We start from the raw sequence: 67,075 nt of genomic DNA on the forward strand, positions 1-67,075 counted from the left end.
CCTGTGTGGGCGTTGATATGTCGGCCTCCTGTCGCTGTCGAACACTTCACAGAACTCCATCAAAGAGAAAACAGAAGAACAGAAGAGCAGAGAGGGAGAAACGAGAGGGGGGAGGCATCAAAGGCCGATTCTCCCCACTGTTTCCACATGCTGCAACGTCCCAGTGGTAACAGCTGACAAGCCCCTCTATAAACAGCCTGCTCAGATCCTGCCAGCAGGATGCACCCATTCGAAAGCAGTTTGCTGCCTGTGCTTTGTTTATTGAAGTGCTGCCTGGACAGCAGGGCAGCACGAAGAGGGGGAAGAGGTGGGAAGAGTCAAAACACAGAGAGCGCAGGAATTAGGAAGGTAAGAAACATAAAATGAAGGGAAGTAAGGAAAGAATACATTCTTTAATAAAACCTTAAAGCTGGACTGGAAACGCTGAAGATTCAAAAAACAAAGGGAAATATTGCAAAAAAACTTTTACACTTGAGGTGAAAAATTTGCGTATTGACAAAAGCAAAAAGTGTAATGGAAACAGACTTAGTGAATTAACCTTAACGTACATGAAGCAGGAGACTGTAACCTTTTATACTGTACCCCATTAATATATGAAACAAACATAAATCCCATGTTTCCATCATCTTTTCTAGTTATATTTTCACAATTTTGAAGTTTGACAGGTGTTCTTTTAATTAAAACATCTGGTTGTGCCGTCTTCTGGAGGGAAATTAGCGCCACCAACCAAAGACTGCAAGTAAAGATGGACGTAGCCTCCATGACGTCACTCAAAGGTTTTCTAAAGAGCGGTTTTGAAGCTCAGAGTGAGCTGCCCCACTGTCGCCATCTTGGCAGTGCCTGACTCCGCCCCCTCAGGAGCTGGTGGAGACCAAACACAGAGCTAAAAGAGAAGGAACACTGGACTTAGATTGATCAGGTTGACACAAACATGAGTTAATGTTGCTCTGTAGCAGCTGTTCACCATAACTTTAAAACAACATTTATACAGTTTCTTCCTCCTTTAGTTTGGGTTCTCCCCCGTTATCTGAACTATCCAACAAACACACAGACAACTTGTAAGTCTTTTCTGTTGTCGCCTCTATTTGACTTTTTTTCGTGCAAGAGATGCTGCTGAAAGGCCTGAGAGAGTTCCAGGTAAATATTTGCTGTCAGACGAACCGAATGATCTCCAGCGAGACAGAAAATGTTTTGTTGTCAGAGAGACCAAAGAGAGCGGAGATGTCTTTTCCAGATGTCTCTGTCGATGAGTGTAAACAGAGCGAAAGCCTGCGCTAACTCCAGTGGGTGAAAGGTGTGACTTAACATACACGTCTCATCCCCTCCACATCAAAGGCTTTTTTTTCCAGCTTCAAGCAATCGCTCCACTTTGTGTGGCAACAGGTTTTTCTCTCAGCTTTCATTGTCATTTCTTAACATCCTCCTCTTCCCTTGTGTATCCTTTCGTCAGGGCTTGCTTCATGTTTTTTTTTTGTCTTTCTTCGCCTCAGGATGGGTTGTTGGGAAAGAGGAAAAGCAAGAGTCAGCTCTGAGAAGCAGAATAACAAACAAATGGACATGCTCCTACAGATTCCACTTCTTATTACAACTTCCACTTTCCCCTCCAAGATCCAAAAATCAAGCCTTGAACTGGTCCAGCTCTGCCGACACTACTCTGTCTGTGTGTGTGTGTGTGTGTGTGTGTGTGTGTATATATGTGTGTGTGTGTGTGTGCGTCCCTGTCACACTTCAAAGATCAAAAAGGTGAACATGACAGAATAAGACTGAGTTGCATTCCTCTCAGGTGATGACAGTGATAATCCACAGGCAGTCTGGATTCAGCCGAGCATGGATGACAAGGTTGGAGTGACACACTGACACACACTGGCACACATTACCTGAAACCCTCCCATTCGCCTCGGGCCCTGCGTTGGAAAAAATATGGGTCATGGGTGAAGACTACAAAGTGTGTCTTGCTTCAGCTGCACACACGCACACACACACGCGCACACACACACTCTGCGTCTACAGCTCTAATCCTCCCTGTCAGACTCTGTGACGAGATGATCGACAGATAGAGGAGGGGGAAGTGGCGTTCAATGTTAAGTGGCAGGGTGACAGCAAAATGACAGTCCTGAGGCAGCACACGCACACACACACACACACACACATGCACACACATGCACACACATGCACACACATGCACGTGGCAAAACAATAATCACACAGTCCCTTCAATGTTCCACACCCTTTACTGGTAGCATCTCACCAGTGTCGTCTGGTTCACATACTGGTGACTCATAGTGTTTCCTTCTGCACTTTAAATAAACAAAATAGATTTCGGGAATGAGTTGTGGAGACACTAAGAAGCCCATTTCTGCCATAAAAAGAAAAACAAACATAAGAAGTTAAGATGATGAAGATAAATACACCTGTAGGAAATAAAATTGATGAGATACTAAATCGAGATTTATGAGAGTAAGTCAGGCTTCTGTAATAAAAGTTAAAATAGTGAGATAGTGAACCAAACTGGATTTATTATTTATAATCTTGATTTAAAAGTCAACAATAATCAATATTTTGACTTAGTAGCTTGTAATTATAAAGTATTAAGTCACAACTCTGAGTTAATATCTCATTTTGTATAAGTATAGTATCTCATCTCTTTAACTTTGACATAGTCGCTTGTAATTTTGATGATTTTTCAAACCAAAAGTTTGACTTCGTATCTCGTCTCTTTAAATTAGCGATCTCGGAGATCTCACCTTCATCTTCTTCATGTATTATATATGTTTTAATTTGTATCCACAAAGCAATCTTTACTCTGTTTGTGTCGGTTCTCACTGATTGGTTTGAAAAATATGGCGTTTTAATAATAATTTTTGAAATCCAGCTAGCGTTAGCAGCTAGCCTGTGCTTTCACGAGACAGGTGCATGATGGTTCTAGCTTGATCAATATAGCGTATATCTTTTGTACACTACACTTTGGTGTGCCTCACCACAGGTTTCTAGTGCACTATAAAGTGGATAAAATTTACAGTTGACTACAAAAGTGCTGATTCACTTGTGATTTGTGATTTTGCATTTGAGTCAAACCATTCAAAATACAACTTCTATATGATTTCACCAGTCTGAGGCTCAGTCACCACTGTGCTTCCTCACTCTGTGATGGATAGCGACTCTAAAGACACTTATTTAAATGAAAATCTTTGAGATTGCCACTTCAACTGATTAAGTCAAAAATATTGTGACTATTTCATCAGTTGTTTTTCTTCCATACTCTTCTCGAAATTCTTCAAATATCCCATCTTGAGGATCTCTGTTGTCCTCACCCGACTGCAAGTCGTTTCTTGGAACCAGAAACCAACTGGGAATGATAAAAACCTTTAACAATCCCAGTTAAGCACCGGTGCTGGGAGTCACAGCTCCCTAATACCTTGTGTACTCTCCACACGGGCCGATGTGCCAGAGGCAACACCCTCATTTGTCACTCTGTCAGAAAGATGGCTGCCGCGCTGGTGCTGGTGGGGATAATATAAAAGGAGGTTAGATCTGCGGATGGAGCGGTCTGGAACAAACGAAGCCTCTGTCTCGGGCACGATCGCAGGAATGGCTTTGATTTATTCACAGCTCATACGTTTGGCAGAATATTAATTCACGAGATCAGAGGTCAAAACAAGGATACATGGTCGGTCGTCACAGTTTGTGAGGTCAACGGTGAAATGAGAAGGAATGTAAGTTTCCTACTTCCCTACAAAAGGCCTTTTGTCTCTATTTTCTCAATTATGCATAAAGTGGACGGGGCATCATGTATTTCTACTTTATGTTGACTCCTTAATGCTTCTGTGAATTGTCAATAATGAGATTATTGTCCGGAGAGAAAAAAATCAGGAGAGGAACAATTTGAATAGTCAAATAGGAGATGGACACACACACACACACACACTGAAACACACACACACACACACTAAAACACACATACACACAAAAACACACAGCACAACCCGCTCTTGTTGTATCTTGCCCTCCCCCTCCCCCTCCCCCTCCCATCATCGCTTCTCTTCCTGCCAAATCATTTCCACCGAATCCGTTTTGATACGACATCACAGCGCCCCGCAAAGTGAAGATAATCCTTGACATTTTTATCATTCACCCCCCTTTTATTTAGTCTGCGCTCTGCTCGCCTGTCTTGTTTGCTGATAAAATCTGCCAGCCGATGCAAGCCTCGGCGGATCACACATCAAAAAGGTCCATTTCCCCCCAGAGGGTGACGAAGTGTCAAAATAATATTCCTCTGTGTGCTCTGGGTGGCAGCCTAATTTAAAAACTTCATTTGATGATTGTAGCCATTTACATGTTGGTTGACTGTAATGTCTGCATCAACCCCTGTTCTGATTTACTTCATGACAAAATAATTACAATTAAAAAGAAAAAATGATGACAAATTATAAAAGAGTCATACGAGCACTTCAGAAACGAGGAGATATTCTGCTCAGGTTGGCGTCGTCAAGTTACTGTGGAAGTCCATGTCTGCCGTAAAAAAAAGTAAGAAAGAGAAAATAAAAAATAGAAAAACAAGACAAAAGTTTGACTCACTGGTCAAAATTATAAGGTACAACAGTAACTCTACTGGTGCTGTGTGGACGACCATGGACGTCATGTTAAAGGTTAAAATAATTACAATTAAAAAAGAAAAACGCAGCAAATGAAAAAGATAATAAACTTTTTTCTGACAGTGAAATGGACAAATATGACAGCAGACCAAAAAACAACTTGGATTAGAAGTTCAGGTTAAAGGTCATTGAGTAACAACTGAAGCTTGTTTTTACCAAGAAAAGAATAAAATAACAAAAAGTAAATAATAAAAAAAGAGAAAAGAAAAGATTGGCTGAGTCAAAATGATGAAATACTGAATCTAGTGGAAGTTTATGGAGGACCACAGCTGCCATGGTAATAGTTATAATGATTGTAATTTTTACAATTAATAAATAAAAAAGATAATAAACATTAAAAGATAAAGGTTTGTTTCACAGTGATATGGAGAGTCCTTCAAAAACAAGTTGGAGTAGATATTTATATTTATTATTCTATACAACAAAAAACACTCTTATAATAAATTAGATTAATAGTTAAATAAATAGTTAAACAATTAGTTGATTGATTTAATCAGAAAAACTGAATTGTAATTTCTTTTTCCCTTGACTTTTCCTTTTAGATTTCCATTTTCCTGTTACCATTTATTTGACCCTCTTTGTTGTTGCCATGGTAAAATGCAGTAAAACAGTGAAAAGTAGGGGTGAAACAAGCTTTCTGATTGGCTGTAGAGGTCAAAACTTTATTGTTTGTAACTCTTCTGCATTGTTTTCTTTTCCTGGCACATATGAGCTTTCATAAGTAACAGATGAGCGACAGTATGAAGTGGAAACGGTTGGACTGTGTGCACACTGTAGAACAATGAACTGTGTGGCTTATGTCGCAGCACTGCGATCCATTGAAATAGACGAGATTTACACAACAATAATTCTCCTGGGCTCAAGCATTCAATAAAAATATTTGTGAGTGTCCAGCTCGACTGTAACAGACTGTGACAAAGCTTACACTGCAGTGAAAGAAGATACGAAGAAGGACAGAAAGCTGGGGGATAAAGAGCCAAAGATATGTGGCCAAAAATCCTCTCAGAGCTTCAGTTATGACATTCTGACTTGATGATGAAGCTCATCTGTCTATGGTAATACAGAAAAAGCTCCTTTATCTTAGAAAGTATAATAGCTTTTTGCCTGTCTGCCCAGTGTTTCCCAACATTTGGGGCTTTTCCCGCATTAAGGAACAAACTTTTCCCAAATGGTTCGGTGGAATGAGCGGCTCCGGCCAGGCCACGGTTTTGAGTTTAACAGCAGTGAGCACAAACACTATAAATTTACAGACACAAGAGAGAGTTTTTTAATAGCCACTCAACTTTGCAAAGACAATAACTCTCTCAGTCTTACTTTCTCTCTCTGAAATGCCCCCGCTGTTTGCTGAGGTAGCTGGAAGTGCTCAGCGCTCATTCTGACAAGGTGCTTTGAAATACCAATCACTGAGTTTATGCAACGGAAAGGGCTCGTAAATGTGTCGAGGGGGGAAATATACAACGCTATACTTCAATTTTTTTTTTCAGGTAAAGAAGTAGAGTTACGGTCTCAGCAGCGTGTACACCTTACAGGTGATATAATATACGCTCAGTCTTGTTCTGGAACTCGTTCATCACGAATGACAGCAGAGGAAAGCGCTTTAAGTCGTGTTATCCTCGTGACAATCCCCTGTAACCTCTCTCGCCAACACCGTCCACATGTATGCACAAGGACACATACATGAACATGGATATATGAGACACTGAAAACCTGCGCAGGCTGGACGTGGCCAGAGCTGTGAGTAATTTACAGCACCATTTGGCAGGAAGTGAATAGAAAAACTTGCATTTTTTAACTCACAAAATGACACATAAAAGTGTAAGTCTCTTTTACCAGATGTGTCAGGCTGCTCTTTTCCAGCAACCATTGAATTTCTTTCTGCTGAAATGACAACTGTGGCTAGCTGGCTAATTAACGAAAGCCCATAAGACCTTTAAATATGAAGCTAAAAGACTGAGGCTACGTGTCTGAGGCAAGACGTCAGCGTCCTGTTTGGATTCTTGTTTTAGGAAAAAAACTCGAACAAGCAACTCAGGTTAGATTTATTTTGAATTGTTCAACATGATTAAGTTAAATTTAAGACTTCTTAAGATGTTTTAATACATTGTACAATAAAATATAATATTCATTTCACAGTATTCACAAAGTATTCAGGTATGATGGCAAACCAGTGGATTCATGGCCTAGAATTATTTATTATTATATCATGTTTATTTCAGTTCCTGATTATAATATTTAAGGCTTTTGTCAAGTAAGATTTAAGGTTCTTAATGTGGCAGCACAAAATAATATTATGTAAAGCGAGTTCAACCTGAACAACTATGTGCGTCATATTTTTTTTCAACCCTCTGAAACGACCCACTTCTAATAGCTCCCCAACGGCCTTGGTTGCCATGGTGACAGTAGGTCCTGGTTTTGATTAAAATGAGTACCTCCTTAACATTTGACGATCTTTGGTGCCATGGTTACAATAATAATAATTTTTTGTTGACTTTGTCTCTCTTTATACGATGTCACTGCACTTTCCCTTCACTCCTGTCATAATTACTCCGGCCACTAGATGTCGCCTAGCAACAAAATGTAACTATGGGTCATAATAACCTGCTTTTTTTTTGTTTTTGTTTAGTTTTTTTTACAGGAGGACAGTCTCAGCTAGTTCTGCTCCTTGGCCTTGGTAGTGACAGTTGTTTACTCCCAGTTAGCTCGTTAGCATTGTGTGCTAACGTTTCTAGTTTGTGCTGCATTCAGGCAGAATGGGAAGAACAATAAAAGCTCTGTCATGTCCGACTTGGGAACTTATTATAGTCTCATCTTTTAAATAGCCTAAATTAGCTTAATTTGTGTATTTTTTCCTTTGAAAAGTGAAACGAGAAACAAACAAAGAAAAGTGTTTTCCTTGATAAGCTGAATTGATTGCATTGCTGTTAATATTAGATTTGATTTGCCTTTTAGATAACATGTGAAAAGTTTAACTTTTTTTTTTTTACCAGAAGTTATCAACACCTCCAGCAAAGAGCAGGAGGAAAAAGTAAGAGTAATCTGTGTTTATGATTCAGAGAGGAATCACGGTGTTATCATACCCTCTAAAAGTTCATCATACATTTGGAGCTGGAGGGGAAACTGTCCTACTTCAGCAGAAAATCTGAGGTCAGCACAGAAAATATTTCACGGCATGTCAGAGCGCTCTGCACACGGTGAATAATGTTCAACATGACACTGTAATGCTTGTTCAGGTGAAAAACGGTTCCCTGCACAACTTTCTGGGGCAGTGGTAATAATATTCCATCCGAGGGAGGGGATGTGTGTGAAATATGGCACTACTTCACATTCATGAATTCATCCCGGAGAAATAAATTAGACCCCAGACAATCTAACAGTCGAACTTCCTAAATAGAGCACTCTGTCATCACAAACTAAACGTAAGTATGGAGGGTGATCAGCAGAATAATTCATGGTTCTTTACATTTTGGCTTCAGGAACAGGGCGACACGGTTGCACATGTTCTTCAGAATTAGCCGTAAAACATACTGTAAATAATCACCAGGCGCAACAGGAAGACAAAACGCCACTTTAATTTGAAATAATTCCTCATCCTCTCCAGCTCTCTGATGTACTACACAGTCCTAACATGAACTGCGTCCTTTATCTTGATCTCTACAGTCAAATATCATGCGTAAAATAAATTAGATCGGTGCAGCCGGGTGAGGATCATTTGTTTGAAGTGACATGGCTGATAAGCGTTGATTTACTTGCACAATAATGGCCTTTTAATTGAGCCCTTCTGTCCTTTGTAACATCCAAACCTGACAAGTGGTTTGACAACAGCGCTTTCTCTTCCCGCTCTGTGACTGACAGGCACAATATGGTCGCCCTCGTCGCTCCCAGCTTCCTTCAGCTGTCACAACGCTGGAAACCGGACACCTTTTGCCTGTGCGACAAACTTACCGTCCGACAGAATTTGAAAATTAAAGTGGTTATCCCTTTGGAAGATGCAGAGTAACTGCAGTTCAGTTTGATTTTACTCGGGGACACTGTGTTACATGCACGCTCTTGGTTTGATTTATGTGTAAGGACAGAAATACAAATAAAGAAAGCAATCTCATTTACCACCTTCCACTGTTGCCATAGTCTGTTAAACCACAAGTCAAGTGTTATGACAGACTTTGTCTGCCTCGCTGGCATGTCTTGAGGGAGAGCAGAGGAGGCGTGTGGTGCGTGCTGAGCGATGACAGATGTGGGACGAACGCTGAAATGCGCCTCTCGTTCTGTAAATGGTGTGTTTTTGGGCTGGAATGGCTGCTGCTGACCGGTGATTATGCGGCTGTGTGCACGCAGGAGCGCAGCCTATGTTTGGTGTAGCTCACATTTGGCTTTCTAAATGGTGCGTGGATTCATTCCTGACATTTATGAATGAGGGTTGTGCTGAGGGTTAAGTAAATAAAGCCATCAAAGTGAGGCTGCATGCGAAGGAGCAAAGAGTCACCCTCACTGCTTTCTCCCCCCCCCCTGTTGATCTGTCTAAATAACCCACAGGGTTTTCTATCAAAGTAACTTATTGAACATGGTGAATCAATGCGTGACATAGGGTGAATCCTGGTTCAGTGCCCTGTTAAAGCTAACTGCTTCTTCTTTGATTTTATAGACAGGTTCAGGATTAATGGGAATCCAGTATGAGAGCAATCGACTTCTGTGTCGCCCTCTTTCTCATTATTAACACAAGGCATCTGTGCAAGAGTGTTTGATGTTGGAGCTCTTTCTTTATTAGTGTGAGACTAAAAAAAGCAAAGCTGTATTTTTGGTATACTGAGCATGTGATTTTTCAGCCTGACAGTATACAGTATTTTTACAGGCCACACATTAATGCAGTTTGAAGGGTTTCACTTCTTCTTCTTCTTCTTCTTACAGTTTGTCTGTTGTTCCCTCCTTCAGTATGTTGTGAAAATGACAGTGTAGTTTCCTGTTGTACCACTGAATTTTTCATTTCTGCTTTTCTTGCTTTTTGACGAAGGACTCGATGAACTCATGATTGTATTTGTGTACTGCGCAGAAAATGACATCTGTGGTTAATAGTTTGCTGTTAACGTCAGTGATACGTTTGTTCACACTTTTGCTTCCTTTGTTCAGCAACACGAAGATAATTTAAAGTTCACTTCCCTTAATGATAAACTGTAAAAACACTATTAGATCAATAGCCATCTCCAAACGTTTAATGAATTTCCTCAAATTTTAATCAATGCCATGTTTGTCTCGATGAGCATATTAGCTCAGGAAACAATCCATAATATAGAAACCATATTGTATTCTGTTAACATTCGACCTTTAGCTTCTAAACATAAATTCACTCTTTAGTTGACTTTGAGTAAATTTGAGTAAATGTAAACAGGTGTTTTGTTGTAATAAACTCTCTATGATTCTCCCATATCGTGTGAGCAAGATGGATATCATGCTTCAGATAAATCTGCAGCATAAACTCTGACAAACGTGGTGAGCTCGGCCTCCTCGTGTGTTTCCATCAGGAGGGAGATCAATGCTCAGTGATTGCTTAGCTGCTGTGTGAAGTGAAGGCTACAGGGAGCAAGGGAAAGGTTTGTTGAGCGCCTCAGGGACTGTGTAGTCACAACCAGTTTCCCTCCAACAGTCAGGGAAAGGTCCACCAGATCTCTAAAACGCCTCGCTGTAAAATGAGAAGCCTTTAAAAGTGTCTTAACTATTTACTTAAAGTGTTTTTTAATAATTTAAAAGGCTTCTCATTTCCAGCCACTTACTGTTTTTTCATATGAAGTGACAACTGTCGTTATAGCAGATTTTATCAGCTGTAGCTAGCTAGCTAATTGACGTTAGAAGAATATGAAATATTCATGTCATGACTAAACACATAATGCTTACTGTAAAGAACAAACATAATTTTTAATTTTAACAAAAATAAATAAATGTAGAAGTAAAAGTTTATAAAAGTTTGGTAGTAATGCTAGGTTACTACAAGTTAGCTAGTTAGCTGTGCATGCTAACATTTACAGCTTATATCGGAGCAGACAAACACTTTGCTGAACATACACTTTTGCTCTCGTGTTTTTGAATTAAGAACATTAAACTAGAGACTCGGCGCCTGTGTGTCCGTGTGAGTCACTTACTTCAGTCGATAAACTAACAGACCTACTGTGGCACATTGCTGCTTTCTCTCTGTTTGTTTATTGAGCTGTTCTCATCCGCCATCTTTGCTAATGACGTCTAGAGTTGTGTCACTGAATTGGACATTCCTATTGGCTCCAGTGGGTGCTGTAACAGCCAATCAAAATGTCTGATTCAGTGGCTTGGCTTGTTTTCTTTTGTTATTATGGTTTACAGTGTTTTTATTTTATATATATACATATTTTATGTTGTCTGTTGTTTTGCTATTATCCCCTATTATAGCGTACAGAAATCTCTATTGAGTGACATTTATTATTCGCTGAGGTTGTACAGATTCTGAATATGTGAAACTTTAAACTAAAAATGTCAACTTTATAAGGCCAAACACAAAACGGAAAAGTCTTCAATGAGGGCTTCAAAGGGTTAAATTACTACAGCCCCATGCACACTGCTACAACAAGGTGCAACTGGTCCTAAATCCATGTGATTCATGAGAGAATCTTTATTTTGGCAATATTAGGAAGGTAGAAATTAAATTTTACTGGAATGAAAAGCTGCATTAAAGCGATATATTGCCTCGAAAGCAGTTAACACAGGAACCCTTCTGTGGCGTTCCAACCTTTTCGTTTTAGTGTACACGGTAGCCAGCAGGCAACTCTGAGATTTTGGAAGAGGATCCTCCACAAAAAGCCAAATCTAGACGGGTGTGAAAAAACATCTTTGATGTCAGAAGAAATTTCACTGAACGGCACAGTGCAATCTGATTGCAGGCTGGCGTCCTCTGGCAGCCTGATCTCTCTAGATCGTTCCACCCACAGGACATGCAAAATGCATCTGTGCCACTGAGAAAGTGTGTGTATTTGTGTGTCTGTGCTCACGTTGTGTGTGAACAAAAGAGCTGAAAATAAGCTGATTTAAATGTCTGAGGGAAAGTTGATTGAACAGGTGCACAGACTCAAACATTAAACAAATTCTACACGTATGTGCATTAACCGACTTCTGAATCCTTGTGAATAAGATGAGCTGATGTTTAACAATTTCCAAATGACTATATTGGATTTCATATTGTGTGAGCTATGTGAGGAAGTATGTGCAGTATATTTTCATTCTTTATTAGGGATCATTAGACGGCTGCTTGTTTTTCACACCAGTGTGAACAGTGATCATCAGTGAACAAAGTGTTTGGAGGGAAATGTTTCTGTGTGCTCTCAGTAAGCTGCTAACATTAGCATGTCTGGCTAACTACCTGACTTCCTAAAGTAGTAACCAAGCATTGCTTCCAAAGCCAAGGGGAACATCACCCCCTTTATTTTGTTGGATTAAAGGCTCTGTGGGAAGCAAGATGCTCCTTTGGTATATAGTATATAGTTTAGGCTAACGTTAGCTGCTCTTTATTTGTTTTTGGGAGCTCCGAGGCAAACACCTGTTATCCGACATAGTGCTACACAGTTTGGAGCTGCATGTACTTGAGTTTTATGAAACTTTATACTTCTGTTTCACCACTTTTCAGAGGAAATGTGCCAGTTACCAGTTACTTTAGCTGTCAACACACTGTTAAAGATTCAGCTAGGGATTTCAACGCTCTTAGCTTGTGACTTACAACAGAGCCAGTGTTGTTGTCGCTCTCACATGTCTATGAGTTTCCTCTCTAAACTTTAATCAGCTCAGGACCCTCAAGATTTATCTAATGGTCTTTTGCAGGGGCCCAACCCCTATGTTGGGAGCCAGTGGACTAAACTACTACACCGTCTCTCCAGGATGCCGCAGTGTTACGGTCGTGACATTTTGAATCTTGCGTCTCACATTTACCAACAAAAATTACTGATAAACATCGTGCAACACCTTGTAGAAAAGCAGCAGTGAAGTCAGGTATTTAACATCCCAGTGATCCCAAAAAACCCTGTAGGGACTGAAAATATATTAGTTTGATGCTTTAAGTGCATTTTCTGGTAAAATCTGTAGTTTTACTTCAGTCTGACTTTTCTTGCAGGACTTATTGGTATTTGTAATGGAGTAGTTTTACATCACTGTAAGGATCTGAATATTTCCTAAATCTGTCTTTAAATCCTTTTTCTCATGTAAAAGTGGAACTTATGGTTTGAGCACTTTAACAATGAAGCATATTTCTCTCTTCTCGCTCTGTGCTGCTTGTTCAAGTCTGTCCAAACCGTCAAGGGTTATGTTAGAATGAGTCACATGTGACTTACTGTATTACATTAGGGCTAACTGTCAACCCTGATAAATAACACAGTTTATTTACATGTCTTCTACAGGAATCATTAACTGGTTCGGATGCTAATGTAGGAAACTGCATCATGGTGTAATGGGAAGCTTGCCAGGCGTAGCATGGGAAAAGTCAAATTGACTTTTAAAGGAAAGTCACATTTAATCTGATTTTGGAATAAAGGCCAAACAGTACAGCGAGGACACGCTCACTGTTCTAAATATGGCATCCTCTTAATTTCCATAGGTTTATTAAACACCACATCAAAGAGAAAAAAAAAATCCACTATCAATCACTCTTTGCCTTTAGGCACAGCACAAACCCCCATTAATGACATGCTGTCGTAGTGGGAGTCTTTAATACCAGTTCAAGTCCATCTCTCAGATTTGGTTCCATTGTTTTGCCATGTGTGGCTGCTTTGATTATGTTTTTAAGATAAGGGAACAAGAGGAAACTCGTTTCAAATGAAGCAACAACAGGAAGCAGTAATCACTTACAGACACTGTGCCAATGCTTGTTAATGACCAACTTCAAGGCAAGTCATGAGAAGTTAAAGAGAAGAGCGCTATTGTTTATCGTGGCCTCCTTCTCAGTATTTGACCTTCCATGGCTTCTCTTCTGCTTTCCCTCCTTTTGTCCTCGTCTTTCCTCACTCCTCCCATGGATCCTCGTTTCTTATAAAACTCGCCATCCTGACGAGATCCACACCTGCGCCTCTGGTAGGAGTTTACAGGAGCCGTGGCGTGACGGGGGTCATCACCAGAGTCTCATCTGTGTTCAACAGTAGTCGACTTATGAGAGGATGAGCACATGATTACAAACATTAACCTTGATAAACACAAAGATGTTAAATAAAGCTTTTATTACGTGACTGAAAAAAGAAAATAAATCCCATAAAACAACACATTAATAAAAACTTCAACACTGCAAACACAACAACCCTGTTTAGCATGTTTTGTATGATTCTGTGTTTTAGCAGTAATTAAAATTAAGACACGGCATAATAATAAATATATATGTATATATAGACATACAACACTCATCTCAACACGTCCTTTTCTCTTCACGTGACCATCGACATAAAGGCCAGAAAAGCTGCGCCGGTTAAAATACAAACGCTCCGTCAAAATGTTATAACTCTCGATAATTTATAGGTCATACATCCGGGTCCAGATAGGACGGGATCAGCTGCTGTTGTAAAGGAAAGCTAATTATTTGGGTTGAAATAAATACTTCATTAAGGGTAAGTAAACATAATAACTACTCGGTTAAGATTAAGGAACAATCGTGGTCGTGGTTAATGAAAACTAATGTAACTAACGTCACCAAGGAAAGTCAAGTTTAGATCTGCATTATCTGATTAATCGGCCACTAGGGGGCAGCAGAAACGAGCTGTAATATTGGGAACTAGTTTGCTAACTGTTGCCTAGTTACACATCCGGCAGATACGGAGCAACTGGCTTTTCTGGATTGTCTGATGATCAGGAAAACATCAGAAAATATTCAGCTACAAATTACAAATTGCTCCGTTACAATTAGAGTGAACCAAAACTGAAAGTTGAGGGACAGAAAACCAAAAACAATGAGCTAAAAGACAATAAACCTAAAGCTGAAGCAAACTGCAGAGGTGGGTGATTATTCACAAGTGACGCCACATTAAGAAAATGACTGTTGCTTAGTTTGGCTGCTAAATATGGCCACTGAACCTGGAGTGATTGGCATCTACAAGAGCCTAATATACAATAATAACAAATCAAAGCAGCTTGTCAGGATAATGTGAGTTTTATTGACTTTATTTGTTATGTTGGGACAGATTAACAAATGACCTCGTCAGTGACCTTTTTGTCCTTGTGCCCCTGAATGATACGTACCTACTTTATTTTCCGACTTTCTCCGGAGCCCTTCAGCGTCCTAGTGCCATGAATCTTCATCTGCTGCACACTTCACACAAATACTAAATCTTTTAGATATAGATCTGAGAGGCAAGAAAAACCGCAAGAGCAGTTACTGGTAAATACTGTGCAGATGTATTGATTAATTTAATGCATTTTTTTTTTTTCCTTTTAATTATTAATGCACCTTCTAGCTCCGTGGCTGTACACTAACAACGACTGTACTGTACCAGCACTTGAAAGTCAAACCACTGCTCCTGCTGTTTTTGTTTTCCCCCAAAGCCACACAAGGGCTGTCTCCTCTACAGCGGTGCAGGCTGTGACCTTGTTTCCTGATGAGATGGTGCTCCCACTCTCAGCTTCTTATCTCAAATGGGACATTGATGGATGGCTGTGAGTAGCAGCTCTGCTGTTTAGGGCATGAGGTCAAGGCGACAGTTACTTTAACCAAATGTTTGTTTGTTTGTTTTTTTGACAGGGACTTAATGCTGATTTCAGATGGGTAACGAGGTAACGGTAACGAATCTTAAAAAGAGAATTTTTCAAAATAAACTGCATGTTCGAGTTAACCGTTGCTTTTTGAAGATTAAGGAGGACCCTGCGAGACATGTACAAATATCCATCAGCTAATTCACATTATGCAGCCTTTTGCCCACAGGTAATGAGGGATTAGGAATGATTTTGCACTCAATTGAGGCTGCGAAGGATTCAGAGAATCAAAGCCCCTCAGACTCAGACTATTTTGGGCTGCTGCTAATAGTTCTTGTCAGCCGTAATTTTTAAGTACTTTAACCAATTCATTGTATAATTAGGTTAGCAAAATTAGCTCATTGCAAAGTCAGTCAGCAGGCGGTAATGCAATAAAGTCATTAACATTCCAGATTTATAGAACCATTAATATAGAGGCGATCTGTCTTTATCACATTTTTCTTCACTGGTAAAAATGGCATAAATTAATAAAAGAAAATAGACTCTAGTGTGACATGTTCTGTGTACTTTATTGATTTTTTTGTGTGCTCAGATCTTCTCAGAGCAAAAGCTAAAGACAAATGATTTGTCACCATGACATGTCAAATTAAAAGCATACCTGAACTTTTTCAGTAAAAGGTTAAAAGAAAATTGTTAATAAAGAAAGACTTTGTGTCTTTAAAGGCCCCAGTAGAATAATGAAGCAGCATTGATCTTTACATCTAAACAACAGCATGACTAGTTGTCTGATACTGCGGGTCGCTATGTGACAAGTTGCCGAATCGTCCTGATGGCGACACAGTGCGGGACGCCTCGTAAACGGGTGTGTGAACTTTAGAAGGTTTAGAATTAAGAATTTAGGAAATATGTGACTTTTCCTGTTTGTGCATCTGTCAGCGACCTTCACGTCTTTGTCCTGTCACCTATATAGAGTGAGAGAACATCCTGTACAGTACATGCGTGTGTTGTGGTAACAGACTTATATGGAACATGACATGTACAGGAACTGCAATAATCATGGAAAATAGGTACAGAACATTTTAATTCCTCTAGAACTGGCGTTTTCACAGTCACACAGTGTGGGAAAGAAAAAATTTGTCAACTCAGACATATTGATAGTGAATAATTTAGGGGCTTGGGGAAATGCAAACAGGAAGTGCATTGATGCACCCCGTTATTTTGTCTGTATTTCTTCATATTTTACCAAATTGTCCTGATTTAAAACTGCTGAATTAGCTGTTAGCAGCTCCTGTTTGCAGTGCACCCACAGACAACCATCACTGGATTTTATATTTTGTGATACAGAAGAAAGTATTTGACTATTCTCAGGCAGGTTGTGGAGTTATAGGGGGATTTGTCTTTATTATGATGTTTAAGTGGATTTATTTCAGTTATGACTCAGAGAAGGATTTTGACAGTTTGAAAATCTCTGTGCTAGAACTACACCGAGCCATGAAACACGAGCATCTGGACCAGTAAACCCCTTTTTTAGTGTTTGCCCTGCATGTACTCATCTGCTTGTTGACAGCGGAGTGAAGGATGACTCATGTGACCATATGACTTGTTTCCACCGCTCGCTGACTTTGTTCTCTGCATCATTACACTCACAAAAGAGCATTTTTAGTTTTAATAAGGGGTTTATGCACCGCATCCCAGTACACTCACAGCATCGCTCTCTGTGGACTCCTGGTCAGTGAAAGTTCCCGCTCGTGTCTTAGATCCGAGTTTCATGAGAGGGAAATTTGTACGATCCTATCTGACATTTTGAGCAAAGTTTAGATCCCCACATGTTTATGATTGCGTGGTTTCATTTCAACTACCCTTTGGGATTTAACTACTGCGTGCTCATATGTCAAATATCTGACGTTTTACATATTTAAAGCTGCACTCTGAGATTCATCCTCATGATCTGTGGTCCACACATTGTTTGTTTTGTACCAAACCCGTAAACAACTGTGGGGTCAGAGCTTCTCTCTTAATCATGGTTGACATCAATGCTTTTTGTTTATGCATCTCCTGTTCGACCAAACCATAGATGGTACAATTCTGCCTCACAGAGACGGATTACATCTCAGACATAAAACACTAATGCTGTTTAGTTTGTCCATCAAAATCAATGTATTATTGTTTGGAAGATTTTTTTTTTCACCCTTTTCACCCTTTGCATAAACAAGCACGGCAATATTCCTGTTAAGAATAACCCGAAACACACCTGAAGCACAGGAAGCAGAATCAAATTTATTATAAAACAGAAATAATGACCAAAACATCCACAAACATGATATAAAACCCCAATTATTCTCCTAATAACTTAGGTCATGATATAAAGTTATGAATAAATATCTGTTATCTGTTGACCGGGGGAATGGCCTATAGTTACGTTTAATTTGTGTATTTCTCAGAATGAAAACTCTGAGAATTGTGATCAGCTTCTATGAAAACACAAATATAAAGCAGATCTTAATCTCTGATTTTCATCTCTGTGTTTTTGGCCTTTTGAATAAGACGTTTCAAGACCGCCGCGAGGGACTGTCTTCAGATTTGGCACAAACATTCACAGAGAGTTAGACCTGCAGTTCCCCTCGGTGTCCCCTTCCCTTTTAAAGTCTCTCAGCTCACTGTTTTGGTTTCTGGCCTGTAACTGAATTGTTTTGAATTTGTTTGTGTTCAGCGTTAAAAGAGACACCCAGTTGCCTAGCTATGCTAACAATGCTAATGGGAGCAGATGTTTGCCATCTTGCCTATTTTTGGATTAGCCGGGAGTTAGGAGGCGCTAGGAATCAGCCACTGCCAAGATGGCGACGGCGGAGCAGCTCACTGTGAGCTTCAAAACCGCTGTTCAGAAACAAGGTTATTATCATTAAATAAAAACTAAAAAAACATTTTCGTTAACCAAAATAAAAATAAAAACGAGGCTTTACAAAAGAAAAGACAAATAAATGAAACTGTATGTTGTGTTTACAAAAGAACTAAAATAAACTAAAATTATAGAGAAAAACTCTTTAGTTTTAGTTTTAATTTTTAATTATTTCATACAAAAGCCTGGTATTTTGGGTGGATATGAAATCTATCTTCCAATTTAATAAATGAATAAATAAAAATACAAACTAATGAAAAATACAAAACTATTATAACCTTGTTACGGAGTCTACCTCCATTTTTATTTACAGTCTATGGTGACGACCTCCTTAGTTTAGAGAATTCACATGAGGAACATTTGTTATTTATTACTGCAATCTGTCTGTAAGTAATTAACAGAGAATATTACCTCATGTTTGGCAAATCATTTTCAGAAGTAGCATGTTAATAATGTATAATCACCTCATAAATCATAATATATTTATCTCCCTTACATGATACATTAGCTGCTTTAAACCATAGGTATTGATTGGTATCTGATCGACACCAATATTTGTGTGTTTGTATCACCCACTTTTGCTGAATGTCAGTCCTGTTAACAGTTTCTTGTGCTGCCCCCAAGTGGCCAAGAAATCAGTAAATGCAGGTTTAATGTTGATGCAGTGCAAAGTTGAACATACAGTGTAGTAATGTGACTTGTACTTCTCTGGTACGTGTCTATTTAATGCTTCAGCAGCAGAAAAGCATCGGTTGAGATATGAGTTATTACAGTATTGGTGAAAGCAGTGGGTATTGGTATATGTCAGCTGGAGGACGGCGTAGCCCCGCCCTCACGCACCTTCTCCCCGCCCACCTCATTACCGATGCGGCCACCCAGCGCACAGACAGCGGCTGCCTCACTTTGAAGTCCGCCTGTATCGATCAGTGAGCTGCTGAAGTCCGGACCGGAGACACGCAGTGGGACGTTTCCTCTCCACGCTCGGACTCTGGTGTTTTAACGCCTCCACAGTGTCTGTGTGACCCGCTGCGACTCACACGGTGGATTTTGTTGTTGTTTGTTTGGTTTTTTTGTTTTTTTTGTTCATTTTTTTTTTTTCTTTATGGTTTGAAATTAAAAATAAAAAAAACTGGAGTAGGAGCCGTAGATGAAGATGCACCGGGACTGAGAGGCTTCTCCGTCCTTTGGGGACATTTAAGGACGTCCAGCTGTGTTTTTATTTATATTCTTAAAGGACACTCATGGATTACAACAACATTTAAAACTATATTTTGGACCAACGCAACACACACACACACACACACACACACACACACACACACCAAAGCGCAGCGCCCTCCCTCATGAAATATCTCCCTCCAGGATCAGCTGAAAGTAAGCGGATCGTGCTCAGTGAGATCACCGACTGTGAAGACTCTCGTCCCGGTGCCGTGGTCTCTTTGTTGACCCCTCTGGACCCACTTCGGCAGGCTAAGCGGCTTCCTATCCGACTCATCAAGATGTTGACCGCGCACACTGGACACTTGCTGCACCCGGAATATTTACAGCCTTTGACGTCCGCGCCAGTCAGCATCGAGGTATTTACTGTCTTTTTTCTTTACACCAAATTACACCTTTATCTCTTCTATTCCTGATGCTGATTCACAGCAGTGTGGTGGAAATGTAAAGAGAGCTCAACCATAATTTGAATTCCTCATTAGCTAGTTGAGAAATATGTAAATTAAATTAAAAAATTAAAGAATAACCATCTTATGTCTTTGGCCTGAGTAATTAAGTGATGAAACAACAAAACAAATACTGACCTTGTCTTGTGTTATAATCATTCAACTTACATCATATATAAATCATATGAACCCACTCAATTAGTGAGAACTTCATTATATGTTTAAATAAGCCTTAGATCGATCAATACATCGAATATTGATTAATCAATGACAAAAAATTAACTAGCAACTTTTCTCATGATAAATTCCCTGCTGAGTATTTGCTGTTTCTTCTTTGTCATATATGATGATAAACTGCTTTCTTTAGGTTTTAGATTGTGGGTAAGACTAAATACAAAACAAAGGGCTGCAACTGTAATTTCTTTTAATCGATTAATCATTTAGTGTGAAATATAATAAAATACCAGTCAGAGCCTGAGGACGAGTCTTCACTCTTTTGTTCACGTTAAATCAGAAGCTCAAAACCCAAAGTTTAAATTGATAAATGACAAATAAAAACAGCAAATACTGCTTTTGCTTGAATAAGGATGAAACAATTAATTGATTACTAAAATAGTTGCCGATTATTTTTCGTGTTGATCAACTAAACGATTAATCCACTAATCGTTTCAGCTCTGAAACCATCAATATGGAGACAAATCCTTCAGTCCTGAGAAACTATGTTGGGTGTTTTTACTATTTTCTGACATTTTATCCTGAAATAATTATTGTTTGAAAAAAATAATTGTCAGAGTAATCGATTAGGAGAATAATAGTTGCAGCCCTTGTTTAAGTCAGTTTACAGGCCTCCAGTTGACCACAGAGGATCACTGTCCTTTGGTTTGTGTTTATTTTGCATGAAGGCCAAAATGTCTTTGGACAAAATACAGTGAAACAAAGTCTAGGAGCTAATCAGAGTCTGTATTTTTGTTGTAGCTGGATGCCAAGAAGAGTCCTTTAGCCCTGCTGGCGCAGACCTGCTCTCAGATTGGTAAACCAGACCCTCCATCTTCATCCAAGCTGGGCTCCTCCTGCAGCCAGGGAGACAAGGAGCCCAGCAGCCGGCTGTCCGTCTCCAGCCTGAAGCTCGGGGAGCACCGCCCCTCCCTGGAGGACAAGTCGAGCTTCAAGCCCTACAACAAAGGCAGCGGGGACTGTCGCAGAGACGGAGTCACCAGCAGCAGCGATAAAGTCGGGTTCAGAGTACCCAGCAATAACGTCTCCACTAACGGAAATTCAACCGGTGGCCAGCAGCCCTATCCGCCCCACGCTGCTTCACCCAGCTCTCGAGCAGGAAGCGGCTCCCCACCAGGACACACTCAGCAGCAGCAGCAGCCTCACAAACAGAGCCAGTCCCCCGGGGGACCGCCCACGTCCCACCCCCACACTCCCAACGGAGAGACTGCACCTGAGCGGGGCAGTCCCACCAGCACGAGCAGCAGCAATAATAATAGCAATCATCCCAAAAAGGAGGCGGATGTAAACAAGGTTAACTTGGACAGTCCACACCACGCAAACTCCAGCCACGTCCGAGCCAGCACAAACTGCAGTAACGGCAGCTCTGACGGCGGATCCAACCACGAGGGGGGTAAAGCTGAGTCTGCCCAGCCCAACCTCGGCCCCGGACATATTACACCCATTTCTCCTTACAAGACAAGCCAGCCGCTCTTCCCACTGCCCTCGTCTAATATGGGCTACCACGGATCTGTAGTGGGGGCCTACGCAGGATACCCGTCTCAGTTTGTTCCCGGGCTGGACCCGACAAAGTCCGGCCTCAGCGTGGGAAGTATGGCGGTCCCCGGGAAGCACCCGAGCTCCAGCCCTCTCACGGGCGCCTCCCCTCCTTCCTTCATGCAGGGTTTATGCAGGGACCCCTACTGTCTAAGCTACCCAAGTGTGTCCCACCTCGGAGGAAGCAACTGCAACTCCTGCATCCACGACCCTTCCTCCACCCTCAAATCAAGCTTCCCGCTGGTGTACCCCTCCCACCCGCTCCACTCCCTCCACCAAAGCTCCCTGTCATCCAGCGCTTCTTCCTCCCTCTCCCATCCCCTCTACACGTACGGCTTCATGCTCCCGAACGACCCCCTGCCGCACGCCTGCAACTGGGTCTCAGCCGGGGGGCCGTGCGACAAACGTTTCGCCACCTCAGATGAGCTGCTGGCCCACCTCCGCACGCACACAGCGCTGCCTGTGGGAATGGACAGTAAGCTGCTCTCTGTTTCCTCCTCTGGACCTGCCTCCTGCCACCTTCACCTCCCCCACCAGAGCAGCCCGGGCTCCATGTCCAGCTCCCTCTCTCTCAGGGCTCCCCCCGGTCTGGGTTTAGCTCGCTATCACCCCTACAGTAAGGTCCACCTGCCCCCCGGCCCCTCCTCCATCTCCCTGCACTCTCTGCCCACCACAGGCCCGTACTACCCTCATTACGCTCTCTACAGTCAAAGACTTGGATCTGCGTCTGCTCTGGGATACCAGTGATTCACCGGCTGCGTCGACGTTTAAAGGAATACTTTGACAATTTGGGAGAATGTAGCTCAGTGGCTTTCTGGTGGAGATGAGCTACATGAGAAGATTGCTTCTATTTTCATATCTGTTATGTAAAAAAAGTAAGGCTACACTTAGCTTAGCTTAGCTTAGCTTAGCTTACTGGAAACACTATCATGTGGCCAGAAAAAAGAGCAAATCCTCACATTTGAGAAGCAGGAACCAGAAAATGTTTGAATTTTTGTTTGAAAACCGATGGAATAAACAAAAATCCATCAACTCATCGATTAATTCACTAATTGTTGCAGCTTTCCTGTTATTTAGTACCCATTTGGACAGAGCCAGGCCAGTGTTTGTGCTAAGCTAATCTCACTAGCTGCAGGCTGTAGCTTCACATTTACTGGACAGACATATGAGACATGGTTTCAATCTCCTCATCTAATTCTCTGCCAGAGAGCCGACAGGTATATTCCCCAAAATGTCAAAGTGTTACTTTAAGTTTGTATTTAAATGCGGCAAGTTGCTGCTTCTTGTGACTGGACTGGATTTAAGTGGAACTAAGATGGGAGCGCAAGTCCTGGATTTTGACTTGAGAGCATCTTCACACTTTCTTTATACATTATATCTGAGATTCGATGTTTTCTAATCAGGCTCCACTCCCTCAACATCAGACGACACTCGTGGCTCTTGCATGTCTGCGCATCGCTCGGATACTTCCTGCATCAGACACGACTGCCCTTACGTGACTTTTGCTGCCACCTCCCCCCCCCACCCCGTGAGCTTCGGCAATTTGATGGCGGGACGCTGTGTAATGGCTCTTGGATGTTCAGGGTCCTCGCCTCATACGAGGAAGATTTAGTGCGGAGAAATGTAGTGTGGCAGGGATGGCAATTAGCTGATGGGCTGATGTAATTCTGGCCACAGTCGCTTTCTCCCCGCAAGAGATGCATGTAAGCTCGACACAGCGAACACACTTAACTGTTTATCCAGCCCCATGGTTTGTGATGATTTGTTTTGGTTCCTTAGGTTTTGTTTATTCCTACTGAGACGTTGTATTTATTTTATACCGGGAATCTTAGCTTTCATGTTTACTATATAAAATCTATTCTCATTTTACAGTCCTCTGGGCAAAACATGTGGGAAGCTAGACGACAGATGTTGAACATGTCGTGTCTTAACACTTCTCGAGAATGAATGTTTGAAATCGCATCTCTCTCTGAACTCTTCAGCTTTTTGTTTTTTGTTTTTTTGATTTTCTTTATTTTCACAGCAAATCAATAAAAATGAGATGTGATATTTTTTTGTAAAACTGGGGGAGGGGGGAGGGAGTGGCACCGGGGGGGCACCCTGTGGTGGTATCCAGTGAAAAGGGGGAGGTCATATTTTGTTAAATAAATAACACTGAAGATGTATTTTCTGTTGTCTTCATTTCTGATTTTGTCAGTTTTTCATCAGACAGAAAACCTGAATCTAAAGATCCGTGTGTTTCCTGGTTGTAGTGACAAACTGAACTCTACAGTCATCATCCAGTGGCCTTTCATCTTGCCTTTATCAGCTCATATACAGCTTTATGAGTTAATTCATGCACATTTAGCAAAAAAAATGAGACAAAAACACAAAGAGAAAAACAAAAGAGGGAAAGAAAAATAACACAACAAATAGAAGTTGCTTTGTGACACAACATTAACATTCATTTGCCATTTTTTCCCGAATGTTTTTGTCCATAGTTTCAATTTGAAGGTTATTTTTTTCCATTTCATCATAATTTTGAAGTTTTAATGGTTTTCATTTACTCTGTCAGTCCAACTACAGACAGTTGTGACGACTGTCTTTGGTCGATCGAGGTCAGTCTGTTGCTATTCTTCACATTAATTCACTCTTTTTCCCATTGCAACCAGCGTAGACTTCATCTGATGTACCTACGAGTGATATTTCTTGATTTCATGAAGTTTAATTCTTTATATATATATCTGTATACGTCTTCATACAACAGTACCTCCCTAAAATGTCCTCTCATCTGTCTAATAAGTTCTCTACCAGCTCTGCCAATTGACAGATCCCAACCTTTAAAGAGGTGAAGTAGTGAAAGGAAGACGTATAGGTTTGTCAGCGAGACTGCAGCGGTGAGTGGATTTGTACAGGAGGCTATTTTTACTGTGAAAGCATCACGTGATTGATGACTCTGGGTGTGCTTTACTTCCGCAAATTTTTCACCGTGTTGACAGAGAGATTGTAAGCAGACCAGAGGGATACAGCTCGCATTCCTCTGCTCTGCAGTGAAGTCCTTGTCACCTTAAAGCTACAGCATCCTTATTTAACGCTCGTGGATCGTGTTGTTTTTAGAAAAAGGAAAAAGAGACGTGTGAAGACGTGGAGGCAGTATGGAAAAGAAAAAACCTGTCTGGATGTAATGAATACATACTGTACTGTGGGATCGTGATAAGCATCGCAGCCAAAGTGCCGCTTCCCGTATGTGTTGTAGATGAGATCTTCCTGACAGTCACTCCAGTTACAACGGCTGCCACATGATTGGCAGCGGTAATATGCCATTTCCTAGCAACATGACACTGTGACACCCTCTGTGAAGTATAGATGACCCACGCTGGTCACTCACAACTCTGACAAGGGAGACAAGGGACCCACCGGGGTCAAAACAGCCTGTCCCCGCTGTAACGGGAGCCAGCGCTCCTGTTTCAGTGGTCCGAGAAGCCGTTATGGGGTGTCTAAGTTCGGCGGGAGGGCACGAGATCCTGTAGGCCCCCCTCTCTGGAGGTTTCACGTTGCCCAGATATGTCCCAGAAAACAGACGCACTTAGTTTATTAAGTCTGAGAGATGAGTTGGCTGCTCTCCAGTCGTTCCCAGTCGTGGAGTTGGTCTTATTGTGTGGGAGAGATGGTTTTACAATTTGTTTCAGCGCGCTTTTGCTTTTCAGGTATTTACAGTCAGCTGTGTTCACTCTGACAAAGGTGGGCAGTGTTAGTGTTGGATTGTGATGTCATCTCTTGGTGACAATGAAACCTGTTTGTTATTAAGGTTTAATTAACTGGATGGTTTTTCCTTCCAATGAAAATCAAGAGTTGAACCTTTTTAATACAGTCGTACGTCACAAAGCTATGGATCCAATCCTATCAACTTGTGGGTTGGGGGTTTCTATATAGCTTCACCATAGCGTAGCTCTGACGCTAATGTATAATGCAGCGTTTCTGAAAGAGTGGTCCACAAGCGACCCCTGGTGGTCTGTGAGTAAATTTATTAAAATATCATATTTTAAATTGACTGTTTCTCAAACTGTCTGCAAGTGACCACAAAGCAAGTAGTGATTAAGTGTCGTTTTAAACATTAAATACAAACATTATTATTGAATTGGCTGTTTTGCAGAGTCGTTGGATTTACAGAAGCGTAACCGACTGTTTTGTGACACTGTCTTTTCATGCAGCTGCGCCACTTTTCAGTTTATGTTTTACTAATTAACGTTAATAATGATAATTTGAAGGTGAATGTGGATGAAGCTAACGGTTAGCTTGTTAAATATCAAACACAGACAGCGGATGTCAGGATAATTTTGATGCTACATAAATAGCACCTTGTTGTCGTGCAGTGTGTGAGACACAGGCGTTAATTAAAACTATGTCCTAGCTGACATTTTTATGTGCAAGCTAGCCACATTAGTACTGAAGTAGCAGTTCCTGTTGGTTTTGGGGATGTTTGGGGAGATTTATTTTATTTCAATGGTTTTAGTTTTGAGGAAAAGTTTGAGAAACACTGGTAAAATGGTCGATGTGGCTAATTATTGGTGTTTTGCGAGATAAGTTAGCGAAGGTAGCTAAGTCAGAACTGGCGAACGGGACCTAACATTTTATCTATTACACATTTATCTACTTTATTTTATCTAGGTTTAGCTATCATTAGCAACACATTACTTGCAGTTTGATGACGTAATCAAGCAGAAGGTTCGGTTTTCCGGTTTGAACACACACTTAGCCGCTTTGGTCCAGACTGAAGTAGCTCAACAACTATTGGATGGATTTCCGCACACCAATAACATTCATGGTCCCCAGAGGTTAGGACAGGAATCCTAGTGACGTTGATGACACTTTTCTTGTTGCACCACCATGACGAAGACATTTGTGGTTCAGACTAAAATACCCTGAAAACGTTCGGATTGATTGTGGTCAGAGTTTTAATTTGTCCAGTTCTTTTGTTTATGAACAAATACCAGCAAAACTATTCCTATCCACTTTAACTGCACCTGAATAACTTTCGTACAGTCCCTCAGTCGTTTCGTGCAGCCAGTATCTAGAGATATTTTTTCTATTATCTTCCTCCAACCTGTCGGAGTGAAGTAGACTCATACTTCATGCTGTTTCCCAGCAACACTTTAATTTATATTGCTGAAGCTAAGAGGTTGGGGGCCAGATGTCCTGCTCAAAGGCCACTCAGCAGTTGTTAGGGGAGGGGGTCGAGGTTACTCGTTCACTGCTCCCACCCACGTTTCCCCAGAGGATTCATCCTTCATAACAGCTCTGCTCCACTAATCTCTTGGTTACCACAGCCCCTTTTTTATATTTAGTGCTCCAAATCAAACCCAGAGTGTCGACAGCATATTTTGCTGTAATGTATAAAACGTCTCGGGGTGTTGTTCTTGGAGGTGAGGGCTGTCGGCCTGGTTGGTCTGAATGAGTCCTGGGTGCAGCTTGACAGCCGCAATGATTAATGATGACAGACTGTGGGGCTGCTCCTTCGTTACATGACAAGTCTTTAACCTCTCTATCAGACGAAACCAGTTCAAAGAGGCCAAATAAAAGAGAGAGGGAGAGGGAGAGAAGCCTGTAAAGACGTGAGTGATCCTGGATTCTTTTCCTTTGTCCTCAGAGATAGTAAAATAGTTTCTTGCATTAAAACTATTAAATGAAGTTGAAAATGACCAACATCTGTCTGGATGCTCTCTCTGAATTGTCTGTGAGTTACAGATTACAGAGGACTGCTTCCCAGAAATGGACTCCTCTGCTTTCATTTTGTCTTCTCTCCAATTTTATCACTTCATCCATCATCCTACGATGAGGGCTTTTCAAGTGGTCCAAAAATAAAGAGGACACAGATGTCAGCCATGCTATACCGATGTTTCTAGACCGCCATAAACCCATCACTTACATCCACCCACAGGCTGCAAGAAATGTTGAAAATACACTCTTTTTTTTCTCACATACAGAAAAACACTCCAAAAAAACCACTGTGAGAGCGAGCTGATCCACTGCAGAGCTCGTGTGTTAAATTACCTTACGATGAATTAGCCTGCACTTCAGCAGGTATTTTTATTTCTTTAAAAAAAAGGGCACCTCTGAGGTCGATCCCACATCTCTTTCCTCTTGTCTGTTGTCAACAAAAAAAAATGTCGACAGAGGGAGTTTAGTGGTGTACAACAGGGCAAACGCTATTATGGTTTCTCTGCTAATGTGCATGGCCCCAGCTGGTTTTGATCTGGCTGTGCTCTGAGGGCTCCTCGCTCACTTGTCAGCTCTCATGCATCACAGACCCGATGCTTAACGGAAAAACGTGCTTTGGCAGCGACCTAGCGGAGGCCTGGAGGCCAGCGGGTGCCGGTGGGTTAGCCGCATGCAGGGGGGTGACACCATCCTCCGCCTTCCGCATCTGGATCCTCGCAGTCGCATTTTCTCATCGGTTATGGTTTTTCACCCTCTTCATGAACATAACCGGCTGTAATTGGCCGGCGTGACCCGGCACAGACGCCACGGCCGCAGACTTGGGAGGTCAGGAACAAAGCCTCCAAAATACACACACATGGACGGCAGCAGAAAGAGAGAGAGAGAGAGAGAGAGAGAAGCAGAATGAGATGCTTGCATGGAAATAAGCAGGCATGATTACTCAAATACAGTCATTAAGGAGGAAATGTTGTTTTTCAAGCTGTCAGGATGATTAATGAGAGAGAGCAAATCCACTCAAATGCTGTTGTTTAGTCTAACCACCAGACCTGATCTCTGCCACTAACTTAGATCAGACAGGATGTGTGTGTGTGCATGTGTGTGTTTGTGCATGTGTGTGTGTGTGTGTTAAATCAGTAAAAATGTGGAAAGCTGTAAAAAGGTTACAGAGGAAAGCTGCAGAAATAAAGAGCTATAAAAACTAGGGCTTCAACTCTGTTATCCATTAATCTGCCACCTGCTTCCTCCATTAATCAATTAAATCTTTGATTAACAAAACATCAGAAAAATGTCCGTCCCAGTGGAAGAGCCCGTGATGATCGCGTCACGTGTGCACAAGAAAACAATGCTTTTTCTTTATTTGCATGTCTTCTGCATGGATCATTAACCACTGACATGCAGCTTTCGATCAAGTATTCTCACATGCAGCTGTTTAGTGAATATTTAAAACCCTTTAGAAGATTCTTCTTTGAAAAGTAGAATATCCCGCCTCGCAGTTGTATCACTCCGCCACTCGGTTTCAGGTTACATCCCTGTTTATCCAGTAATATGAAAATGTTTGTGTGAAATTTTGAGCTAAAACTGACAGAATTCTCCAGATATCGCGTTCCCAAGGCCTTAAAATCGTGATTTGAGAGGTTGACCTTTGACCTTTGACCCCCAAAATCCAATCCGTTCATCTTTGAGTCCTAGTGAACGTTTGCGCCCAATTTGAAGAAGTTCCGTCAAGGCGTTACTGAGATATCGTGTCCACGAGAATGGGACGGACGGACGGACAACCCGAAAACAAAAGTCAAGTGGCGTCAGCTAACGTTAGCTTATAGCCAGCTAACGTTAGCTTATAGCCAGCTAACGTTAGCTTATAGCCAGCTAGCTACAGCTGATTAAATCTAACAGTGACGGTTGTTATTTTAGTCGGCAAAATTCATCTTGGACCTCCCGAAGTTTCCTTCAGTGTTATTTGAAATCGGGCGTCGGGACTGAGAAGCTTGACAACAGGTGCAACAACAGTAACGGAGACGTTAAATGTTTCATTACAGGAAAAATGTTTCCTGTAATTTCAAATCCGTCAGCTTCTTATGAAAAGCAGCCTCAGACATCTTTTTCTGGTTTCCTTCATGTGCACACAGACTCATTGAGAATACATTTTACGCTGCAATAGATCACCTGGTCGACCGTGTAAGTGTCAACACATCCCGGAAAATTAGCCTTCTCTGTGAGTCCTCCGGCCCAGCGCGGTGCCAAAGTCCTCAGAAACTCCAGATGTTCCCCAAATCTCGCTGGAAGGCTGATAAGGAATCGGCTTTCAGCAGATGTCTGGACTCGTGATTTAGTGGCTGTGAATGATGAAACAGTGTTTCAGTGTCTCGCAGCTTCACTGGCTTTCATCATTATGCAAGCAGCTGCGGGTCTGCGGATGACGTTATGTCAGCGGATGGGAACGAGGACGATGGCACATTGGATTTTCACATTTTTGGATTTTTGGGACTTTGGGTGTTTGATGTGTCTGGACGTGGAGGACAGTGTCTCCGTTTGGACAGTGTCTCCGTTTGGACAGTGTCTCCGTTCGCTGCAGCGTGACGTACAATCACAGGAATGTGGAGCTGGAGCACAAATGAAGACGAGTTGCAACTAACAATTATTTTGAGGGTGAAAGTTCAGTCTTGACGTTGGAGACAGTAGTAAAATCTTAACTCAAGGTCCACTTACTAGCTCTTCCCAGGCTTTGGCGCCCAGGTGAAAGCTCCGGGAAAAAGCCTGTAAAGAAATTCTGCAGTTAGGATTATTATGCCTCCTGTTCTTGTGACGGCGATATCTCAGTAACAGCCTTGAGGGAACTTCTTCAAATTTGGCGCAAACATTAATTCGGGGTCAAGGATGAACTGATTAGAATTTGGTGGTCAAAGGTCAAAGGTCAAGGTCACTGTGAGTCCGAATTCATCCTCAGGAGAACATGAATGTCTGTGGAAGGTTTTCATTGACAACCACAAATTAGAGGAAACCGCAGTGGATCACAGAGGTCATTACAGTTCATCCTGAGGGGAGCATGAATGAGATATTTCAGTCTGGACGGAGGCCGTGTTGCTAATGAGGCTAAAAATGTTTAAAAAATATATTCAGCTCGTTGTCGCTGTCTAATCTGGGTCAGATGAAAAGTCGACACAGCGATAAGAGGAGTCGGCGTGGAGAGTGCTGCGGTTGGTCGGGAGGAGGCGGGGCCTGACAGCTCTCATGACTGACACAAACAGTGAGGGAGTTGGACAGATGAGAGCCACAGGCGTTGGGAGTTTGGGGGGGGGGGGGGGGGGGGGGGGGGGGGGGGTGTAGGGTCAACACATCGCCTGTGCTTTGAGTGTGGCCCGGCAGCTGTATGCATAGGGGAGCCTTGGCCTCCTGCTCTGCACGTCAGGGGCCATGATTAATGACCTGCAGGCCTCGCTCTTTACCCCCCCCCTCCGCTTCGGAGAAGTCACTGCAGCCGCTGCTCGTTTAGCTAATGGACAGACAGACTGACGCACACAGGAGATGAGGGCTCACGACACATGTATGCAGACGTGAAATGAAAGCAATCTCCCGCATTTCTGTTTTCCAGGTAATTTCAGGGCGATGATATCTGAGACGGCTGTGTGCCTGTGCAGTGTCGAGGTGGAGAGGGCGCCCGTGCCTGTGTACTGGTTCCCAGCTTGTCAGGCAGCTGTCGAGGAGTGATTTATGACCACGAGACTCCAACCTGTCTTCACTGCCAGTTCAGTATTGTTACAACTGACAGCTAATGAGGCCAGACATGCTTTCAAGCAGAGCACTTAACAGGACTTCAATCTTCCCCCGTCACAAGTACCATTTTTGCACTCTCTCTCTGTCCCTCACACACACACACACGCACACGCACACACACACACACACACACACGCACACGCACACACACACACACACACACTGCACCCCCCACCCTTTCTCTATGCCTTCCTTGTTCTGCGTCTCTCTGTGGTGGAATATCTGACAGGCAGTGAAAAGCCTTCTGCCTACAGAAGGAGATGTTTCTCAGGAGCCAAAGGCAGCAGAAAGTAAATCCCACAATGCAACGGGCATCAGCTGATGCTCAATAAAAATCAACTCTTCCTACCAGGCTTTAAAAGAGTAGTTATAGAAAAACACTTAATCAGTTTATTGCCGAGAGTCAGACGAGAAGATTGATACCACTCTCGTGTCTGTACGCTGAAGATGAGAGCATTAGCTTAGCTTAGCTTAAATACTGGAAACAGAGGGGAACAGCTGGCCTGGCTCTGTCTGCACACCTATAAGCTCCTCTGAAGCCTTTCCAGTATTTAAAATGAATGCTACTTTATACTTTTCACCATGTATCAGAGGAGGATATTGTATTTTTTTACTCCTGTATATTTGTTGTAGTAACTCTTTATTTTAGGGATCCATAAATTCCAATTTATTTTTAAATAATTTCCAAAGAAGTGTCCAAGAGAGAACCATGTAATGATGTAATTATAAGAAGAGTTTCTAAATGCTAAGCTAACACAACATTGTGACTTTTATTCAGAGGATAGAAGGTGAGCTACACGTTTCTCTACTGTTTGAAATGTGTCGACAAATGAACAAATATCCATAAAATTCAGTATAAATGAAGAATAAAGTTTCCAGTTATAAATTAGTGGGTAATAAATATTCACTGGGGTTTAAATGGAGTAATTTCTTTCACTGAAATTCATCTGCAGGTCAATAATAAACTCAACACAACTAACTGAACTCAGCTTTATTTCCATTTTATGTGTAATTGGCACCAAATTACATGATTTCTTCCAGGAAACCTTTGGAGACATTATTAAGACGTAGCGGATTAGCATTAGCAACTTCATTTTACAGGTTAGGGTCAGTAATTTCCTAATTATTTCCTAGAAAGGTTCTCGTGTACTTTGGTGAAAATTATGGCAAAATAGTCATTTCCTTGAAATTTCTTTATTTAAACTGAAGTAATTTTTTACTAGAATATTTATTACTATATTATTACAATGTTGAATTATTTTCATGCTTGTTCACAAATCTCTATATTCAGAATCGATATAAATTAAGTGTACCAATTATTCTCTGTATAATTAGCACCAAATTATTACGTGGTTGTTTTCAGGAATTGAAATAGTAGCTGTAAATGTCTGTTTTGACTTTAATTGTAGTCGATGAGTTGCAGTAATTATGAAAATATGTATTTGGAGATGTGAAGAGTGAACGGACGTGATCTCCTCGTCTCCTCCTCTGTGAATTATCCTGCAGTTTGAAATGACTCACGGAGACTCTGGCAGCTTTCTTTAACCCCTTGTTCCCTGTCAGCCATGATTAATGACACGCTAACTAGCTGCTAGCTCGCAGTGCTGGCTGCGCCATTGTCTCCTGGTTCACTTAATGAACTCTGACAAGTCTGTTGCAAAACTCTGGACTGATGATTCATTAAATGCTGCAACAGCGACTCCTGGGGGTCGAAGCGTGTCCTTGTATCTTTGATGATGTTTCAGTGTTTCTGGGCAGTAAACTCAAAAACACAAACATGTTTTACTTATTTATGCTGCAGGTTTCCGACATCAATCTAACAATGTGTTTGTGGAAGTTTCAGAAATGTAATACTTGTTTTATATTCAGTCAAACTTTGGTTCTTTTGGCTGTAAAAGTAATCAAGCTGCAGGTTCAACATCTATTATAGAAAAAAAAACAATATATGCAGAATTAAATTAAACCTTTAACCAGCAGTTTGTTATTATGTTTATAATATAATGGACAAGACGTCTTGACTGTTTCCAGCTGGTGACGTAAGGCTGCCATCAAAGAAATAAAAAAATGCATCTTACACATTAATGCATCAATAATATTAATCCAATGATAAAATATGTAATATTTATATATAACTTTTATCTGTGGTACTTCAGGTTTGTTGTCAGTGGTGCAAGAAGTTAAAAGTCCTGTAGTAGTTGTTCTGCAGGAACATTTCCACTTGTTATCATTATATTGTTGAAGCTGGTTTGAACTGTTTTATATATATTTAAGTATTTCAGCCCAGCGGTTCCAAACCTCGGGGTCGGGCCCCTCCAGAGGATCAGAAGATAAAACTGAAGGGTCGGGAGACGATTAATGGGAGAGGGGGAGAATTTTTAAAAATGTATCTCTTATACTTTTCTCTAATCTTTGCTTTGTGTTAAAACACCGGATAATTTCACTTCCTGTTTGGGCCTCGGACAGTTTGATAAAAGTTTAATGAGAAATATTTCACTAATGTCTGAAATGTGTCAAAGGATCCCAACTGGACTTTTTTCTAAGTGTTCATTAAGCAAAAACATTGGGTTTAATCTTTAAAGATGTATTTTTATTTTGTAATCTTATATATTTTATGAAAACTCTTAATCTGAAATGTAACTAGTTCCTGTATCTGTTAAATAAATACAGTGGGGTAAAAAGTACAATCTCTCTCTCTGAGTTGTAGTGACGTAAAAGTATGAAGTAGCTCTAAGTTTCCATCACTGATACCAGGGGTTACCTGAGGGTAAAACTCACCTGAAAAGTTCAGACATGACATCATCTGGACTCTGCTGCCCCCTGCTGGAGCTCTCTCTCTGTCGCACTGTGTTGTGACCGATAATGTGAAGTGAGTCCAAAAACAGTTAAAAGAAGTAGATCAACAGAGATACTGCGTAATGGAGTGACGTAGAAACGAGCTACTTTAAGCTTATTACGCAAAGATTTTACGCGAAATTCAACCTCGTGAGTGATTTATTTTCATATTTGTGTGCGTTAGGAAAATTATATTCCCCCAATGTAACTATGTTATTACAGGGGGAACTGTATCTGCAAGGTTTAGTCCTGTAACAGGGGTTCAAACTTCTTCCCTGTAGTTCCTGGTGTCGCTCCCTGCTCCTCCCTCCGCCTCTCCCGGCTCCTCCTCTGTCGGGCTTCTCGGGCCATCGAGCGATCTTCCCAAACTTTCCGTTTCCAGGCTTCCTGCAGCGCCTCTGTCACATGAGGGAACGAGGGCGGCGGTGGGAAGCGGTGTCGGGAGATGTGCTGTGAAATGTAAAAAGATGGTACTGATGACGGAGCAGGCGGACAGACCTCTGACCCCGTTATCTACACCGGAGCAACTTTCCAGCAGGGACTCCCGCGGGATTCGCTCGACGTGAGTGTGGATGAGATGGAGAGGAAGGGCCGGGTTCGCTCTCCAGCTTGAGAGTAGGCGATTCAGGCCTAATGCATTGTGGTTATTTTGCATGCATATCCTGCTTCAAACAATGTATTTGAATTAAAGGGCTGTGTTGTTTTCACTGGATGAGTGTGGCGCGTACGTGGCACGGAATAGAACCAGAGAGGCTTCATTTGCATTTAGAAACTCCAGATCCAAAAGTTTTCATTCCAGTAATGAATGGTAAAGACTTTCTTTTAGCTTTGGCTGTTGTATGCATGACTTAGAGAGATGTTATGTGTCGTGTGTGTGTGTGTGTGTGTGTGTGTGTGTGTGTGTTGAAGGAGACCACTCCTGCAAAGTGAATGTGTTAGGACAAGTTTGACAGTCTTTAGGAAAAGAGTCGAGTCAAGTTCATTTCTGCAGCACATTTTAAACAGACTGAAGTGCTGATTAAAGGACATTCAGATGGATAAAAGTTACTGAAACAAATGTATAAAATGAGTAAAAAAAATACAAGGAAAACAAAAGTATACTGCATGCAGAAACAGAAACAAGAAACAACATGACAACAGACTGAAAGGTTAGAGAGAGAACAGTGTCTTGTTTCCTGTGTCCAGGTCTGAGGTGGAGAATGGGGGTGAGGGGAGACAGAGGAGGCGAGGACAGTCACCTGTAGACCTCCACCTGGGTCTGGACACAGAGTCCGAGCCCTCAGAGAGCAGGAAGAAACCAGCCAGCAAGAGGTGAGGAAGCTCGTATAGTCCTGCTCATACAACGAACCGGTAACACTTTACTTTAAAACTTTATTACGTCTCCTGTGAAGACAGATTTTATATTATTACAACTGTGTTTTACTGTATTATCATTTATATCTAATTATACACCAGCCTCCATTAATAACCTGCATACAAACACATTATAGAATATTAGAAAGTACTTCTTAGATACTGATTATAAACAGGAGCATAGTGAGGTTAAAGTAAAGTGTCACCAAGAAACTCATAAAAGTAATTTTTCAAGTGATGGTTCCAGCGTCTCCAGTGTGAGGATTATCTGTTTTTCTATGTTTTATAATATATTAAAAAAGATATTCAAAGATGAATTTATCGAGAAAATAATCAGCTGATTATTTGTTAATTGAAATAATTGTTAGTTGCAGGTTTAAACACGATGAAATCTAAATATTTATAAGCACTGAGACGAACTGCAGATTCTCTGAACGCTCTGAATCGTACTTTAGTTATCAGACGTAAAAACACATTTTCTATTTGTGGTACATTAAAAAAAGGTAAAATTACTTCTTTTTTTGTCCCTGGAGAAGGAATTTGAGAGAAGTGAGTTTACAAACTAAAATAGACGTAGAGAATTAATTTCCACACATAGCAGAGAATAATCTAAAAGACAAATGTGACACTGAAACAAAGAGTTGAAGCACTCGGCCTCTGGATCCTCTCTATGCGCTCCGGCTCTATAATTCCTCCTCACTGCTGTACACCTGCATGACTGAGGTGCTGTTGACAGATCTGCTGTTGCTGTGTAAGCAGCTCTTGCGTAACCACAGGTGAGAGCGTGCACGACCCACAGTTACTGTTGTCTGATGATATAAATCTGCGTGGACCGGAGGACCGCCTCACCTGTCCTCCTCAGGTGTTTCCACGCCACCTCAACCGTAAACACTGACCTCTCCTCCCTCAGACTCAAACCTGTGGAGCAGCTTTCACCGATGCTGAGTCCAAGTGACTTTGAAACTAAGTTTGAAAGGAAGAAATCGCAGCCCAGTCAGGTACACACACATCCTGATCCAACACTTTCCACTTTGACAAATTTTACAGTTTTTTCTTCTTCTTTTTTTTGCAGTTTCTTAACAAAAACAATCTGTTTGTTGTTGTTGTTTTTTTGCAGTTATCGAAGACGAACGCTCAGTATCATAAGTTATTCAAGGAAGTCAGCAAAGATGAGTCACTCAAACAAAGTGAGTGTTTGTCTTTATCTGAATGTGAGAAGCACAGAAACGTTAGACTGTTCATTTTAACGTGACGTATGTGTGTGTGTGTGTGTGTGTGTGTGTGTGTGTGTGTGTGTGTGTCCACAGGTTACACTTGTGCCCTGCAGAAAGACATGTTGTATCAGGGCAAAATGTTCGTCTCTGATAACTGGATCTGTTTCCACTCCAAAGTCTTCGGCAGAGACACGAAGGTGCCGCTCTGAAACATGAGACAAAGAAATGATTTGACTTCGTGTTTTTTGTGGCTGAATTCTCCGGTGAAGATTAAGACGCACATTTTCTCTCCTCTGCAGATTTCAATCCCAGCGGTGTCCGTGACATTCATCAAGAAAACTAAAACTGCATTATTAGTGCCAAACGCTCTTGTGATTGAAACTACAAGTGACCAGGTGAGAGGATCGTCGACACGGTCAGTTTTTCCTCCTGTGACGTAAACGTGCAAGTGACTGTAAACTGCTGTTTTCCAGCACGTGTTCGTGTCCCTCCTGTCTCGAAACACCACCTACAAACTCCTGAGATCCATCTGCATCCACCTGGAGGTCAGTCACACCACGTCATCCCAACAGGATTCAGTGTTTTCAAATTGTATGTTTCGCTATGAAGACGAGAGCAGGTCTGAAACATAGAAACAGAATTAATCAACTTTTTTCTGCTGCCCACAAGTGGCCAAAAGAAATTTCTTAATTCTGCTTTAAAAAAGGAAAAATGTCTTGTGTATATTCTTCTTGCTAAAATGTGTAAACTGTCCCTCCAGGTGGAAAAGACGTGCAACAGCCCCGTCACCTCGTCCTGTGACAGCAGCTTCAGAGTGAACTGCCCGTCGGCGCTTCCTCTGGTCAGTGCGTCCGTCCTCTTTGACATGAAGATCATTTTTCTTTAACGTTTCCATAGTGATAAAAAGCTCGTATAGAAACTCCTCGCTCACTCTGTATGTGGTCTCCGTGTTATAACTTCCCGTGCAGGACTTTTCCAGAGACTTCTCTGACCTGGACGGCGTCGTGCAGCAGCGGCGGCAGGAGATGATGGAGAGCAGCAGCTCCGGGTCTCAGACTCCAGACTATGACAAACTAACCGGTGTGTGCTCCATGCTCGTCTTTCCCCCTGAGAGCAAAGATGCTTTATACGTTGATCTACTGTTCACATTCAGCCTCCCTTCGCTCCTGTGCTCAGGGTGTGTCCGGTGTCATCGGTGTGTTTCGTTTGCAGAGAGCTGGAGAGAAGCCAAGTGAAATTTGAGCCACGGAGACTTTGCTTTTTGTCATTGTGGAGACGTTTGGCAGGAAAACAGTGATGCTCATGTTGAATAATGAAAGAAATCTCTTTTTTGTTCATGTCATTCACAGTATGGAGCCAGTTTTTTTTCTTGTCGCTCTGTCAGGATGTCAATATTTACTCAGGGCTCGAGTCACAGGTTTCTCTCTTGTTTCCTTGAGCAGACTTCGGCGGCCTCCCCGACACGTTTCTGAGCGCAGTGAAGAGCGGAGAGGTTTCGGTCCACGCCGACATCCACCTGCAGACTCCGGGCCAGAAACACAGAGCCGCCCTCAACAACGGTACTTCAACCACGTCTTGAGTTCAGAATCAATGGCCAAGAATCACACTGACACTTTCCTCATGTGTCGGTTTGAAGGAATACTTTGAGAGTTACATGAGAAGATGAATACCACTCCAGCAACTGGTTAGCCTAGCTTAGCTTAGCATAAAGACCAGGGAGAAACAGCTCGCCTGGTCATGTCTAAAGGAAACAAAATCCACCTACCAGTATCTCTGAAGCTCACTAATTAACTAATTACAATCTCAGTCGTTTAATCTGCACAAAACAAGAAGCATAAAAACGACATATTGTGGGTTTCAAGATGGCGACACACGAGTAGCACTGTTTTTTCTCTTCTATTTTCCCTAATCGTCAACTTTTCATCCGCTTCCTGCTGCTATCTTTGTTGTATTTAAAAATCTAATTGCACATATTATGTTATTATCTTCTATTGATCTTGTTTTTAAGTATTTTATAATGACATTTTGTAGTTTTTTCTTCTTTCTTTCTTTCTTTGCTGCTGCAACGCTGCAAATTTCCCAACTGTGGGACTAATAAAGGAATATCTTTTCTTTTTTTCTTTTCTTTTCTTTTCTTTTCTTTGCTTTGCTTTGCTTTGCTTTTCCCCCAAAATTCATCTGTTTCCAAATTGTAAAATGGTGTAAAATGCAATTTCAACAACAGCCAAATCAATATTTCTCTGTTTTTCTGTTGTTTATATGTTCAGCCAAACCAACCCGTGGAGACAAATCCTCGCAGTCGGTGTCGCTTCACGCCATCCTCCTCATCTATTTGGTTTTGTGAGTGTCCTGTCATCATGCTGTAATACGAGAACCCGGAGCTGTCTGACGAGACGAGCCTTTACTTCCATTATTCGGGGCGTGTCAGCGATTGTTCTGTGTGGTTAGAGATTGAATGCTCATCCTCGGCTGCGTTTGTGTGTCTGAACAGAGTCGGCGTTCTTGTCTTGTCCTCCTGTTACATGGCTTTCAAGATTGTGGCTCTGGAGCATCGCCTGAACTCCCTGGTGTCGGTGGGGGAGAACATTCGGAACGAGTAAGAGCCTGATGCCGGTGTCACAGTCACAAAATCCACTCGTGCTGCTTTCATTTCATTTGGTTTAAAACACACGATTTGGTTGATGGTTTAGTGCAAATCTCGTTGCAGGAACGCAGTAAGCTGCAGGTCTCAGGATGAAGTGAACGCTGAGATCTACGGAGAACTGTCCACCAACCTGTTCAAGCTAGAAAAGGTTTGTCCAACTTTTATAAACTGCACAGTGAAAAAGATCTTTTATATCTTCTGTTCAGTAGTGTTTGACGTCAACATGTCGATCACATGTCATAGATCAAAATGTTACGAAGACATTTCATAAAGCAGCAACTAAAAGACACTTGTGGTTTGTCAGAAAGCTGATTCTCTTTCTTGCTGAGAGTTAGACGAGAAGATTGATACCACTGTTACATCTGTGCGACCAAGCTAAAGGCTGGAAACATTTAGCTTAGCTTAGCTTAGCAGAACCAGCTAGCCTGGCTCTGTCATCTATCTTGTTTGTTTAACCCACACAAAAACGAGTGACAACAAGACTCCAGGAAGTCCCTGCCCCCCGCCAAAATACAAGCCTCATGTCCTCATCTAACTCTCAGCAAGAAAGTGAATAAACATTTTTCCAAAATGTGGAAAAACTTCCGTTTAAAAACTACAATAAAAACATTGATCAACATCTCCACACTTTTAAAGATGTCCGATATGTTCTGTCATCCTAGATTCAGGAAAACCTCCAGAAGCTGCTTGAAGAGACTTAAACGCAGCCGGTCGTGTGTCGGACTGTCCGGACAGAAGCTTTATCTTCAATTATTTATGTCGGTTGAACTGTGCAGATCAGCAGTGATCAGATGCGATCTGATGCCAAAGCTCGTTCGAGACAGCTCTCTTCAGCTGGTGTGAACTTTTAACTGAAATCGTGCAATAAGAACTTCTTTCCCCCTTTTCCCACTCAGGACTATTTTATCGCTCTTTTTAGACAAGAAGTTGTGCTGGAGGGTAACTAGAGGGTAAACTGAAGCGGCATGTTAGCGTGTGTGTACTATTTATCTGAGAGCATTTATTATGCATTTCACCATGGTGGGATTTTTACTTAAGGTCCAAAGGTCCTGTTTCATTGTTTTCCAAACATGTCAGAAAAGGTCAACTTGTGCTGTTTAATGTTCTTTTCTTAGAATTAAATTGCCAATAAATTATATTTATGTCATGTACATAAGTCACTCAGCAGGGGATGTGTGTATGATGTCGTTTAATTACATTTACAGCCATTTTTCACTGATAGTGTGTGGTGTTTGTGAATACAGTCCGGCTGCACGTGAGTGTGAAAACATGTTGAATCCATCTGCAAAAGAGAGTAAAACATCTGAGTTTAATCTGTGCTTTTATTGTAAATATGGATTTTTGACTAAAACTGTCTGTAATCATATAGATTATAGATTACAGGATTATTCACTCGTATAACTGGAGAGATTTTCAACTAATTTAAAATGTCCTGTTTTTCCCTTCGTCAGCGTCAGAGAACATTTCCACTGTAACTTTGATTTTGTTTCAGGAAAAATAGAAGCTCGTGTTTTCAGCGGTGTTAAACCCAAACTGTGCCTTTCTACATCGCTTTATAACTACATCGCCATTGTGAAATAAAAGGCTCTGATGCACATCTTCAAGAGTATTTCTGTTTCTTGAGAGCAGTTCTGACATAAACACAGACAAATGGAGGCAAACAACTAAACCTAATCAGAATTATAACTGACAGAGGTGGTTGAATCCCAGTTGCCAGTAGTTGTTTGGTAGTTTAATCAATAACTGCATCATGTTTTATAAACTTTTGCATGTAAAATCTTAAAGTTCGGGGAGACTTTTCTCCTCTTAACTTCTCAGATGGGTTCATTAAAAACAAAAACAAAAAAAAACAGTTGAAATGATCCTTTATTGTGTTGCAGAAATTAATTTTTTCTTCTTTCCTCTCCCATTAATTTTTTCTTCTTTCCTCTCCCATTAATCGTCTCTCCGACCCATCAGATTTATCTTGTGACCCTTTAGAGGGGCCCTGACCCCTAGGTTGACAGCCACTGGAGTAAACTACTGAATAATATATAAAGTAGTTAAAAGCAGCTCCACCTGGAGCTGCAGCTGCAGCTGCTCACGCTTTGATGCAGCTGTATCAACGATCTAATAATGTCACATACAATAATCCATCAGTCACAGGGAACATTTTACTTTAGATACTTTGAATAATATTTCTCCACTCGGACTTAAGCAGGAGTTTAATTCAGAGTATTTTACATTGTTTACACTCAAGTAGTAAAAATATATAATAATAAAAAATGTATAATAAAATATATTTAATGGAAATAAGAGGATATAATGAAAAAATAAGATAAAAGGCAAATTAAAAAAAATAAACAACAGTGCAATAAACCTGAGACCAAAACAGACAGATAAATAGACAGATAGATAGATAGATAGATGATAGATAGATAGATAGATAGATAGATAGATAATTCCTCTTTAAATTCTAAAATGTTGTTGCCCGGAGGATTTATTGTGCTCTTACTCAAAGGCCCCGCCCACTCTTGAATTTTGAACCAATCAGATTCGCGCCTCCACATCTCGTCTGCCTATCAACCCGCGTCCGGCCCACCGCATGACGTAACACCCAGTCTGGAAAGTGCAATGGCGATATTGGACAATAACAGCCGTCGCTTTTTGGGGACCACGTCTATATTATGTGGCTAACGCTGAAGAAAACACCTCCAGTCGGCTGCAGAACCGCGCGCGACATCCGCACACCGCACGAGCGTCAACCTGCGACCCGGGAAAAGTGATTTCACAGACCTCCGCGCGCGATGACAGTTTAGACTTAAAAAAAAAAAAAAAAAAAAAAAAAAAAAACCGCTGGTAAGTGAAAACTCCAGTGATCGACACGGCAGCGTTTGTGAAAAAGGCTTTTTCCAGTAAACGGTGTGTCTCTGGCAGCGAAGCCTCAGGTTTGAAAGGGGCGTGGCGCCGTGCTGGGTGCTGGGTACCACTCCTGACTAGAGGATGCTGATAGCTTAGCAACAAGGAAGGAGAAGGAAGCAGAGGACAGACAATGGATGTGCGATTTGTCAGCATCGTTACTGGGTAGGCTTAGCTGAGCGGGTATTGTTGGACTAGAAAGGAGAGGCTTCATCATCATCATCATCACCACCATCACCACCACCACCACCATCATCATCATCATCATCATCATCATCATCATCAGTTTGTGCCAAGTAGACCACAAGGAGCCATGGATGCAGAGTGGGAATGTAAACAAAGGGTGTGGGCCTTTCAGCTGCTGGCCTGTGATGCTCAGCCTCACAGAGAGGAACCATTGATCACAGGAGGAGGAAGGTTTCACACTCATGATACAGTCATGTTTGATGGCTGACAGTGTGTTTTTAAAGGCGGCACAGCTGGATTACCAGCAGCTGCCCGTTATATTCACTCACTTATAACCTTCACTAGTTCCTGACTCCGAAATCACTACGTTTGCGTGACGGTTGATAGATGAGTATAGACAGTTTTTCTGACATTTTATAGATCAAGCGATCAGTTTTTCTAATCAAGAAAAAAAAATCTGCGGATGAATCTGTGATGTGTAAAAGCCGACATGCAGGATAAACGTCGGTGCTCGTGGTTTTTACTCTTCTCAGAAACTAAACTGAACTGTGGTGCAGACATGAATTCAGCTGATTTTACATCCTGACAGGGAAAAGAAACATAAACAAATACACGTGTCGACAGGAAGCTGTTCAATACGCAGCTCTGCTCAACATGAATGTTCTGTGTCTGTCTGCATTTGTAAACTAGCATCTCTGCTCTGTCTCCATCTTGTCTTTTGGAGGAACTCAAAACCTGGTTTCAGACTTTAACTGTTGCAGTTGAAGTTGTAGTTGTTTGTTGTTGTATAGACTCCTAGCATCATCATAGCATCAGTTACTAGTTACTTTACAGATTCATATTATTATGAACAGATCGATAATGAAGCGTTATCACAGCGATGCTACAAAGGTAAATTAGCCTCTCCTTTAGTCACACATTAATGCATCAATAATTAACAACATTACTCTGAATTGGGTCGTTCTGCTTTTGGTACTTAAAGTACATTGTGATGCTAATAATTCAAGTGAAACTTTGAGGTTGATTGCATCTACGGAGCCTTATTAGAAATTGTTCCCTTTATATCTAAATATAAATAAATGTATAGATTTTTATTTAAAAATTTGCACATCTCATGCAACGTGATGCAACATGTGCAAAAAAATAGGAACATTAAAAACAAATCTTTGTGGTTATTTTTGTAAGGATCAAATTGCTTAAAGTGCTATAGGAATAATAGTGGAGGGTAAAATAAAGAACCTTTCCTTAGTAATCAGTTGACACAGTATCTCCCCCAGGTTCTGTATTTACTTCTTTTCACTTCAAAAATCAACAAAATATCTCATCTTTGTCATGAGGTGCCCAAACCTTTGCCGGTCAGAAAACAGTAGAAAAACATCCACCATTATTCCCTGGAGCCGGAGTTAACATTTCAGATTTCTCTCCCTTTTGTCCGACCATTGGCTCAGAAACCAGGAGATGTTGAGTTACTATCAATGAAAACTGGAGAAACTTGCAAATATTTTACATTTCAGAAGCTACTTGATAATTTTATATTAAGCAGTTGATTCCAGTTAATTTTATGTCTATCAATTAATCAACTAATTATTTCAGCTCTTACGGTACTGGTGGGTTTCTGGGTCCCAGAGGAAATAATGAAAATGCTAATTTCCTCATAATTGTGAAAAGCTATTTAGCTGTAAATTATAAGAATATTTCTAAAAAGGCCTTTGCAATTTAAATATGAGTTACATGGAGAAAGTGTTAGTATATCCATCAGAGAAAGATCTTAATATCCTTTCTAATTTTTTCTAATTTTAGGAAATCATGAGGAAAGTTTCCAGGAAATTAGACGGAAAATACAGGACCCACGAAATAAAGTGTTCTCACCACAGCTAATTTATCACCCAACGCTTTTCCAACTGTTCAAAACGAATTGTTCAAAGTCTTGACATGTTGTTTCTTCCGCAGGTGTGACGTGTGAACAGACACCATGGCCACACAGGAACCGTCCCCTCCCTCGTCCATGGAGAGCAATAAACCCGGCTTCCCCAAGAAGATCCTGGGCAACAAGCTGGAGGACAAGCACCTGTGCAACTGCTGCCACAACATACTGAGACGACCATTTCAAGCCCAGTGTGGACATCGCTTCTGTTCCTACTGCTTCAACAGGACAGTGAGGTGAGCAGCTACGGAAACACAATGAGGACAAAAGATTTGAGAGAGGTTTGAGCGTTAGCGGACGATCTGAGCGTGGAGGAAGAACTGTGTAACCACGTTTGTAGGAGCAACAGGGATTCTCTTGATACAATATTCAAAGCTGCTCGCTTTTGTCCGTCTGAACGAGGGGTCATCCAGTTCATCGACTTTCAAAATAAAAGTTGAAACACTGGAGTTTTTGTATTAACCACAAGGGAGAGACAAAGAGCAGCATCTAGTGTCTGTATTATCTTAAAAATCAAAATGCATTGACACTAAATTTAACATTTTAACAGAGAAAATGATCAGAATGATTTTTAAGAAAAACATTTATGATTGAGGGTCATTGTCACTTATATATAAGGTTTACTTTGATCTGATCGGACTTTGTGTGGGATTTCAAAATGCTAATCCATCGAACAAAATAGGCGGAAGAAATCCAACACGCTGGTGTGAAAGAACTGCTGCAGTACAGATCCAAAAAAATGAAATTAAAATGTAAATATAATGTAAACAATAAGACTGCAGCCACAAATGGTCGTCAATCGCTCCTTGACCCTGACGTCTGGATGTGGGTGTGTCCTGCTGCAGCGTCCCAGTCCTGATCTCAAGTCTTATGTACTTTAATTATGTAAATACTTTATAATCTGCTGCGTGGCCTAATCCGTAATAAAACATCATAATTTATGTGTTATTTTGTTTTAATAATCCGAATATGAAAAGTGACTGAAGCTGTAAAAAGTGCAACATTTCCCTCTGAAAAGTATCAGGGTACAATCCTCAAGTGAAGTACCTCAAACCTGTGTTTAAGTACAATACTTGAGTAAATGTATTTAGATACTTTCAGATTTTGGGTGTCTGATGTTTTTGATATTCTTTTTCTTTTATTGCAGTAGCGGACCCCAGAAATGCAACGCCTGCATTAAAGAGGATATTTTTGAGGATCCCACGTCGATTCTGAAACAAGGATGTGTGAGTATGAAAGAATTTTTATCCAAGAAAGAAAAATATTTTTGAATTATCTTGAAAAATATCTTGAATTGGACTTTTTGTTTAATTAAAGTGAATTTCTTGATGTAACTTAAGCACCAGTGAAGTCATATAAAATGTACAATTGATGCTCCAGTGGTATTTTCATTGAAACAATAATTTATAAGAACAAATTTTTCTTGTTTAATCGTCTATAAAATGTCAGAAAATAGTTTAAAAAATGGTCCTCACAGTTTGTTTTTATCGATCAAGAACCTAAGACCCCCAAATATTCAGTTTAATTCTAACAACTGAAAAGCTGGAATCAAAGAATGTTTGTCAATTTAGCTTGAAAAATGATTTGAATGATTATTATTATATATTTGAATCAGCTCCATCCAGCTGATGTGTTTTCCTCTAAATTATGAAAATGTATTTATTTATATATATTGTTCAAAAACAAAGTATTAAAAAAATCTAATAAAATGCAAACAATTAAAACAAATTTAACATTTAAATATGCATTGAAGTGTTTACAGTGCATATATTTCTGGAGACCAGCTGTGGCGTTTGAGCTGCTCACTGATGTTAGACTCCTCCTCCTCCTCCTCCTCCTCCTCCTCCTCCTCCTCGTCTTCATCTGACGCTCTCAGATGATAAAAATATTCGTCTGATCCCCAAGACGCTGCAACACATTTCCTGCAGGAACCACAGACACTGATGAAGAAACACAGGACAAACAAAGCTGCTTTCGTTTTGATGTCTCATGTCTCTAACAGACGATCTGCTTCTATATATAATAATGTCAGATGTTTGTCGGGACGAGTTCTCAGCACAGAAACTGAAACTCATCACACTCAGACACAGTGGTAGAAGAAGTGTTCACATCCTGTTCTTCAGTAGTACTTCAGTACCAATATAATCACGTACAAATACTCCATTACATGTAAAAGTAAAAGTATTATCGGTGAAATTATTTAGATTTCAAAGTAAAACTACTTGAAAAATTTGAAAAATATCCTCTGTGACTGATGCAGTTTATTTGATATTATGAAATAGTTGATAGCTTTCTTTCTTTCTTTTTACTTTTCTCTAATATTTGTATACTAATTTTTAACCAACAGTTGTTTAAATGGATCGATCTGCAAGCGTTGGGACCCGCCAGTTTAATCTTAATAATGCTGTGTATTTTATACCGGCTTCATTTTGTTTTTTACATGTAAAACTTTCATCAAAGAAAATAAGTAACCAGTAATTATATCATATAAATGTAGTGGAATAAAAAGTACAATATTTTCCATTGAAATCTAGTGGAGTAGAAAAACAAAGTGGCATAAAATGGAAATAATCCTTTACTTCTTCTCTTTTAGCCCATTTTTAACAAAATAGTTCCAGGCCACAGGAACTAAACTACAAAATAAAAGTCCCTTTTTGCTGTTTGTGTTTCCACCACATCACGAGGAGCAGTGAACATGGATCAAACACAATGTTTTCATTTCCCTTTCTTTTAGTTTAGTTTATTTCTCCATTTATTTAATAGGGACGATGCAGTTTAACATAGTTCCAATACAAAGCGTGAACATGATGTTTATAGCTGTATAGCTATAACTCTTGTCTCTAGTTGAGCTTTTATATGTACAATGTAAGTTTCATTATTGTAAAAGCACAACACAGCGCAGATATGAAAGTAGTGTTGATTGTGATGTATCGTCTAAGAAGAGACAACAACAGTAAAAACACAAAACAAACAAAACAATTGATGATATCACACAGTTAGCTCAAATATACAGATGTGCAGTCTGAAAAGAGACAACAAGCAGACAGCTGCTCAAACTAAACTTATAAACGTGCAAAGAGGATGAAAAACTTTTCAGATTCAATGAAACTGTGTCTGTGCCGCCGAAGCAAATTCCTCCGATCACACACCCCGACAAGGGAAGGAGAAAATAAACAAATACATGTTCAATACACGCGTTTCCTCAACATAAATAATCAATATAATGGAACAGGAGGCGAACGCCGCTCAGACTCAGTGTGACAGCAGATCCCTTTTGTCTCGTCTTGTTATTTCAGGCTTTTCCTGACAACGCAGTTCGGAGGGAAGTTGAAAACCTGTCAGCTGTTTGCGTCAATGAAAGTTGCACTTGGAAAGGCAGCATTAAAGAGTACGAGGTGAGCGCTTTTACGCCGTTGTTTGATCAGTAGGTAAAGCTTTGTTTTTACTGTCTGCCCCACAGCCTCGCCGTGTGTGTGTGTGTGTGTGTGTGTGTGTGTGTGTGTGTGTGTGTAGACAGTTACAGCAGCTCAGCTTAAACTCTGCTCCCTACAGCTGAACCACGAGGGGAAGTGCGAGTTCATGATCATCCCCTGCCCCTCCTGCAAAGAACGAATTCGCTTCAACGAACAGGAGCGCCACAACGAGCGCGAGTGCCCGGAGAGAACGCTCAACTGCAAGTACTGCAAGGAGCCGTTTCACTTCAAAAACATCAAGGTGGGAAATGATTTATCTCCACTGGAGACGCTCAGCGTGTCGCAGCAGCTCTTTGTGTTTCATTCACAGAAACACTGTCACTTCTTTGTTTCTCTCCCAGGCGCATGATGAGATCTGTCCCAAGTACCCGATGATCTGTGAAGGCTGCGCCAAGAAGAAAATACCCAGAGAGAAGGTGAATGTGTTCATGTAGCGGCAGCTCTTGGTCCCTCATGTTGTCATTACATCAAACTGCAGTATTATTTATACGATTTTTCAAATATAAAATTATACGTAATGTCCTTTTGTTGTTGTTGTTGTTGTTGTTTCTCCAGTATGTGGACCACATTAAGTTCTGCAGCAAATTCAGAACTCCGTGTCGATTTCATGTCGTGGGATGTGACATGTCTGTGAGTAACCTGATTTTTATATTTTCACACATTTAGATTAAAGATTGTATGAAAAGCATCAGCAGGAGAGAGAGGAAATGTCCTAAAAATACTGTATTTACTGTGTATTTATATAGTAAATACAGTATTTACTGTATCTGAGAGCAGAGGTCAGGATTTGTTTCTCTACAATAATCCAGTTCTGAGCTTCAGTCTGTCGCCTCCCTCTCTGAAGGTGGAGAAGGAAAAGATTCATGACCATGAGCGCGCCTACGCCTACGAGCACCTGAACCTGCTGCTGCACTACATCATGGGCATGAAAGTGAGCATGGAGGGCCTGCAGCCCCAGGGACTGGAACTGGCCGGACACAAACTGGTGGAACTGCAACAGTCCCTCAGGGAGCTCGAGGCCAGAGTCTCCCAGCTCAGCACCACCTCCTCTGGGCCTCCCGTGCAGGGAGCCGCCGCCGCCTCCTCCTCATCCTCCAGCTCCGGCCCCCCCGGTCCTCCTACATCAGCCCCTCTCCCTCCGCCTCCCACTCTGGCTCCCACTCTCTCCGTGTCTACCTCCTTCACGCCTTTGCCCAGCTCGGTGGGAGCGGCGCTGGAGCTCCAGCTCCACAGCGAAAAGACCAAGGTGGCCGAGCTGGGCCGCAGGTGCACCGAACTGGAAGTCAAAGCCGGCACGTTCGAAAATGTGGTGTGTGTCCTGAACCGAGAGGTGGAGAGGTTCGCCACCACCATGGAGGCCAGCAACCGTCAGCATAAACTGGACCAGGACAAGATCGAGGCGCTGAGTAACAAGGTGGGACTGGAAGGAAACCTGGTTTAAATTCAGTTCAGTTTTTATGTGGAGAATATAAAATGGATTAAATGACAAACGTGTGACCTTGTTTTATTTTCCAGGTGCGACAGCTGGAGAGGACGGTGGGGCTGAAGGACCTGACGGTGGCTGAGATGGAGGGCCGGCTGAGGGAAATGTCCGCCACTACCTTTGACGGCGTCTTTGTCTGGAGGATCTCTGATTTCGCCAAGAAGAGACAGGACGCCATCGCAGGTCGAGCCCCCGCCATGTTCTCACCAGGTAACAGGGGCCGTTATTTTACATAAGAGGTCTTCATTGGTCCTTGTTTGTCAAAAACCAGAGGACAGTGAGACCTGGTCTAAACGGCCTGTTCAGATGTCTGTTATCCTCATGACTGACGCTGAACTCCTCTTCCTCTTCCAGCCTTCTACACCAGTAAGTACGGCTATAAGATGTGTCTGCGGATCTATCTGAACGGAGATGGGACGGGGCGCGGCAGCCACTTGTCCTTGTTCTTTGTGGTGATGAGGGGACTGAGCGACGCCCTGCTCAAATGGCCCTTCAACCAGAAGGTAACACATGTCAAGACAACGAGGGGCATGTACGCAGGATTTGCAGCCCTGTCAATGTGGAAGAGAAGCCGGAGTGGTCTCATGCAAAACGTGTTTTAAAGTGGGGAAATTGAAAGTTAGTTTCTCAGCATTTTTACTAAAATCTCTCACATACATCTGTCCTGTTGAGGGACGACTACAGCCCCGCAGGTCCAAACGAGTCTCGTCTTCCTGCATTCCAGCTCTTCTCGTCCTCATTTCAATCTGTAATCTTAAAGTGATAGTTCAGGTTATTTGAAAATAACTATATCTATAAAATGTAGATCCAAAAGGAAAAAGCTGTTTGACGACGTGCGATCATATCACATGCTGATATTCGCTCCGTCCACATGACAGACACATAAGACTGTTTGAAACCTCTCTCCCTCCTTCTCACCTCCAGGTGACTCTGATGCTGCTGGACCAGAGCAACAGGGAGCACATCATCGACGCCTTTCGACCCGACGTCACTTCCTCCTCCTTCCAGAGGCCCGTGAGCGAGATGAACATCGCCAGCGGCTGTCCGCTCTTCTGCCCGCTCTCCAAGCTCGACGCCAAAAACTCTTACATCCGCGACGACACCATCTTCATCAAGGCGATCGTGGACCTCACCGGCCTCTAGGCGGGCTTCGCGCGGGCGCGGCCCAGTTTTGCAACCAGGCAGCTCTTCGACCATTACGGCTTCATTTTGCCTCAATCGTGGTCCTTTCAGGGCTCCGTTCAGGCATCTTAACGTCCCCTGCAGCTTTAGGGAGACAAACCTGCCTGCGACTGGATGCTGCATGTGGCTGCAGTTTGCTCAGTCCAGGCGGCGCTGGCATTGTCATACCCGGTGGTCCCTTCGCGAGAACCACCGTCACTGCTGTACATTAAGGGTGCAAAACCCTTTTTTCTTTCTTTCTTTCTTTCTTTCTTTCTTTTCTTTCCTTTTGACATCACAGCACCACTCCCACGGTGATAAAATGCCACTTGAGTTCTTGCACATAAGCTTTCAGTTGAAGGACACGGAGGTGAGCACCGGTGTGGCGCCGTCAGTGCAGAGCGGAGCAGATGTGTCAGAATACAGAGTGACGACGGAGGGAAAGGAGTGAACAGCGTCCTCTGTTTGTGGGATGTTGCGGGACACGCAGACTGTGTTAGAGCAGGGTTGTAGATTACAGGTAGTTCACGATAGTTCATCCTGATGTCACTGTAGAAAGCTGGCGGTAGACTTATACTAGAGTTAGAGCGTGGCTTGATGCGGTTTTTTGCTTTTTTCTTGCAGATTGTGGATATTGTGAGCTTCTCAATTCCAGTGTCGAGTGAATTTGCATAGACAAACGTGGAGTTATGTTATGAATAAGATTACAGGCAATTATTTTATTTTATTTTATTCGCGCAAAAGTGCATGCTGCTGGCGTTTTGAGTATAAAACTCGATTGAGCTTTCTGAAGGTTTGTTGTTAAAGTTGTTAGTGAATTAGCCATCCGTGATGGTGGACATTGCCTGCATGTCTTTTGGAACCAGGCTATTTACATGTAAAGTTAGTGTTGCGTATTTGTTCCTGTTAGGGGTTGGTGGTTCTGATCGGTGGTTTGGTACATCTGTGGAAGATACAGTGAAGTTACCAAGGAGTCAGGGCAGCTTGCCAAGTCAAGCCTTAGGCATAAAACTTAACGTGTGTGTGTTTTTTTGGTCTCTGACAGACACACACACACACACACACACACACACACACACACAGCTGGAGTTTTCCCCCCCAGGATATGCTCACTAGCTCACATCTCAACACATAGTACTGTGCCCCACCACAGATTGAGGTCAACACAGATTCCACAAAATGAAGGAATTGTCCGTTCCTTGTTTTCTGTCCATACAGTTTACAGTGCGTATGTGTTTCTGCTGCTCTAAGATAGAATACTGATGTGAATCTAATATAAATGTTGGTGCAAATATACATGTGTGGACGCTGGGAGGCTGAAAACAAGAAATTGTATTGCGTTGTTGTCGGCGAGGGGCCATTGTTGACTTTATTTATTGCAGATTGTTCAACGCGGCCCCAGTTTAATCTTTAAACTTTAGTGTTTTAGTCGTGTGCGCTCACATATTTCCAGTAAGGCACCACAAATCGAACACAAAACCTACAGTATATATACATATATATATATATAAATATATATCGAGATGTTTCTGTCATTTCTCTACGTGTCCACCAGAGATTGCTGTTCTGCTTACTTAGCATGCATGCTGAGGTTTTAAGGTTCACGCTGGCCTGTTTGAAAACCAGTCCCGACCTGTATTGAAACCTCTCTGTGCATGGGAGGCTTCAATTCATATTCACTATGGAGTTTCACGCCGGGTTTTCTCCCGTGAGCCGCGCGCGTGGAAGCATTTATTTGTATTTGTTTGGGATGAAAATGACGTAATCATAGAATAGTTATTATGTTATACCCGGCGCTGCGTCTGTTCAACGGAGGCACTCGCCTATATTCATAGCAATTTATAAATATGTATCTTTCATATCATAATGTTCAAATAATCTATATATCAATGTTAATATACACGAGATGTTATAATAAACATAGTATTACTGAATACCTTATTAATTCTATATCTATATACCAGCTTTTTGTTTGTCGTGATGGTTTGAACAGGCCAGGACAACCCCTTTGTGCAGTAAGGACTTAGGATTTCTTCTAGAGTGCAATATATGATTATGTCTTAGTTAGATTTTGAAGACATCTTGGCTTTAAGGGTTTACAGAGTCCATACTCAACTTATACGTTGCCATTTGTTTACATTGCTCATTATGGCGCTGAAGAACTGCAACCATTCTGAAATATGGTGCTTTCCTTGTCATTCGGCATGTACGCTGCTTGATACCACTATAACATGGGGGATCTCTGCAGTCAGACGCTCTCCATGAAGCTAACCGGCTGAGCGAGGTGGGGATTTTTAAGAAACGCTGAGGGAATTCTTGCTATATACAGTTAAGTGGGTTTTTATTCTTAACTTAATAACCTTTCAGTGAAGACTGATGCATGTAATAAGTAGGATTACATGAACTTTTTAAACCTTTATTGTTCTTGTAATGTGCCAAAATCAAATATTACCTCCATATGATAACAATGTTGTATTTGCAAGTTGTATTTTTTATGTTCTATGCTAAAACATGGTGCCAAATATACAGTATTTATACTCAAGTTTGTATGTGTACGTGTGGATGGTTGCCTGTGTGTGAGTGTGGTGTGTGTGTGCGTGCGTGCATGTGTGCGTGCATGTGTGCCAGTTTAATACGATGCATGGGGTCACTGCTTCGGTAAGCACCAGAGGAGATAATGAATACTGTCCCATGATAAATACAGACCCTCCCGAGGTTTCTGAATGTAAGCTTTAATTCATTTGTTTGTTTGTTTGTTTTTCTAAAGACACAACAGCAGTTCTGTAATGTGATGCAGTTGACTTGAAATCAACTTTATTTGCGCACTTTGTATTGGTTGTTTGTCCAAACAGGGTATTTTGTTGAGTGATTTCTGTACCTTGAAATCGGAGCCATATATATTCTGATGTTGATAATTGATGTATTATGCTAAAAAGGACATGCAGTATGTAATAAAGTTTGTTGGTTTCAGCTCGGCTGATTGTTTGATTCTTCATAGAAGGATTCAGATTGCTGGTTGAGGTGGAGCTGGGTTATATTGACCTAGTTTGGGTTTACTTAATACTGGGTTAACTTTACCCAGTGTTCATGTAACTGTTGGGTTATTTACCCAAACTGAAATATCGTTAACAACAACACGGTCAAGTTTTATCTTAAAACTGTCACAAATTTATTGGTAGTTGTACAAAACAATGAGCTTATAACATTTAAAACAGAAAAGAATACTTATTAATAATCAGTAACAAATAGTAAAGAGATTAAAGAGATAACAGGCCCTCCAGCAGACTATAGTAAATATCACATCAGAAAAAATGTAAAGGATGTTAAAGTTGAGTAAATATATTGTTACTTTCTAACACTGCTCACTAGAGGGCATTATTGATCTGTTAACATATATGGAAGTGATCACAAACACTGAAAATAAAAACCAGGGAAAACAGGGGTCATTGTACTTTGATGGGCAGTGTAATTTAGACATTATCTTCATTTTCAGACAAATGAAACACGGACCTTTCATTACTTGGAGTGAGCTGCTGGGACGTCCTCATTAAAAGGGCAGTTTGACCCACAAAACAACACTGGGCATTGTACTTTAGAAAGTATCGTTAATTTGTTTCCTACAACTTCTTCAATGCACAAAGACAGAGCTGCAGGACATGTTGTGTATCCTCAACCTTTTGGGGATAAAATAGAACGATTCTATGTCTCTTTAATATTAAAATGGTTCGATTTAATTTTTTCCAGTGTAAGACATGTCTTGTTACCCTCAGTGTGCTATTAAAGGGCTGGATGGTCGGCTTAATGAGACACAGAGTGTAGAGGACGTGAAGTGACGCAGGAGTGGTTACAGGATGCGGTCGAGTAAATTAATGGGGACAGTAATGCAGAATAATAATAATTATTTCCTATCATTAATAGCCCTTTCTGTAAGCATTGAAAGAAATCTTTCTGCCGCCACATGCAAGCCATGTTGTTCAATATTTGTGTATTTGAAAGTAACTAAGTATATTTACTCAACTACTGTACTTATGTACAATTTTAAAGTACTTGTACCTTACCTGAGTAAAATCAGCTTCACCACGACCTGCATCTTATGGAATACTATAGCCTATAGGTGTGTGTATATAAATACATGTCATGTGAATCTACCTGTGCTACACATCTTTTCACGTCAGTATAAGTGATCCAATAATCCAATGTATAGTACTTTAAGTTTTTAAATCTACAAGTTGCCTACATTTGCATGCATACAGTTTTGCAGTACTTGATCTATTTCCATATTATTCTACATTTCAGAGGCACTACTTTTATTTGACAGCTATAGTTACGAGTTACTTTTAAGATTAAGTTTTTAAATATGATCATTATTATTGATTAAACTTCCCAGCAGAATATAAAGTCATTAAAATAAAAATATATAGATAATATATACAATGATTATATTCATACATCAAATGCAAATGACCCAATATTCTATTCATAGAAAAATGTCATGTTGATACTCAAATTGATGCCAAAACCTTCAATAACTTTTATTTCAGTAAAATTGTGAATGCAGTATTTTTTTTTTATTATTGTAGTAGTAAAAAGAAATGATATGAATACTTCTTCCGCTACTGGAAATCACAAATAAAACAAAAGCCTTACAGTCAATATCTTTTTGTATGTAACAGTAAAAACTCTGTTTCAATTGATTCAATGATAAGAAAACTGGTTGTGGTGCTAAAGTCGCTCACAAATTAGTAAATTGAACGCACCTGCCATAATGGCGGAGTTCTGATTTGGCCTCGCGTCTCACCTGTGGCAGAACTGTAATCACCGGAAGTGCTGCTAACTGCTGCTAACTGCCGCTACGTTTCGTGTATTATTCCATTTAAAACTCAACCTAGCTGCCTCTGAAAGGAGGGTGTGAAGGGGAAGTAAACTTGTTTGTGTTTTCGGCGTTTTGTTTGTGACCCGAAAACAGGCACCTAAATGCGGATACCAGAGTTGATGTGGCTGAGATCGGAACCGCTCCTTCACTTCACGTCAAGCTAAGTAGCATATATGGTGTTTATGCTAATGTGGGTATCGTACCGTTGGTGTATTTAGCGGCGGTTTCAGAACCGATACAGGCTGTGCTAGCTGGTAAGGGCTGTTTCAAGATAGTTTGCTGTAATTCCGAATTTATTTAGCTAGCTAATTTAATTTTGTTTCGGGTGTGTGTTGCTGCTGTGTGTGTGTTTTCATAGGTTGAACGTTAGCAACAACCAACGGCTAAAGGATAGCTAGCTAACTGCTAACAAGCTGGTGTAGCTAGTTCTTTTTATCAGCTGCAGTTTTATGTATGCGTTTTGGGCAACTTGTAATATTTTGTTAGTTTTTGTAGTAAAATGAAGTCATTTTTATTTCATGAACTTAAAAAAATTGATAGTAAATGTGGCATATGTGCTAATGTTTGGGTGCCTTACTAAGTCAGTCCTTTGTAACCATCACCCTTTTGGGATTTACCTTAACCTGCAAATGTTTTTTTGGCAGTTTTCTTTGTTATTTACCATTTGTGAATTGGGTTTAATAGTAGCCATAGTTAGCTGCAGCTATAACTAAAACAATTAATCAATTAATTTTTTTTTAAAATTTATATTGTTGTCATTATTATTGATGATTAATGTCTTCTAACTTTACTGAAATTATTTTAACCCATACCATGATCATGTAGTTTTTGTGTCTAAAACTCAACCATGTGTCCCATCAGAAACAAGTTATATTTTTTAAACATGGCGTCTGATAAGAAAACACTTACATGTGTGGTTCTGGAGGATGTGGACAAGTGATGTAGTGGAGCAGGCATGGGATAAACATTTGCGTTCACTTTCCCACACTGCTGAGTGGAATAGATGACACAATCCTGCACACGTCTTGTCTGTTTCAGCTCTTGCACTGAGATGCGGATGCTGTTGTCGTCCCTGTTGGAGGAGGTCGACTGGTTGTTTGGCTCAGTCAGTTCCTGTACTGCTCCTGTGAGGTATTTTCAGACAACTGCAGAGCTCGTTAAAGATAAATCACTCAGACTTACTGTACTTTTTGGAGCACCTGGACCATGAAGTATGCGTTTCTCTTATGTGTCTCAGTAGTACAACATAGCTGACAACTGGAGGGTGGGGTGGAGGGCGATGGAGTGTGACTGCTGACAGGAGAGCAGATGGAAAATTAATGAATTTTTGATACAAGCAGGGCTGATAATACTGTATGTCCTCCAGTAATACACGAGCAAAACTGACATTGACATCATAAAAACTAAAGTCATAATTTAAAAGCTTTCTTAAATAACTTATTACGTTCATTTAAAAAATAATTGTCTGATTTATTGTTAATGAATGATGATAACTTTCCAGAGTCATCACACCATGCCACTAAATATAGTAATTAAATTAATAAATGAAACACAATCTTAGCAGTATGTTAATGTAGTCTTCATGTCATTCTGTTTGGTAGGGGAAAAAGTAAAAAATCAAAGCGCTGCATTTTTGTATCACTTCACACAATCGGTGTCTTCAATAATTAAAAGCACTACGGTCTTCAGCAGCTAAATGAACACAGTGTAAAAGGTTTGGGTTCACAGCCTGGCCACAGGTCACAGCGGTAGTTGTGCATCTGGATTTGTGTGGTGGTTTATGAGGGCAGTCAGTGAAAACTGCTTTAATAACAATACTCAGCTTGTAATTGGACTTGTGCAGCAGTGACCTGTCATTGGCAGGTAGAGAAAGCAGCTGTGTGATGTTCTTCTGACTCTCAGGTGGTTGCAGAAGGGAGGCCGTTTACATCTGACTGGATCATGGCTTCCTTCTCTCAAATGTGGACGTCAAGTTAAGAATGTGATTAATGGCCCTTTTCTAGGTTAGTAGACTACTGTTTTTTTTTTTTTTTTGACAAGTTCTTCTGTTTGCTGGTCAAAAGGAAGTCCCGAGAGTCACCTCAGCATTTTAGCAAAGCATCTGCAATGCATTTGGTTGGTTATAATGTTTACCTTTTGGTAGAGATTAAAAGTGAAGACACCTAGGATATTTTTCAACAAGCGTGAGGGTTTAGGGTCCTGATGGTTAAAAATTTGGGGTTTTGAGTGGTTGAAAAAGTTACTTAACATAAAACTTTCGCTTGTTGTTATGTAACTTATAGATATTTTTTTAATAGTCCTAAAACCTGGGAATTAGTTAGCATTTTAGCACTTCCAGTTCCCTCGTCCCGAAGTCTGAGTTTTTTTTAACCGGTTTTTAGTCAGATGGCTGAAATAAGGTCTGTGGTTAACACAAGTTCAAGACGATTTCACGTTTTATTCTACGACATAATATGTCAGTATATACCCAAGTTGTGATTATTTAAGATTTTATGTGTCTTAAAGGAACGCCAGTGGCTAAATGAGACTACAGAGGTTGTCGGGGACATTAAAAGTCATCACGCTGAACACGAAAAACACAGCCTCGTTGTGTTTATACTCGCGCTTTTGCAAACTGGTGTAATTTGTTTGTAGCCTAACATTAGCTTTTTACTTCTGGTTTCTGTGTTTTACCTTAAAACTAAAGCTTCTCACTAGATCTTCAATTACACAAATATAGGTCAAAGGTCACCATTTCCTGCTTCTGACCACAGAAAAAACTAAATTTGAATCCTTTTAGCTTGTGCCAGTTGCACGAGGAGCTACATCCCTTTATCATGTTTTATCATCTTTGCTTGAGAGGTGACCTGCCACAGAACAGATGAGGTGGACGTCACCGCGAAGGAAACAAACGAGAACGCTGAGCTAGTAACTTGTACAAAAGCCAGACACTGAGTTGATGATGGCGTATTCAAAAGCCTGAACACCTCACCGCTTCTGGATCGCTCTCTTTAAGTCAGACATGACGCACTGATGCCAGCAGCATCCCTCAGACTAAACAACCAGAGTAATGAATGTGTTGTTTGGTTTTATGGAACATACTGCAGCTTTGACCCCATGTGGGGTAGCAGGAAGTTTGAGCATGATTCATGAGTCTGCACAGAGGTATTCAGTGAAATCTGTGTGTAAACAATTACTTGCATCTTTTATCTCTGTGGATGTCAAAGGTCATCCATTACACATGAGCAGGGTTTTTCCAGAGCAGTTGGTGAAAAGAACTGACTGAAAGTTTCTATTTGAGAAATGTTAATTGTTCTCTGTTTAATACTTTCTACAGCTTCTTTTTTTATTATCAATTACTTTCTGATTATATGATCTATCATTCAACAATTATTCAATCACAATTCCCTACAGCCCAAAAGTCAAAAGTTATAATCACTTAAGAAAAGCAAATCCAGTAAATCCTCACCATTGAGAAACTGGAACTATGTAATGTTTAGCATTTTTACCTGGAAAAATGACATTTTATTAATAATCAAAATAGATCGTGGTTAATAGTAGCTGATTAATTTTCTGTCAGCTGTGTCAACTAATTGATAATTTGACTAATCGCTTCACATGTAATGGTTACTGATCTGAAATGAACTGATGATTTGGTTCATTCAGTGATTTAAAAACATATTATATTTTTCTGACAAACAGTTTATAGCTGAATTAATCAATCCCACAGAAAATTATTATTATGGTTTCAGCTTGTCAAATGTGAAAAGTTGCTTATTTTTAAAGAATAATAACTGAATAATTATACTAATTAGTGGCCACAGGGTATTCAAATGAGCGATTAATGTAGTTTTGATTTCGGCAATGACTCTTTCTTTTTTTTTTTTCTGGCATTTTCTTTGATGATAAACGGTGAAGATTTGGGTCTCCAAGTCTTTTCCTGTGCTTCTTTTTCCCACTCTTTGTCCTCCCAGAGATCCAGGTCAGCCAGTATGTGAAGCAGGAGTTTCTCTGCTCACAGTCACATATACAGTAGCAACAGCTGATCTCTGATGACCTCACCATTTTAAAGACTCTGCGTAATGCAGCTTTAACGAGAACTGAAGCTGGAGCCCTCAGCTCATTCCCCAGTTGTGTGACTGTTTAAAAGATCGTGGCTGGAGAGCGCTGTTACACTTAATGACTTTAAAACGAAGTGGTCTGCAGGAAGTTAACGGTGTCTGGAATGTGCGTGATGTGTTGGGTGTCAAAAGTGACTTACCAGAGATGGTCCTATAAGTTTTTTGCCATGCGAGTGATGCAGATCTGGGGATGGCGAAGTCGGGTAGTAGGTCATCCCACCACTTTAGTCCAGACTGAAATATATCACAAACTATTGGATGGATGGATGGCGGACGGACATTAAAGCTTTGGTCCCCAGATGGTGAACTGTAATGAGACTTTTCCTCCTGTGAACAAAGTTTGATTAATTGATCATTTGACCAACAGAAAAAATAATCAGCAACTATTCTGATAATTGAATAATTATTTGTCAAGTAAAAATTCCAAACATTTGCTGGTTAAAGTTTCTGAAATGTGATGATTTGCTGCTTTTCTTTCTTACCATTCAAAATAATTAAGTCTCTTTTATCTAGGTAATTCAGATTAATTGTGCCACTCCTCAACTCCTGATGTGTGTTTTGACATCTGATTGTATCTATAAACTGTATGCTACTCCGTTTTGCCACATACAGTATTTTTATTTACGTGAGTGATGGGATTCCTCTTCCACACTCTTTCAGTGGCATTCACCGGAAATGCTTCACACAAGTAGGTACAAGCATTTAATGCAGACATGGGTATTGCTGGGACGTTCCCTCACAGCCTCACAGAGCAGTGAGTTACTGAAGACTCTGTCTTCTTTTCTCTACTCGGGACAAATATTAATGAACTTTTGAAATGGAGTCAGTTCCTGTCAACAGTATTATGTGTCCTTTGTAATCCAAACATTTACTTGTGCTGTCACGGGTGATGTATGCTGCCCTTGTCTCACTCAAATGAAGACATATTTTCATAACGGCGATCGTCATGGCACGCTTGGTCTCCAGTGTTTGTTGGCGTTGGGTCAAAGTGGATTAGAAAGAACACCTGCAGTTCCTCTGTTTATTTAATCGTCATACTTTTCAAAGTCGTCTTCCAAGACCTTGTCTTTTAAAGCACAGGACAGTTTGTAGTTGCCTGGAAGCGCCGCAGTCAACTGAAAACAGCCAACTGAAATTGGCACTCAGTTGGATTATTGTACAGCTCACTGGATATTAATGTGTCTGGAGGAATCCCTCAGCTGCAGAATAGTAGAAAATACATAATTTCACACAGGCACAAATAACAACCAAGTCGAATGGTGGTATGTTTGGAGCGCTGGCTGTAAACATCTCAACAAAAGTGAAGCAACGTGGTGATCCCGTGGTTTTTACAGGAGCCACAGTTTCCATTTGCGTGTCCCGGATGCTGTTTTACTGCCTGAGCTGCAGCCAAATGAGCTGTGGCTGGAGTTTAGTAGCATGATTAAGACCATGGAAATGCCTCTGCTGCTGTGCTGATTATGTCTGACTAAAACTCAAGAAATATTTACAATTTATTGATACGAATACTCGATCTTCTAACCACTATAAGTTATATTAACATATCCCAAAATCATAACCGTAGAAGTAGAGCAGATTATATGATTAGATAACGGATTCAAAATCGTTTTCATTTAAAAAAAAATCATCTTTTATTTAACCTATATTGTTTTTATTATGCACAATATTGATAATAATCTTTTATCATTCTTGATCAACTATAACGCACACTAAATCCTAAAAGTGGGATGTTACAAATATGTTTTAGTCTTTCAGGTAAAAAATTGACTCACGCTTTGACCCAATTGACCCACATTGACCCATGCTTTAAAAAGAAATGTGCATTTGTTTTTTTTATTTGATTTTATTTCATTACTTTTTATCATTTTACTTAATATTTCTGGGTTTTTGTCAACAATCTGAAGACATCACCTTGGACTCTGGGAAGCTGTTGTGGACAATTTCTTTTTTAAACTTTTTAAAATAATTTTTAATTGGTTATAATTCAATGATAATTTCCCATATGCAAATGTAATATATTGAATTTCCATATATGCAATATATGTACATAGAAAATAAAAACATGTGAAAATTATTAATGAAACCTATTAAAAAATTGGACCAGTTTCATATATTAACGTATATGTCTAGCCCATACAAATGTATGTAGGTATCAAAGGTAGCGTTAGTGAACCTCCTCCGACCTTCCAGGACTCATCTGCTGTGCATCCTGTTTTTCCTCACCACTTAAGAACAGTTTGTAAACCTGCTAGTATTTATTGCCTCGCCAGTTATTTTACTCAAGAGGTACTTTCACGCTGCTGCACATGTCGGGATGCTTCTCACAAGCTGTTGCACATTAGGTCATTTTCATCCTGAGGCATGTTTACACTCTCTAATTCTCATTGTTTATAGTGAAGAGTTTAATGAATCAAACCTGCTACTGTCCATCATTGAGTGGCCTCTGAATAAGTCAGGCAGCTCGCCCTCGCTCTGAAGCTGAGACCTGCTGCTCTCTTTAATCCTATTGTGTTGTGTTGATAATAACACAAACACAGAACATCAAACACTCCACTATGTTTTATATATTCTTTATTGTGTTCTTGTCTGTGACCATGTCCCACTTTGACTAAATGACTGTCAGCAATGAAATTAGGTCACTCCCTTCGGTCTTGTCAATATATAATTAAAAAGACAGGCTACTTGCACAGGATGAACCCTCAGTGGTGAATGCACCATGATATAGGGGTTAAACATTTAATTTGTATCAGAAGTTTAATGATGAGCCTCTATAAGATGTATAGCGACACCCATTTGTCTCCACAACATCAAAGTTGGTTAGTTAATCAAATAACTATTACTCATCAAATCTGGAGTAATGAGGGGCCTGCTGATGTCAGTGGCTCCGCTGTTGAGACTGTGTTTGCGTGACCAGTGGGTAACTCATCTGCAGCTAATTCATCCTCCACCTGGACAGCAGTGAGCTCATTCACTAAATCCTTCGTTTCTCTGCAGAATGTATCTCATAAAATGTATTTGGCCTCTTCGGTGAGGTTTTCTTAGGATATTTAATACAATATCAGTTTATCAAAGAACACGTAATGAAGTGTCTTCGTATCTTTTATAGAGCAGTCTCACTTTTTGGATTGGATCTTGCCAGTAATTGCCAACATACATCGGTCTAGCAGTTGTGTTCACGTCAGCAGATTTCTAGTTTACACTTTTTATTTTTCATGGATGAAGCAAAGTAGCTTAGCTAGCTAGCTACGTAGAAAGATGATATCCACATCCACACTTTTCTACTGTTGAACTGCATTTTAAAATGAAAAAAACAAGAAGTTGTTTTTAAAAATTAAGTTGTTATCCATGTTGCATTCAGCACTGGTAGTCGTGACTGAAAAAGTCCCAATCAAGGAGGAAACCCTGGAGTGTTCAAACTAAAATGATTTTAGAGGCTAAAAGAAAGAGTAGGAGTAAATGTAGCTAAATTGATAAGCTGTATAAGTGTGGATGTAGCCTTAATTAAAGGTGCCCTGTGGAAACAAAAGTTGTTTACGCAAGTATTCTGAGTTGTTTACATCCAGGTTTACTAGCTTGTAGTCTTCTTCACGATTTATTTATCAAAAGAAATAGAGCAAGTGTTGGAATAAAACAAATGAATAAAATCAAAATAAATACTTTCTACACAGATACAAAAACTCAGCAAACTGTACAACAAATTGAAATAAAATGCTTTATACAATATTATACATTAATGTGAGAAATTATATACTCAAAGTATAAAAATAATGTAATAGGATAGCATAACAATATTGGAATAGACTGATAAATGGTGAAGAATATATACAGTGACATATCACAGCAAGAATGTTATATTTTTAGCATTATATAATAATATTAAGTAATAATTCACACACAGCAATAGCAATAATATTATGACACTTAGTATAATGATATCCAAAGAAATCTTTAACTGTACATCATCAGTAGTTGTGAAACTCACTGGTGCCCCCGGTGGAATTCACATATTCATTAATCACCAATATTGTTATTTCCAAAATAGCAGTCTTCCACTAAAATAAATAAAGGCTCAGGTTCCAGGAGTGGAGTGTGTTTTATTGGTGTTCTTGGATCGGGTAGCTTTGTTGAACCAACTTCCTGAGATCTTCCAGGGCCACTTGGGGCCTTGTTCTTTTTGGAAGGACTCCTGGAGAAAAGAGGAGAATGTTTATAGTTTGAGCTTTTATATCCATTACACAATTAATGGGATTGCCTGCAACAGGACATCTAGACATGGAGAGATGTTGGTAGCCTGATAAATTTCTGCAGGGAGCTAGAAATCCTTCTGTCCAGGTTACAATTGACAAACAGTACATATAGTTTTTTCTATATGATTTAATTTCTTCCGTTAAAAACATTTTTGAAGATGAATTACAGGATTACTCTTGTATGTGTGAACTGCGTTGCATTGTGACCTCATCAATTGAGTTCTGCTGTTTTCATTACGTCAACTGGGGCTGAACAATATGCAAAAAAAAAATAATTTTTTGGCAGATATTTGAGATTGCGATATGAGTCATGATTTCAGTTGAAATCACAGAAAATTCTTAAAATTTCTTCTTGTACCAAAACCGCGGTATCTCTGTAGCTCCACAACGATTATGGTGCTAACAATGCACAACCATGTTGGGACACATTTGACCTTTTTATCAAAAAGATTGCACCTCCTGCAAACTGGATATTGCACTTAGCCATATTGTGATTTTGATTATATTTCTATTAATTGTGCAGCACTAATGTCAACTTTGTTACTAACAAATGTTTTAAAACTTATGAATCGATTACAAATTTGGCCGATGAAGATGTCGCTTATAGTAGAAATTATATTTAACATATTAACCTCCAACCCTGGTGTGGTTGGTTTGTACCACTTTCAAATATAGTACCTTTATACCAGGGTTTATAAGTTGTAATTAATGGTACTTTTAATGTCGAATAATTTATTAATGCTTCATAAATCAGTTACCAGCTGTTAGTGTTGCTGGCGTCCTATCCTTCTATTTGTTCTCCAATATGACACTTGAGTAAGAGCCCTGTTTGACCACTGTTTTTAATAAAGTGCGTCTTCAGTGATCCGATCACAGGTGGACAGCTCTAACGTCAGTTCACACCTGACTTTAAAATGCGTCTCCACATGCGCCTTGATTGACCACTTGTGATCGGATCACTTCCCTGCTTTTATATGCAAATAACCCCTCTGTGCCCCACACACACACAACAAAGATTGTAAATAAAGATGGACGTAGCCTCCATGATGTCAACCATAGGTGTCTGAAGACTGGTTTTGAAGCTCAGAATGAGCTGCTCCACCGTTGCCATCTTGGCAGTACCTGACTCTGCCGAACTTCCGGCTAATCCAAAAATGGGTAAAGAGGAGGGGCGTGCATGGAGGTAAGACTTCGGCGCATGTTGGCTTGTGGCAGGCATACGCTCACCCATCACCCACTTGACACACACACACACACACAAGCTCATTAACAATGGACCCATCTGGCTAAAAACAATAAGACATACCTGTTTATTTGCATATAAGGCAGGGAAGTGAAATCCCATCACAAGTGGTCAATTGAGACGCATGTGGAGATGCAAGGCCAGGTGTGAACTGACGAACTTATAGCTGTCCACTTGTGATCGGATGACCCGAGACGAATGTTAATACCAGGTCTGAACAGGGCTCGTCAGACTGTGTCAGAGGACGTCAGTGGAGCAGGCGGTCCTTCAACGTGGCCCAGGACGCATTTGCGTTCACACGGCTAAAAGAATGTGGACACCTGTGGCCCAGACCACCTCCGAAAGTGGTCTGTGTGACCAGATCTCAAATGCGTCCTCAATGTGTCTTGTGTGCGTTCACAATGATTTATTTTCTAATTCATCGCGTTTCAGTTCGTCTCTGGCGATCTGTTTATTGCACATATTCAAATCGTGATGGCGATGAAAATAAGATTACTCTGTCAGCTCTAGTTTTTACCTTCTGGAAAAGTATTTTGAATTTGGTAACGATTATTTTTATTATCTTTTTTTTTTTTCCAATTAATCATTTAGTCTGTGGAACATCAAAAAATTTTCAAAAAATGCAAATTACAATTTCATGGAGTCCAAAACCTGAAAATATGTAGTTTACAATGTTAGTGTTGATTATTAAAATATTATTTTTTGGTCGATCGACTAATGGATTAATTGACAAATTGTTTCAGCTCTGTTGTAAATAAACTGTACCAAAATCCATTCATTAACTTTTTAACAGTCATAACTACAGAAATTATACTTTCACTAATGTTGCTTTAGTAGAAAGTATGTCTTCTTTATTTGTACGAAATCATAAAACAAAGAGAAACTATTTGAGAAGCGGGAACATGGCGTCCTGATGTATTAATCATTCATCCATAGCTTCCTTTTTTATAATGCTGCTTACCCTTTTGCTTTGTCTGACCCAGTTTATTGTCTTTAAAAGTCTGGTGTTGCATATAAGGTTATAAATTACAGTCGTCCATTCACTGCCAGAATACACATCTGCAGTGCAAGTCCAGTGACTCCTGCATGTTGGATGAGAAATCTTAAACTCTGCTACCGCTGGCTCCCGGCCACCGATGACTTATTCGAAAACAGTGCGGAGAGCTCGGCATCATCTGGCACAATGTAGTTAATCTCATCCAGAACAGGCAGCTCTGTTATTGTTTGACTGAAAGTTTACTGATCGGACAGAAATGCAGAGCAAGAGGACTGTTGTCAGCCAGTTTTAAAAATATTTGCACTGATGCTGGGTCAGAGCTTACCCTGGAAACCAAATATTTAAAGCAGCCCAGAAAATGAACACATCAGCCTGTGGGGATGTTTGATGAGTTAAGTCTACAAAGAAGAATTGACAAGAGATTACTGTCTGGATTAGTTCAAAACAAGTGACGACAAGCTTGAAATAGGTTTTGTCTGTGAAACTGAATTTAACAGCATAACGTTATATAAAAAGAAGTGTTGTTGCAGGATCTGGGCTCAGCTCTGAGCTGATGACAAGACCACTCAATTAACAAAAGGCCCAACGCAACCTGCTCAGGCTTTTCCATGATTTTATTCTCAGAAGGAGAATCCTGCAGCACTTGGCAGCAGCGTTGTGTGCGAGCCTCTTTTCTACTGGAGCTACACAATGCTGATGGAAAAACATGGACTGTGCTTTCTCCAGTTGAAATGAGATTATATCAACTGTAGATTATTAATGTTAATAATTAATGAATCCAGTCAAACTTCAGTCTGTTGGTTGATGTGCTCTCTCCAAGTCGCTGACCGCACTCTGTCAAAGATTGTCAGAGTGTGAGTGAAAAGACGATCAACTCTGTTGCATCTCTCTACGACCGTCACTGAACTTGTAGTTCAACAGTGGAGACTGTTCTCTGGAGAGATGATCAGCTGATTGGATGTGGATTCATTTAGTAGCTGAATCTTTGATCTTGTAGTTATTGATCACTCTAATCACTTGCAAATGATGGAGCCTGTACTTAATGAGATTCGATTTAAGGGATTCAAAAGGATTTGGATTCACTAAAATCCAAGGAACCCAGACCCTCACGTTAACAAGGTTCTTAAAGGGGACATATTATGCTCCTTTTCAACAAGTTTGAATAAGTCTCAGAGGTCCCCAAAGCATGTATTTGAAGCTTTTTGCTAAAAAATCCACTCCGATCCTATATTTCAGCATGCCTGTAAACCCCTCTTTTTGAGCCCTGTTCAGAACAGGCTGTTTCTGTGTCTGTAGCTTTAAATGCAATGAGCTGTGCCTGACCAC

At 40.6% G+C, this 67,075-nt stretch overlaps 3 protein-coding genes across 5 annotated transcripts; all 3 read left to right on the plus strand.

The window, feature by feature from the left end:
* Positions 1 to 19,154: 19,154 nt before the first annotated feature.
* Positions 19,155 to 23,818, plus strand: LOC111666036 (zinc finger protein 703-like). The gene is made up of 2 exons (XM_023421233.2): positions 19,155 to 19,796; positions 20,859 to 23,818. The coding sequence occupies exons 1-2, from the start codon at positions 19,563 to 19,565 to the stop codon at positions 22,398 to 22,400; spliced, it is 1,776 nt and encodes a 591-aa protein (XP_023277001.1). The 5' UTR covers positions 19,155 to 19,562; the 3' UTR covers positions 22,401 to 23,818.
* A 10,218-nt stretch (positions 23,819 to 34,036) lies between these two features.
* Positions 34,037 to 40,761, plus strand: LOC111666000 (GRAM domain-containing protein 2B-like). 3 transcript variants are annotated; one of them, XM_023421178.2, is made up of 15 exons: positions 34,037 to 34,103; positions 34,235 to 34,515; positions 35,139 to 35,264; positions 36,217 to 36,304; positions 36,424 to 36,493; positions 36,614 to 36,717; positions 36,820 to 36,915; positions 36,994 to 37,065; positions 37,281 to 37,361; positions 37,489 to 37,600; positions 37,963 to 38,079; positions 38,788 to 38,860; positions 39,012 to 39,116; positions 39,228 to 39,312; positions 39,827 to 40,761. In XM_023421178.2, the coding sequence occupies exons 2-15, from the start codon at positions 34,421 to 34,423 to the stop codon at positions 39,863 to 39,865; spliced, it is 1,263 nt and encodes a 420-aa protein (XP_023276946.1). In that variant the 5' UTR covers positions 34,037 to 34,103; positions 34,235 to 34,420; the 3' UTR covers positions 39,866 to 40,761. The 3 variants fall into 3 exon arrangements, with proteins under 3 accessions (XP_023276946.1, XP_087034078.1, XP_087034079.1); XM_087177952.1 differs by having other exon boundaries at positions 34,039 to 34,103; positions 38,782 to 38,860; XM_087177953.1 differs by lacking the exon at positions 34,037 to 34,103 and having other exon boundaries at positions 34,231 to 34,515; positions 38,782 to 38,860.
* A 915-nt stretch (positions 40,762 to 41,676) lies between these two features.
* On the plus strand, positions 41,677 to 53,259 carry LOC111666015 (TNF receptor-associated factor 2-like). The gene is made up of 11 exons (XM_023421202.2): positions 41,677 to 42,002; positions 44,199 to 44,408; positions 45,320 to 45,398; positions 47,469 to 47,567; positions 47,725 to 47,886; positions 47,987 to 48,061; positions 48,201 to 48,275; positions 48,490 to 49,059; positions 49,161 to 49,338; positions 49,483 to 49,631; positions 50,053 to 53,259. The coding sequence occupies exons 2-11, from the start codon at positions 44,221 to 44,223 to the stop codon at positions 50,269 to 50,271; spliced, it is 1,794 nt and encodes a 597-aa protein (XP_023276970.1). The 5' UTR covers positions 41,677 to 42,002; positions 44,199 to 44,220; the 3' UTR covers positions 50,272 to 53,259.
* Positions 53,260 to 67,075: the final 13,816 nt, after the last annotated feature.

This window comes from Seriola lalandi, unplaced genomic scaffold (genome assembly GCF_002814215.2).
Source record: "Seriola lalandi dorsalis isolate HSWRI2012SDOR001 ecotype SW California unplaced genomic scaffold, Sedor1 jcf7180002054666, whole genome shotgun sequence".
NCBI lineage: Eukaryota > Metazoa > Chordata > Actinopteri > Carangiformes > Carangidae > Seriola > Seriola lalandi.

Bases quoted from the DNA above. Each gene is read 5' to 3' on its own strand.
- LOC111666036 (XM_023421233.2), top strand. From the start codon at position 19,563: ATGAAATATCTCCCTCCAGGATCAGCTGAAAGTAAGCGGATCGTGCTC. The intron at 19,797-20,858 runs GTATTTACTGTC...TTTTTGTTGTAG, and splicing joins CCGCGCCAGTCAGCATCGAG to CTGGATGCCAAGAAGAGTCC.
- LOC111666000 (XM_087177952.1), top strand. From the start codon at position 34,421: ATGGTACTGATGACGGAGCAGGCGGACAGACCTCTGACCCCGTTATCT. The intron at 39,117-39,227 runs GTAAGAGCCTGA...ATCTCGTTGCAG, and splicing joins GGGGAGAACATTCGGAACGA to GAACGCAGTAAGCTGCAGGT. The intron at 39,313-39,826 runs GTTTGTCCAACT...CTGTCATCCTAG, and splicing joins ACCTGTTCAAGCTAGAAAAG to ATTCAGGAAAACCTCCAGAA.
- LOC111666015 (XM_023421202.2), top strand. From the start codon at position 44,221: ATGGCCACACAGGAACCGTCCCCTCCCTCGTCCATGGAGAGCAATAAA. The intron at 47,568-47,724 runs GTGAGCGCTTTT...TGCTCCCTACAG, and splicing joins GCAGCATTAAAGAGTACGAG to CTGAACCACGAGGGGAAGTG. The intron at 48,062-48,200 runs GTGAATGTGTTC...TTGTTTCTCCAG, and splicing joins AGAAAATACCCAGAGAGAAG to TATGTGGACCACATTAAGTT.